This window comes from Serinus canaria, chromosome 4 (genome assembly GCF_022539315.1).
Source record: "Serinus canaria isolate serCan28SL12 chromosome 4, serCan2020, whole genome shotgun sequence".
In the NCBI taxonomy this organism is placed as follows: Eukaryota; Metazoa; Chordata; class Aves; order Passeriformes; family Fringillidae; genus Serinus; species Serinus canaria.
The window spans coordinates 63,439,063-63,510,528 of NC_066317.1; the positions used below are offsets into that span (position 1 = coordinate 63,439,063).

A 71,466-nucleotide genomic window follows, 5' to 3' on the forward strand; every position below is an offset into this window, starting at 1 on the left:
AAGAGGTCACGGCAGCCAGTGAGAGCCTCTATTTGTGCAGTCACCCACAGAGGAAAGAAGACGTTAGTTTTGCTTTGAAAAATAACTCTTTCATGTGTAAAGGGCATTTTGGGTTTGGGTGGAAGGCTGCAGCCACTGAAGGGGAGATGAGCTGCAGTGGGAGGTTCACTCACACAGCCTAACCAAGTAAATTTGCAAATTTTCCTTGAGGTTGTTTTGTGCGTTGCTCAATGCACATCACACGCTGCAGCCAAGTGCTCATCCTGGCCTTAGAACTGGATGCAGGGTAGGGCAATTAAAGTAAAACATTTCCCTCTCCTCCCTGGGCCACAAGCAAACACGGCTGTGGGGGAAGGCCAGCAGAGGAAGAATGACATCATGAAACCCAAGAGGGAAAGCAAACACCAAGCCAGCCCCATGTGCAGGTCAGCCACTGCACCAGGACAGACTTTCCTCTTTGTAACTTTGACTTCTGGGCTCTCTGTTTGCCCAGCAGGCTTTTATTGGGAAAGCTTTCAAGCACAGGTGTGTTATACACCACAGCTCACTGCAGAAGGATCTGGTCCTCTCTGCTTTTCCAGTCCTGGTGGTGGCAAATGGAGCACAACAGCCTCACCACCTTGCCCTGATGAAGCAAGAGGCCATTTAGCCTCATGAGGCAGCAAAAGGACATTTAGCCACGCTCTGTCTGCAGCCCTGGATGGGCAGGGCTGGTCCTCTGGCCCATGCTGTTCAGGGCTGGCCACCAAAGTGTGTCCTTAAAGCATGGAAGCAACTCATTTCAGGCAGCAAGACTCCTCTCACGACACAATGGTGCTAAAAGAAGAGTGTCTTTTCTTACAATGGCAAGGAAATTACCTGAAGCCCATGTAATTTTTAATTTTTTTAATCTAGGATGGACCAGTGCTGGTGCCAGTCCCAGTGCCACAGACAGAACCTCCTTGCATGCCATTCCATGCCCAGCTGCTTAAAGCACAAAGGTGTGATAGTGGGCAGGCTGTACAGGTAGGCAAACTTGCATGCCCAGATCCAGGTGCCTGGGATGCATTTTAACAGGATCCCTTGGAGGAATCAGTATTATATGAAAGTGCTGGTAGGATTGGCCCAAGCTGCAACATCCCCTGCATTGTCTGCTACCAGCAAAACCAGCTTTTATTGAGTTCCCTTGCTTAGCCCCCCAAGTCAAAGCCAGGGCTGACACCTCTGTGCACACCATGGCTTGTGTGGCTATAAATACACCCACTAACAAATACAGAAGACTGCCCTTCAACCAAAAATGGCTATAATTTATTATGAGTACAAAACCTGAACTGGCCAGGACTCGCAAAGCAGCACCATAAAAAATTTAAACCTTCCTGGCACTGCAAGTCCCAGTGCCTGAAACAATTGGTTTTGCAAAGGACCCTCACAACTGGGAACAAACCCCAAAATTTATCAACTTGTTTATTTTTTTCTTTTTGGTAGAAGTAAGTTTCCCATGTTAACAAAAGCAGAATAGTTTTATTTAGTGTTCATCTCACACCTTCGACAGCTGCAGCTGTCAGGCACAGAAGTACAGTATTAAAATAAACTGAACAGAGTTGCTCATTGCAAAAAATCACACTATGCAAACCTGTGGATTGTAACATCAACAGTATAAAATGTAACAAAATTGGAACTTTTAATTTTTTTTAAGCTTTTAAAGATAATAGTCCAGGCTATAAAACTATATAAGCATTGAATAAGAAATGTTAAAGTCAACAAGTCTACAACAGATACATCTTGTAAAAACTCAATAAATTATATATATATTTATAATATCTAGTAACATTTAAAACCATGCACAGTTTTGTACATTTTCTTTTTTCAGTACAGGAAAACTCCTTGCTTCGAGTACTTGGAATGTACACAATTAGCAGACATTTGTAAGAAAATACCAAAAAATTCTTTTTTTTTATTCCAACAAAACAAAAATCTATAGAAATCTACCTTCTCAAACTTCCACTGAAGTAACCTCAAACTATAAATTATTTATTTTAGGATAAGGATTCTGTGGCTCTAAGAAGAAAAAAAAAATTCTTTAAATGAGATGCTGTCATCCTGTTATTCTGAAACATTGATATGCAATATGCACCAGAGAAAAATGAAAAGAAAGAATTCAGGATGCAATTTGCTTTGCCTCTTCTGGTAGTACATAAAGAAGTCTTCTGGACAAAAAAAAACCCCACCCACAAAAAATCCTCAGCCCAAACATCCCCCACTGTCAGCTTGGTCCAGGCTAACATTCTTTAGGTCACTCCTGTGCTTTTACACAGCTATCTGGTGTTGAGGAACAGAACAGCATAGCATTCTAAACACCAAAAATCAGGCATCACTGGCACTTTCCAATGTGTTAGATGCAAAAGAAATATGCAGCTGTAGCAGCTCTCCTGCAAACAGTGTCACTATTTTGCTCACATGGCATTTCTGAAGCCCAAAATACAACAGTACTGGCAAAAGGGAGAGAAAAAACCTACCCTGCACCATCCAAAGTCAACATTTCACTTTGCTGCATACTTGTTATTAAATCGACCACAAAGAATACCTTCATTTGAAAATAGAAAAATAAACACCCACACCCCCTTAATGCACAGTGGTTAAACTGATGGAAGAATTCTTGGCCCTGTTTTTCTGAAATATGTAAAAATCATCTCTCTGCTGCTATTTGTTTGGTTTTAACCACTGGTGATGTATTGAAAAATAAACTTACCTTTGCTCACTGCAATCCAGGATAAACTAATATTTTTTTAATGAATACATATATATATTTATAACATTAAATGTAATTTGTTAAAGGACTGTACATCTATACATTCTTTCAATATTTCCCATAAACACAAAGGAAAAACTTGATTAATATATTTTTTCTCCATTTTTAATAAGTTAAAGAAAACACCCTTAAGTTTGGTGAAATTTAAAGTTTACAGTAACACTATGCTATTTAAACCAATGAACAGATATGTTAATGTCTATAAATAACTTTACAAATATACATGTTAAGGTACAATTTTTAAAACAAAACTGTGAAGATACAAAACAAACAATCAAAAACATCTTTTCTTTTGCCCAGATCAGTATATCCTAGATTGCAATGCTCGTATTTTGAGACTCTCTCTCTCAGTACTGCTTTATGTTGCATTAGTATTATACATTCTTTTCTTTTAATATATTTATTTATATATATACACGATATATTTATAGATATATACACAGATTCTCTGGAATAAACCTTTTTGATATAAGTTAAAGGCTCTTGCCTACAGGTACCCGTAACTTCTTTCTCCAAGTCACTGCACATAGATGGAGCCAAACTTCTGGCCTCGAGGGGTGCATGGAGGAGCTGCTCCCCCCACTCACCCTTGGCAAGCAAGAACAGGCAAACCCCAAAAATGAGATTTATTCCTTTCCCTCCCCCCCACCTGGCTGCTCTCAAAGGTCAGGGTGTGACTTGAGATGCCGTGTGGGCTCCAGGAGCCAGGTGTCAGGGCACCCTCTGCTCTCAGGTGGGTGAGGCTCAGCTCCCCAGGGACCCCACGGGGTCTCTGCCATCCCTGGGCTCTGCTCCTGCCTTGGCACCGACCCGTCGCTCCCAGCCCCGTGCAAGGGCCAAGGCTCTGACTCTTCAGATGACTTGACCATCTCTTTTTACCATTTTTACTTTCATTTCTCCATGACAATTTGCATTTTACTTAGCTTTGTTTTCTCTTCTTCCAGAAAGGATTCCTTCTATGTAGCTGGGTAGTACGATCACGAAGCTATAAAAACGACGACAACAAAAATATAGATATTTTTATAAATATATGAATCCCTGCAGGCAACGTGGCTTTTCAGCTCCACCAAAAAGGTTCATGTACAGATTGCATAAGCGAAGAATTTCCACATTCTTGACATTTTTTTTTTTTTTTTAAAAAAAAAGGAAGATTTCTTTTTCTCTTTTCTTCGTATTGCAGGCACAGAACGGTTACTGTGGCACTCGGAACACAAGCGCGGAGGCTGGGAGGTCAGGGAGGTCAGCACCCCCCAGGTTCAACATTCTGCGTAGTAAAGAAAAAATCCCTAACAAAATGGAAAGGGGAAAAAAAAAAAAAAAATCATCTAGATAGATCATCTTGGCAAGAGATTTGTTCCTTCAGGCCAAACAGTGCTTCTTGACTTTTCATACAGCAATAGGGAAAAAAAAAAATTAAAAAAAAAAATACAAAAAAAAAAGTAACTTTTTTTTTTTTTTTCTTTTTTTAGCCCTGAACAGCTTGTCAACAACACAAATCTCCAGGCACCATCACACAGTTCCACTGGAAGATCCTTCAGTACGGTGTCACGCTCGGCGCCCCGCACTTGTGCCTCCACGGGCACACCGCCCACCTGCCCGTCTGTCTGTCCGTGTGCCCGGCGGCGCTCACGTCCGGATGACGCCGTTGCAGGGCGGGTGCTTGGGCAGGCAGGGCTCATCAGGCAGCAGGTCATGTGCAAAGACCGAGTCATCCCCTGAGGAGCAGGTGCTGTGGGTGTCCTGCCCGGCCGGCGAGTACTGCTCGAAGGGCACCGAGAGGTCCAGGTACTCCTGCCAGGGTGACAGAGACATCAGTGCTGGGGCTCCCCCATGCCAGGGACCAAGTGACCCCCTCCCAGCCCATCCTGCCACACTCACATCGGTGGATGTCACAGTGAGGACCCTGTCCAGGTCTTCCACCAGCTGCTTGAAGGTGGGTCGCTGCGAGGGGACGGCGTGCCAGCACTCCCGCATGATCATGTACCTGCACATGGGGACATGGCACATCACATGTGGCCAAGTGACACCCACCCACCTGCCTACCCATCTCCTAATCGCTGAAGGAACAGCTGTGGCCCATGCAGCTTCAGCCATGGCCAGCTGGGGGGAAGAGGAGGGTTTTGTGGAGCCGTGGTCCTCATCACTGATCATCTGACACATGACTGTGACACACCAGAGCTACACCCCCAGGTGCCACCTGCCCAGCGAGGGGAAGTGCTGCGTGTCACTCAGCAGCCTTGGGCTGAGGAAAGTCTACCTGGAGATGGTCACACCATTTCCCAGTGGGGATGTCCCAACAGCCCAGAGCCCAGTGGGGTGTATTTGGCCTCAGAGGGAAGGGGGAGTGCAGCAAGGTCAGCACCCAGCACACACTCACAAATCATGGGTGCAGTTTGCAGGTTTGTCCATCCTATGGCCTTCCTTCAAGAGCTTGAAGAGTTCCTCAACGGGAATTCCTGGGTATGGAGACCCTCCCAAAGTGAAGATCTCCCATAGTAGCACTCCAAAAGACCAGCTGGAAACCAAAGAAAGATCTTTAAAATTCAATGAGGTTTTTTTTTCAAGCCCCCCCATGTCCCATCCCCCTTGCTTGGCTTTATTTCTGTGCAGCCATGCATAGCTAACAAAGTCATCAATAGCATGACTAATTGCCTAGGCCATTTTTACTAGTTACTTGGAGATCTCTGCTGATCCAACTCAATAGCAAAGAAATCCCAGGCACCAAGTCTGAAATTGAAATGAGCATTTAATCAGATAGGTGACAGCCCATCTATCACCGCCAGCTCTTTGTTAGGTCTTCCACCAGCTCCACTGAATGGAACAAATCAAATTATTCATGCACGGCTTCACTGAATTGCAGGCTTGGAACCGCAGGCCACTAATTGTGCAAGCTGATACCAAAACTTGCTTGTTACAACACCCATTTCACTGGCCAAGCTGGGGGAAAAATACCCCAACAAAAATCAGCAGAGCACTAACGTTACACACTTCAGTCCTGCAGCTGTGCTCTGGTTAAAAGTCCTTTCTTCAAAAATATCTTTTGCCTTCTTCATTTTCTTTCTAAAAACAGGGATTATCTGTCTCTGTTTTGTTTTCACGCACACTCACTCTCCCATTCTCTAGCTTTGATTTATCTGTCATGCCCTCTGCAGCATTACCTAAGCAAGGAAAGCATGATTTAAGATTAATAAAAGCCAAAATATCTGAAAAATACAGAAATAGAAAGTATTTGCTTGTCCAATTGTGAGCAGTGAGCTCTGGGGAGAGGGCATGCTAGCTACAAAAATGCCATTATTGATCAAATATTACAATAAAAAACTAGTGTATATGTGGAGCTGCTTCAGCCCTTGCAAAATTCAGATGTGTTACTGATTTACATGAAAGGAGTGCTCTGCTGTTTGGTTACTGTGCAGAGGCATTAAAACAGATGAGACAGGATTAGAAAAAATAAAGAAAATAAATGAAATGGCAAAATTAATCTGAGACTATATTTGTTGAATGTTCTTTGATCAATTCTAACAAGAGGCAGAATATTTCAAGCTCATTCCACTTCCTTGACTGAAGTGTAACAGTCTGGGACAAAGTGTGGAGGACGCTGAGGGTAATTTTTTTTCTCATGAGGATTTTTTGGCACAGTATTTTTCAACTGCTGGATGAATCACCTCATCTATAAAGTGGATGAAATACCTGCCTGCCTTCCAGTAATTTTTCAGCAGCTCCCTAGAGACCCTCAGATGAAAGCAACCAGATAACAGCAAAATAAAACCACGTGTGTGAAGATGCAGCTTGGAATCAATTCCTGTACTTTTGCATCCCCAGGCACTCCAGCAGGGAACAAGCCCTGGTCATGCTTAGCAGTACTTTTGTCTGTAAGATACTATAGGTATCGATTTCCCTGTTGTATTATTTTTTTTTTTTAAGTGTGGGTTTGCTTACACATCGCTCTGGTGAGTGTAGACCCGGTCAAACAAGGCTTCTGGAGCCATCCATTTCACAGGCAGCCGACCCTGTAATTAGGAAGACAATGGGAACATCCCATCAGCATATTCCCCCAGCCACAACGGCACCATCTGAATCTTCTTTTCTAATCCAGTTTGAAACATTTTCATTAACAACCACATCTGCCTTCCCGGTCACTGGGCAAAGCAGCAGTGGCCATATAAACAGATTAGAGCATTTGATCCCTGGATCTTCACTGACAATCTCTGCAGTAAATGCTCCCTGTAGAGGACTGTATTTCACTGCCAAGCCAGGTTTAACATATCAGTGCATCTAAATCTTTGCATGGGAACAGCATCCGAGGCTCATAGATGCAGTGAACTCTGTGGCAGAGCATGGGACAACACTTTCCATCTCTTTGTCTGGAAAGTACAGTTGACCCCAAGTCCAAACCCAGTTTAGGCTCAACTTGAAGGGAAACTTCCAAAGAGTGAAGGCAAGGGCCAGGTCCTCTAAGAAACAAATCCTGATCCTGCTGGAGGCTAAAGGAGGAGGTCTGATCCCATCCTACATCAGGGTCATAAACACAGACTGTCATGTGAGAAATACAAGATGAGAAAGGCTAGATTAATCATAATTCTCTGGGGCTTTTTGTTTGGTCCCTGGAGGGAGACAGAAAGTATTGTTTTGTGCTTGAACCATGATTTGGATATGAGGAAACTTTGTCCTCTTCTCACCCACTGTCTCACTGTGGGAGACAACAAGAGATGAGACTCAGGCAGGATATACAAATGAGATTATGCTCTCAGCTGTCCCACACAGCTCAAACAGGGAAAAATCCATCTGATCTGTGATTAAAATTCACAAGAATTGTTATTAATTTATGATTAAGAAATCCTGGCAATTAAGGAAGATTTTTTGATATACCATTGAAGTGGATCAGTATGGACATGATGGACTTCAAAGGACTGCTTGGACATTTAAACCCCTTGCAATCCCAAGACTCAGGTTCTGCACTGCCCTCAATCTTCCACTGCCATCTCCTCACTCTGTCCTAGTTACAGTTTTCTCTCAGGGCTCAACATCTGCTGCAGGCTCTGAACCAAGACACAGGGCTCTTCTCTCAGCCCTTCATTTGTAAATTCATCTCTACAGAAAATATAAATAAAGCTCCAGGCCTTAGCCCTTGTCTGGGACCATCTTCTCACTCTTGGCAGTGGAGTCAAGAAGCTCAGATGTAAAAAAGAGAGAAATACATGAAAGACAGGTAGATCCAGGTATACAAGAAGTGACATTCCTCTGTTAAGGGCTCTGGTGAGACAGAAGTTCGCTCCTTGGGACCTTTATGAACAGTAGTGGAGCAGACTGGAAAGGGCTCCATTCCTGTTTGGGAGAAACCTGAGTTTCTCTTAGTCTAAAGCATCCTGGCCAGAGCTGAGACCTCACAACCAGCTGCTAACAGGACCAGGATCTGTCAGGAAAAAAACAGATGGTGGATAGACTCCTAGGACCAGCCTATCTACAGTACCTCACCAGGTGAAGTCCCTGTCAGATTTCTTCCTCCTAAGCCCCTCTAGAAAGGGAAATGTGGGACAACGGCCTCTTGCTGCAGGGATGACTGAGCCCCCTGCCAGAAGGAGAACTGCGTGTGCTTGGCAGCTCTGTACTTACATTGGTGGTTTTCTTGTAATAGTCAATGTTGTGAACGTCTCTAGCAAGGCCAAAATCAGCAATTTTCATCACATTATCTTCAGTGACTAACACGTTCCTGGCTGCCAAGTCGCGATGAATGCACTGTGAAAGGTGAGCAAGCCAATAAATAAGGGCTCGTTAGCTGGAACCAGCAGCACCGTGTGGTTTATGAGCTGAGCTGCTGTTTCATTGACTCCCAGGCTCATAAAGCTGTGGGCACTGCTCAGCTCCTGGCTCTGTGTGTCACCACCCCACCGTGCCTGCTCAGTGGGAACCACCTCTTAGCAACACTGAATTGGTGACCTCAGAGCCGGCACAGCCACGCAGGCGCCTTTCCTCTCCGGATGGGATGTAGGGATGAGAGAGCCAACTTCCCTCCCCTGGGACATGCAGCTGCTTTTCTGTGCTGCTTCCCCCAGGAAGGGGAGTGCAGGATGATGTTTAAGGATCTTCAAATTAAGGTATCCCAAATAAATCCAGAATGCATAGACTCACAGAATAGTCTGGGTCACTGGTGCTTTTATAGGCATTTTGTGGGTGCTAATGGTCCTGCAGGAGAGAGCTGTACAGCTGCAGGGCTCAGGAATGCAGCCTGCATATGGGGACTTTGCATATGGATGAAGCCTCCAGCTTCAAAACCCCAAAATACTTCATCCAGCAAAATTTGGCCTCTAAAGGGAGAAGCCTGCAATGTTTTGCCAGGAGTTGTCCCACACGGAGCATTCCCTGCCTTTGAACACGTGGCTTTGACCAAAGCTTCTACCGAATGAGGTTTCCCAACTCACTTTCTGAGATGCCAAGTACTCCATGCCCCGTGCCACCTGGTAGGCACAGGAAACCAGGTCCTTAAAGGTCAGCTGCTCCTCGGGCAGCTTGCAGGTGTCAAAGGAATAGTCCATGCCAGGTGGGCGCCGTGCCCTGAGGTATTCCCGCAAGTTCCCCTTTGACGCGTATTCCACCAACACGTAGAGTGGTCCTGCAAGGAACAGCACATCAGCATCCAAGGTGACCACCCAAATCTCATCTGGGCCATTTTGGGCAGCAAAGAAGGGATGGCCAAATCTGAGCCTCCTCCCTGTTAGTCCTGGGCTGCTCTGCTACGTACCATCCTGCGTGCAGGCACCGAGGAGGTTAATAATGTTTTTGTGCTTCCCGATCATTTTCATCATTTCCATCTCAGAGACCAGGTCAGAAAGGTCTTTGTCTGTGGCATCATCTGGAGAAAGTAGAGGAGGAATGCAAAAAAATGTCAGGAAGAAAGTAAGTGTTTAGGGGTATAGTTACAACTGCTGTGCAGCCATGTGGGGCTTTGATGGGGAAACACTACTCAGAATAAGGCAGTATTTGGCTTTATTCTTCTTCAGGAAGAAGGATCAAAATAATAACAAAACCTACTACCATGACAAAAAAAAAAAAAAAAAAAAAAAAAAAAAAAAAAAAAAAAAAAAACCAAAAGAAAAATAAGCGGAGGTAAATGTCCATATGGAAATCAATAATGACTTTTGTCTTCTGTTTCATCCTCACAAGTATTAAAGAAAAAAAAATTCACATTTTGGTAGTTGGTACCTACTTTTCTGATAGTTTCTGTCTCTCATCTCTAGGGGACAGCAGTTAATGATGGTGGAGGGTCAGGGCTGGGAGGGACTGTATTTTTTGGATGAAAAGTTACAATTTCTTTACAGAAATAGAAAAGCCTATCTACAAAAGTAGAAAAAATGGCAAAAACTTCCCAAAGGAATGTTTTGGTTTGGAAAGATGGAAATGCCCCTACTTCCAAAACCAGCTTCAGAAAAGACTGAAGGAAATGTAAATTAACCAAACCTGTTTCAGATAAGAAACGAAGGAAATGTAAATTAACCAAACCTACTTCTGATAAGAAATATTAAGTTTTTTCCCAGTGTCCCTCCAGAGACAAGCCCAGGCTGCTCACTGCCCTGCTTACTCCAGGTGAACTCCTCAGCTGTCTGAGGTTACTATGTCTGAGGGCAGGATGGGAAATGGAGACTTATCCAAAGGCACCCACTGAATCCCCCATTTCTGCCTCCCTTTAACTTCTCAGGTGTCTGGGACCAAGTTTCTTCAATGAAAAAAGTTCCTCAAGAAGGAGTTTTACAGCTGAAATTCCGCAAACTCCATCTGAGGTTGCTGCAAGCTTTTGGTAGAGCAGGCAGTGCTGGTTAGGGGAGGAGTAAGGAGTGGGCTGATTCATGGAGCTGACTAGAAGTGAGGGGGATTCCCCTTCTTGTCAGGGATGCTGTTACCCCTTGGCAGAGAACTGGGCTAATTCCCAGTCCCTCTTCCTGATGGGATTTGCACTTTTGCCTGCTCTCCAGGGACAGCCCTCACCCCCAGGCTATGTGGGTAAAGGGGAGGAGAGGCTGCTCCTGCTTTCTTTGTTGTATCTAGTTTGTATAAAAGACTTAAAAGAGGGGCAAAGAGAGGAAATCCCAGCACCATGTGCTGTTCTGTCCTCTGTGGACTCCCCATACCTTTTAGCATCTTGACAGCAACAGTGATGGCCTTGTTTGGCTTGTCCTTATCAATCCCAATGGCTTCTGCCATCACCACTTGGCCAAAACACCCCTCGCCAAGCGGCTTCCCCAAGGTCAGGCTGGAGGGAGGAACAGACAGACAGACAGGTATGTTAGGGGGTCCTGGTGTGGGGACACTCCCAGCAGGCACAGAGATCCCAACCCGTGGCTCTGACTGACCGAGACCGTGTCAATTCCCACTTGGGATCTGGAGGTAGTTCCAGCTCGGACACGTTGGCCAGCATGGGCCCATCGCTGGAGGAGAGGCGTGTGATCCGGACCAGGGGCGTGTTGGAATTCATGGAAGAGTTGGACTCCAGCGACACCTGCTTGGGTAGAGCAAATGAAGTGTTATTGCCAACTGTATCTCCAGGGCAGGCCGTGGCTGAGGGGGTCACTGAGCAGGTCTGAGCTCTCTGGGCCCATGGATAGATTTCTGGGAATTTCTAACTGGGAAATGCCCCCATCCTTGCAGAAATCCACTCGTTTAGGCACTTGTGGTCAAGTGTTTAGCAGATGGAAAGGAGGGACAGGTCAGCCAGTGCCCTGCAGCATCAGGAGGTATAATCCATCCAGTTGTTCTGTTGCATCTCCACAGCCCATACCGGCTATGAAGTGACTTCTCCCACCCTGGCACTGTCAATGCCCACCGTGAGCTTGCAGCCAAAGCTGGAAATCTGTACCCTCACTGTGGGGTTTCACATGGTGCCTTTTGGTCCTGCCCCTCTGCAATTTCATACAGCAGAACATCTCCAGCTTCACAGAGGACCTTTGCCACCGTCACGGGAACAGCTTTGGGCTAACCAGTGACATCTGTGAAAGCACAACCAGTGCTGTTTCTCCCCAAATCCCCAGTCCTCCAGGGAGCCTGGACTGGACTTCCCCTGCCAGATGTGCTTTCTGTGGCAGCTGCAGTGCCAAAACCTCTTGGGCAAGGCCAACAGCAGTGGGGGCTGCTCATGAACCAGAGTCAGCTGCCACCTCTGCCAAAGCTCCATGGGCATAGAAATAAATAAAATATTATTTATTTTACACTTCTAGGCTGCAGCCAAATTATGTCCCTCTTGGACAATGTTTTTCTGGTGGAGCTTCTCACCTAGAGAGAGAATTTCAAAGAGATGGAGGAGGGAAAAAAAAAAAAGAGGGATATCATAGAGGGGAATAGGAATCTTGTATCTACTTTCTGTTACCTGTCTCTTGAGTGGGAATTTGGAGACTTTCTGAACAGTGGGGGTGTTCATGGCTTTTTTGTTTGGCATTTTCATCCTCCAGACAATCACCAAGACCAGCACCAGGAGAAGGAGGAAAAAGCCAGTGCCATAACTGAGAATGCCAGTGTACACTGAGCCCGAATCATCCATCTCCATGAGCTCCTCGGCTGCAGGGTGACAAGAGATGGCAGTCAGGACAGGCTGGGCAGCTGCCCACACACAGCTACACACACAGCACAGAGAATCTGGGCAGGACTTGTTCAGCTACAATGTCAGTGACTTCAGTGAGGGGACTCTCCCAGGCCAGTGGTTTTCCACCTGCAGCTGTAGCTAAAACATTAGTTTGGTTTGCCCTTTTTGAGGTAATTTTACTCTGTGTTTTTAAGAGCCCCCAGCCCACAGATTGAAAACCACTGCTCTAGGCTGAAGGCATCTTCACACATCTGTGCTGTCCCTCTGACCAAGATCTTGCTCTCTCCACAAATCCACACAAGGTGGCTGGGATGCCTTGGATGTGCAGGACTGGGGTTTGCTGCACTTGCCTGATTCAGATTCTCCAGCAAACACTTCCACCAGACCAGTGCCTGCCCTGAGGGACCAAGGGGCTTGAACAGCACCCAGCAGTGAGGATGAACATCTCACAGGGAAAAAGTCTCAAGAGAAAAATCTGCTAATTATTTAATGAAAACATAGTTCTGCTGGGAAGAGGCTGGAAGGTCTGTCCCAGAGAGGTGGGATAGCCAGGAGGGTGATGGCACGAGCCCATCAGCAGTGGCTACCTGCTTGAAAGACTTCTTAGAGACCAGCAAAGGTCAGCTGTGTTTTCCCCCTTGTTCCTTTCAGGACAGGCATGTTGACCAGAGGAAGCAGCCATGGTGGGACTGATTTTCTGTCCCCCAAAGGTGTGCTGGCCTCAGAGGGACAGTCAGCAGTGGGAAGCTTTATGATGAAGTCATGCTGGTGTGGTTAGCTCAGTAATGGGTCATGTCCATTGCTGAGCAGTCCCTTCAGCAAGCAGCAGGAGCCTTTCCCTGGCAGCAGCAGGCTCTGTTTCAAGTGTTTGGTGGCAGAGCCCAGGAGGACATGGAGAAAGGGCTGTTGGTGACACTGGGGGCTGCTCCAGCCTGTGTGCCAGCTGTGAAGGGCCTGATCCTGCCAATGGCCATCTCCTCCCACGTGACAGGAGTACCACATCTCCTAGGATCAGGCACTGTGGTTGGTACTGCAGCTGCCTTGCCCTCTGCTCCCTGTCCCTCCTCCAATGCCCTCCTCCAGGGCATTGCAAGCTGAAGCTCCCCAGGTGGGCTGTATCCTGCACCCCTCTCTGTGGGGGCCTGCTGCTGCACAGATAGGTGTCCTTCACTGCATCTGACTTCAAAATAAAGTTCTGCTTTTTAATTTTTGGTCAGTTTTCTACTGCTTATTTTTTGCTTAAATAAGAGGTGTGAATTCATAAACTGTAAAAGCAGAGTGAGAGTCGGATGAGACAATATCATGATAATCTGAAAACAACAGAGACATTAGTCTTCTAACCAAAGGAAATGTTTTCTTATTCAGTGGATGTCAGAAACAGAAACAGGATCAGATCAGCTATTATAGAGCTGGCAAATGAACAGGAAAGATCAGCAGATCCCACTGGCGGCAGGGTTGGGCATGGAGGAGACCTTCTCAAGCCTCAGTAAAAGTGATTACATCCAAATCACCCACACAGATAAAGTCAAGATTAGAAATGCCAAAGTTTCCGGTTCCTAAACACATCCTGAGATGGATGTGTAGTGAGATGGACCCAAATGTGGTCCATGACTGGGTGAATCAAAGTGGGCTCTTTAGGATTTTGGGTGCCTTTTCAGAAGGGGGGGTATTGAACATAATCAAGGTTTGCTTCTGCACTGCCTGCAAGGCACAGGACATATGAGAGTCAATATGAATATTGCTGGTACTTCCCTGGACCATGCTCAAGCCTGCCCTGCAGCCAGAGGCAGACTCAGCAGGTGAAGGGGCAGCACAGCCTCATTCCCCCTTGTGCAGAACAGCTCTCTCTGTTGCACATTCTGTGCTGGCTTCATTGTCAGTAAGAGCTTTGCACATGAAAGGACCACAAAATTGAGGTCACTCTGGCCTCGGGTTTCAAGCCCACTGCAGCTTTCATCGATCCCAGCTGGAGCAGGCAGCATGCAATGCCCCTGGGAGCCAGGACTCCTGTGCTCTGCCTACAGATGACTCTCCTTGACCTTCTGTTTGAGATCGCTATCTTGGCCTGCTCATCCGTGAAGTGGAAATAATGCCACAGGCAGGGAAGGGTGTGCTCACACCAGACACTTATGCATCTAATTTTAGGTTAAGATATGAGGTCAGAGAGAAAGGATCCTTCATAAGATGATCCACAGTTCATGTCCAATTTAGGTGCCCTGGATCATCTGATGGGGAGGTTTTCTTCTCCCACTGTCAGTGTAAGAAGACAAAGCTCCTTATTTTGGCACTTGGCAGCCTTAACAAAGAGGCTGTGAATACCTCCCTGTTATTAGACAGAAAAAAAGATTCTGTGTATTTTACTGTATCATTACTGCAATCATTTAAATTTTGAGATGCAATGCAAAAAGAGTCAGCTGCAAGTATGCAACAGGAGTCTGCAGCAAATCCCAGAGAAGAGACCTCCCTGGAAAACACCCCTGCTCCAAGCAAGGGGCAGCCTCCGGGAACTTGGCATTTCCAAAGCAAAACATCAAGGCATCCTGGAGAGGGAAGGAGAGGCCAGCACAGAAGGAAATACCTGGTAGCACCGTCAGCCAAGCAGAGTGATGTGAGAACCCAATAGAATTCCCTGCGAGACAAGTATATTCCCCAGCATCCTCAAAAGTAACATTTCGCAAGTACAGAATCTCTAGCTCCTTATCCGTTGTGTTAACACCTGCCGTCTACGGGGAAAAAAAACACACACATATAGAAAGAGGGAAAACAGAGAATAAGCCACATTCCCAGCAAGTGTGAGGACACCACAGGCAAATTTCAAAAGCAGATTAAGGTGGTTCTTTTTTAAATTTTTATTATTTTCCAATGGCCCATCTTCCGCATTTATTTATTCATTCCCCTCTGCAACCTGTAGTCAAAAGCAAAAAAAAAAAAAAAAAAAAGTTCCCTTCACCAGGTTCTTACTCTGTCCCACTAAAGAAGCATGCAAGCAAAAGCATCCAAATGAAAAATTGCCCCCACAATATGACTGACTTTGGATTAGTGAGGTGAGTACAGGGGTGGGGAAAGAGAGATGGGAAATGAGGACAGACAGAAAGAGAGGGGAAAGGAGGGGAGATGTAGTGGGGAAAGATTCAAGTGCTGATCAGAGGAATATACAAACATTATGGTTCATGAGTTCATTGAAAATATACAATTCTAGAATTTTTTAGAATTTCTTCAGTGGGCATCTCAAAGCCATATATTGATTACACAGACCTCAACACTGCAGGCTGATAACCAGAGGGTGCCTGTAAGGAACTTTCCTGCAGTGGTGCTGAATAACACAGCAGTCAAACCCTCTAGGCTGGAATCAAACCCCAGAGCTCGTGAGATTGGTTCTTTTCTCTGTTTAACATGTTTGCTTGCATGAGCCAATGTTGATATTTATTTCTCCATTACTTCTCCAAGGGACAAAACTGATTAACTCAGTTTTGTAGGTGAAAAACTCAAAACGGTTTGGTTTTCCAGAGCTTGGAACGTTACAGGTCATTAACATGCAATTCTGTTATCAGCACTCAATTGTAAAGAAAGGAAAGGAAAGGAATAAAAGTATGAAAAGTTGATAGGAAAATTTGACAGTCATTTTATTGTGGGAATTTTTCCATGGCAATTGCTGTATAGGCGTTACAGTCTTGTAAAAAAAAAAAAATTAGCAAGAAAATAAGATAAAGCCATTCAGCGTCAGTTGACAGGGTATAATACAAAATGAATAGTAATTTTAATCACTAGATTCTTAAAAATGTTATAGCTCATTCTTGCAGTTGCCAGGGCCTTGGGACAGAGTCTGTGGTTTACCTGGTTTTGGTTTGCGAATGTGGAGCCAAAATGGCTTTTCGGCTATGCCTACGAAATTGTTGGCTCTACACAGATATTCTCCTTCATCTTGTTCTGTCACATTGAACAGATTTAGGTTAGCATCGGCTTCAGCGTTTTTACTGATCCAAGACTGCAGGAATAGACAGAAACCTGAACTTCAGTAAACCAAACAATAGCTCCACGGCACCTACATCAGCTAGGATTGACTGTGCACGGCTGTGGTGACATCCCCGGCTCACCCTGGCCTGAGACACCTCACCCAGCACCTGGGTGGTGAAAAGAAGCTGCCTTCGGCCCCCAAACCACGTGCAGGTGAGCTCCCTTCCCTTCACACATGTGATTTCTTTTTTAAAACAGACCAGTTTGCCCCTTCTCCACCTGATAGCACTCAAAGGCTCCATGGTTTCTGAATAACTCTGCAGACAGGAGCACCAGAGAAAGGGCTTAAGCAGAGATTTGTGTTTGCAACCAGGCTCAGCAAATACTGTTTCAATTATCAGATTCCAAAACAGAATTTGGAAACAAAATATAAGCAGTGGCGGTCTGAAACTCGCTGCTGACTTTGTCTTTCAGAAATTAGCTGTAATTTTTTCCACTGCTTATAGGAGCCTCTTCTTTACTAAATAAAGTGGTGTATATAAATCAAACAAACTTCAAACTTTTAAGCAATGGGTTTATTTCTCTTCTTCTATGCTGCCACAACAGCAAACCAGCTTTTTCCCTAAACACTAAACAGTTGTTTTTATTTTGGCTGAAAATGCATAACTGTTTTAAGTGGCCTCAGAAGAAGCTTCAGTTCTGGAAATGAAAATAAAGCAAATGTCTTCTCTGTTTTGGTCTTACACTCTCCAGCCCAGACTTGATGCCTTTCATTTCCAAGCCTGATCCTGCCAATATGACTTGCAGCTCATTAAAATCATCGGGGCAGCCAGCTCTGACAGGTTATTAGGAACTGAACCCAGAGGAGGCACCAGAGAGGAGCCCCAATGTCCATGTCTGATGACAAACACCACCAGTTTTGACCTGAGCTCATCTCCAAGGCTTATGTGCAAGCCTGTCTGCCCTGACTAGTGGGGAAACGTGCCTGCCTGCTGTTGCTGCCTTGTTTATAATTAAACCAGGCATGTTTCAATGCAGAATGTACTATTTAGCTTTTGACAAAGCTTGGGCACAGTGTTGCCAGCCCCCCTCTGTAACTGGAATGCATTTAGTGCTCTTCTGCAAAGAAAAAGGGGTTTTCTTTGATCACAAATTAGCTCAGGCTTTCAGGAACTGATGCAGGTGATGGCTTGGTTTTGTCAGGCTGTTTAAAAAATGGTTTCAAAGTACAGCATTCAACTTATCCATCTGGACTTGGGTGGGGTTTGACACCCCCTCACCCTTCCCTTTAGATGTAGGGGGGTAATTTCACATGCTGGGGACCTCTCTGTCTCCCTTGCTGCAATGGAGACTGGGGTATTCCTCACACTTTAACTGCCCCATAGCAGTTCCCACGCTCCACAAAATCTCCTGAAAGCAGGAGGGAAGGGCAGGCTGATAAAAAAGCCTTATCTCCCTGCAGGCAGCAGAGCATGGGGCAGGAGAGAGCAGTTCTGTGGGCAGGGGGGCTGTTAACAGCACCCTGCTCCTGCCAGGATGCTGGGGCAAGGCAGCAGCACTGCACGGCACGAGGGAAACAACTCCATAACGCCAATGGACCAGCCCTGAGACCACAGCAAGATCATTTTATCAGATCTTTACATATAAAAAACAAGCACACCACATTTAAAAAGGGAAAAAAAAAATCCCTGCAAAGCTGAGCCTGACACAGCTCTGTGGAGGCCCAGCACTGGCGCACAAAAGATGCATCCCAAAATGGAAATGCTCCGTGCCCCAGCGCTGATGCCGGCATTAACACAATTCAAAGCATTCCTGATTAACCAGAAGTAGTAAATAGACGTGTGCTGGTGCTATTCAGCAAAAAAACATAAAACCAAACAAAACTTGTGCTTTCAAACGCCTGCCTGTGCTCCCCTTCGAGGAATGCGGAGCCTTTGCCGTCCACAGAAGAGAAGGTGTTTGGCAATTCTAATTACCTACCCACCCCGGTGCCGCTCCAACTTAATTTTAAAACACTATTTATAAGGACTATTTATATGTTCCTTGCCACGGCAAAATGGGGGCTTGTGCTTGTGACACAAGGCACTGTTCACAGCCGCTTTGCAAACTTCCAAAAGGTAGCACTTTATCCCACGGGGACCACACACGGAGCTCGGAGACTATATGAGATGGCATGTGACACAACCAGCTATTCAGAGCTTGGTGCTGGGCTGTGAAACCAGGGGGAAATTCAAATATGCATAATTCAAAGACATTTGGAAAGGTGGCGAGGAATAAAAAAAAGTTTTCTAAACTCCAGAAAAGCACATGTTGCCAGTCCTGAAGAACTGTCTCCAACCATTTCTTCCAACCAATCTGTTATTTCAATCTGTGTAATTATTTCCAGGGTCCCTGGCTGTTATTATAATGGATCTGGCTGCGTTACAGTTTTGTAGATACTGTCTGATAAGTGGTGGTTGGGTTTTTTTAAAGTTCATACAAAGAGAAGAAGGGTGTGTGCAGCAGGATGTGCACAGGGAATGTCCACACACAGGACAGCCTCAGCTTGAAGCTGCAGAGACAAAATCTGCTTTCAGCACTAACTGCAGAGCCAGAAAAACTCCATTTGGCTCTGTATATTTTAATAAACACCACCACATGATGCTTTTAACAATTTTTTTAAAGTATTTTAGAAGTCCAATGTGCTCCTCACTCCCTATTAGCTGCTTTTATATTTTCACTGCTTCAGGGGAACCAAATCCCCTGGCTTTGTTATGGCAGTAATCTGAAAGTTGCCTTTCAAGAAAGTATTTTAGCAAAGTAAGGCCTTACCATGTACTTTTTGCTCAATTAAAAAAAAAAGGCTTTTCTGAGCATTGATAACAGTAATGTTCACAAATTACTGGCTGGAACAAGATTATGTTGGCTCTCAGGTGCTGGTAGTTCAGCATTATTTGGTATGTGCACACTGCAATGTGCTTACTTGGAAGAATGTGTTTTAGTTGGGAGACTTTTATTTTAATAAACCCTGAAAATACCTCCATTGAAGCTGTAAAAAAAAAGGGTATTTTTACAATTTTAGGTCAAATGCAATCTGACAGCTCTTTCATTATGCTGCATTTCTCACAATTGCCTCAGCTCTTACAACTTTACTTATCTGTGCCACCACAGTAGTAGTGTTATCTCTGGCAAACAGAAGAGTTTGGAATATCAATTTCAGGACATTTTTGCTGTATCCCCTCCAAAAAGAAGAGTAATCCACTGGGCAGGCTTACAGAAAGAACTTCCCTGAGGGTGAGAAGGAGGAGCATGTACCAACCTTCAGCACTGTGACATACGGGGTTCCATCGGGGCCATATTTGCTGCCATTGACTTCCACGTGTTTCAGCCACTGGATGTGAGGCTGGGCATCGCTGTAGACCTTGCAGTGAAATTCCACATTGCTCCCCACCACCACAGTCTGGTTGGCAGGGAGCCCTGCTTGCAGGATTGGTCGGTGGGGTGACCTTTCTGAAAAACAGAAAAGAGGGGAAATCCTAATTTTCTTGTCTTATTTTTCCCCCAGCAAGTATTCTCCTCTGGAACATTAATCTTCTGGCTTTTCAGGGGAAAGGGTAAAAATTTGGTTTGTCCCCCACAGGTGTCCTGATCACTGCTCTACCTAGGGCTTCTCAAGCCAGACAGGGAAGAAGCACCTGGGATGGGAGGGGGCATTTCAGCTCTGCCATTCCTTCTCTCTCCCTCTACAGACCCACTAAGTAATTTACTGATCACAGACGTGAGCCCAAATTGTTGGCCAAAACAAAGCTTGTTGTCGGTTTTAGAAGACACGTTGGGAAAGAAACCAAGCTCCTGCTTCCCATATCCTATCAGGCAGCTGTTCCACATGGCCACAGATCAGGAGTTGAGGGAAAGCAGTGGGATCTCACCTAGCACATCGAGCTGGTAGGTGTGCCTAATGTTGCCATATTTGTTCTCCACGACGCAGGTGTAATTCCCTCGGTCTGACGGCACAACGCTCTCCATCACCAGGCTCCACTGCTGGTGTCGCAGCTAGGAGAAGAAATCCAAACATTAAGACTTTCCAAACCAATAAACCATCACTGAGCTTCACACATCTGGACCCCAGAGGAAGCCTGAACATCACAAGGACCCGTTTACAAGGGTAATTAAAGGAAAAGGAAAAAGTTTTTCACAGAGTGATAAAGTTCTGGAATGGTCTGCCCGGGGAGGTGGTGGAGTCACCATCCCTGGATGTGTTTAAAAAAAAAGACTGGATGGCACTTGATGCCATTGCTTAGTTGAGGTGTTAGGGCATGGATTGGACTCGATGATCTTTAAGATTTCTTCCAATCTAGTGATTCTGTGAGTTCTGTAAAGTCTTACTGAGAACAGGCATTAAGACCAATGCAAAAGTGATGCAACACAATGTAACACATTGAGATTCAGTGGGGACTTCTATGTTTCCACAATAATCACAAACAAAGCTAGCTGACAACCAAATGTGGCATCTCCCATTAGAATAATGACTTCAGCAGGCATCACATAGGATCTTTATTTTATGTGTTTTATATATTTTAATATTCTGATCTATATTTTTTTAATGTGTGGGCTATGGAGGCAACAGGTTATGGCATTTGTCTGAACAGAAACAGGTTTCTCCACCTGAATTAGTCCCCTAAATTCCCTCTAAAAAACAGGAGCAAACATGCTCAGCCTCAAATCTGGTCCCGAGGATGCTTGGGCAGCCCTTCTGTTCTGGCACCAAGTTTTATACTAGTTGGTTTTCTGGATGTGGCTCATGTCCAGAGCTGATGGTGGTTCAGTAGCAGAAGGGAAAGCACAACCCCTGCCTCCAGCCTGACCTGCTGCCCTGTGATCTCACCTAGAACGTTTGTTTCTAATGATTCTAAAGGAAATAATGGATATGGAAAGCAAATCTTGAATTAATACTGAAAGCAACCAACAGTAACAAGGATGAGTTCAGGGTGCATAGCATATGAAAGCTCTCCAAATCTCTGGATATTAATTTGATGCCTTCTGCCGCCCAAAGCAGAACATTTAACTTTATTAAACATTTTGAAGGTGACCCCAAGGACACTGAAATAGGAGATTTACAATAATGCTGCACTATAGAATGTCAGGGGCTGATGGAAAAAAACAAGGGTATAATTGCTCCTGGAGATTTCTTGCTACAGCAGGTGAACTCAAATATGAAGGCATTTAACCTCTTTTGCTACACATAAATTGCATCCACATGCTTTCTGTAAGAGGGCCAAGCTGCAATCAAAGCCAGAACTTTGCAAAGAGCAGGTTTAAAACCATAGGAGACTAGACAGCTTAGTTGCAAGATAAGCAAGCAAATGTCATTTTAACAATTTGAAGACCTCTACAGCCCTGAAAACAGCACTGCAGAGCCCCCCATTTTTCAGAGAACGCTGAATATGTCATTGCTTTTCATTTTAGAGTATGGGTAACAGGAGGTTGTGACCAAACATTTTGTACAGACATCTCAGCTGTGGCAGATGTCTGGTCAGTTCTGACTGCACCTCTGCCCAACCAGGAAGGCACAAATGGAGAAGCTCAATGAAGGAGCTGAACCAACATCTCACCTTTTCCCCCTTGCTGCATCTCTGTAACAGTGTGGCAATTACAGAGTAAGAAAAGCTCTGAGAGCAGAGAGCCTGGACCCTGAGCCCACAGCTGAACACACCAGACCTTCAGGGAAGTTTCAATGCAAATTTGTGGCTGCTCAGTGGCTCATTTCCATACTGGCTTGTCTCATTGTTGTGTCTAAAGGCTTCTTTAAAACCACTTTTCAGCACTGCAAAATGTTTGCATCTGGAACCCCCAGGAGCTACTCCAAGGAAATGGGCTCCAGACACATGGATGACTCCCTAGTCTGACCTATATTCTAAAACCAGATCCAAATTAGGTTGTTTTACAAAGGATGCACTTTCAAAGACACTTTTATGACACTTTCAAAAACTTCTCTTCTTCAGTTTTGTGATGGGAACTTTGTACTCTAAATAGAGAAGAACCTCGGGGCACAGACTCATCAGGCCGAACTTGTTTGGAAACTTAGGAAGACATTTTCAGTTTTGAAAACTTTTGGCAAAAGATAGAAATTCTCATGTTGGGATAGTCACTGCACTCGATGAAACACTAGAAACATGAAGTGACTTAGTGCAGGCATTAATCAGTGGGTGAGATACTGGAAATCCCTCTGGTTTATTTGGTGTTGTCATTCTTGGCTCCTTGTGAAACAAACATTTACAGACACACTTGGAACCTCGTGTTTGCCAGACTGGTATGCAAGTCAGTGCAATGGTCTGGGGAAGGGATAATCCTCCATCTCCCCTCCCCCTCAATCTTCCCTTCCAGGGTCATTTAACACACACAGGCTTACAATATTAGAGATTCCAACACGGATTTAACCATTAATGCTCTCTGGGAAATTTCATATGATAAGTCATATGAATTTCTTTCCTTTACCAGTTAAGGATGAACTGTAACAAAACCAGGTTAGCCAGCCTGTCATGTTTTCAACACTCACCCTTCTCTCTTGCAGGCTTTGCACTGGGCAGTCACACAGGTCTAAATGCCATGTGCAAGGGGCAGATGTGGAAGAGTGGTCAGCTTTAATTTGCTGACAACAGGCTTCTCACAATCAGCATTAAAAGTCTTTCACACACTGAAAACAAATGAGAACATTCCCAGCTCAAGGATTTCTGGGTTAAGACCAGATCTCGAGATGAAGCGAGCCAACCAAACTCTGCCAGATCTGGATTTTGCCCATTCTTTTCAAGCTGCCTAATCCTGTTATGAAGTTAAGTTGTAACAGGGAATTTAAATCTTAAATACATGAGATACGGAGCAGGTTTTCAATCCCCTTTTCTGGTTCAAATCTCAGCTGATATCTATCAGTATATTTATACTGGATGAGATTTACACTAGATTACTTATATCTAACTGTGGCTCATGACAAAAAGCAAGCAAATAAAGGAAGGAAAATTACAGAGAAAGATGTCTATATCAAAAATGGGACAAAGAACTACACCTAGACAGAGAGTTTAAACCAATCTTCCTGTAATTGTCCTGACATTGCCTTCAATAGCTCTTTTAAGCATTGACTTGTTGCTGGAAGGTGCCCCCAGAGAAACAAAGCACAGCGATGCCAAAGACTCACTACTGTGTTTTAGAGGATGAAACGTGTCAATTTAAACTCAAAGATAGATTAAAACTACTGGAAAGTGGGATGGGGAATTGCTTTCAGCTTCGGATTTTTTTTTCTGGAGGCATAATTTAGTGCAGCTGATGTGACACAGTTTAGTAAAAAGCCGCTGGAATGGCGCACGCAAGCCTGAAAACACTTCAGGATGGTCCTTACAGCCTGCAATTAGTAAAAGATGCTTGTGCTTTGTGAATGTCATCTGCTGAAGAGCAGTTTACCCCCAGGAGTTGCCTCCCCACTTCTTTACCCTCCATGGCTTTTCAGAAGATCCAAACCTGAACGTGTTCTCAGCCTCATCCAGACTGGAGCAGGGACAGGACTGAGGAAGGAGCTTTAAAGGCTTCACTGAAACCATCACAAAAGGCTCTTTCAGGAACAGGTCTGAACTAACAGGAAAGAAACAGCCCAGAACTGTGGGGAGGGGGGACTTTTTTTTGAATCCTTCTCTGGTTTCTGGAGCATGGCACGCTTTGCATGCCCAGTCCCCTTTCAAAACACTACGGATGTGGCAGGCATCAGCACACAGCTATTCCAAGTTCTGGTGAAGGTGCCTTCCTACAAGGCACCTTCTCTCCTTAGCAGCAGAGTCCAGGGATATGTCAGGGCTGGGAGAGTGCAGCCTAAAGTTGCTGCTCAAGAGTCTTTCCTTCTATGATGATTTTGTTACAATCAGCTGCAGCAGTTTTATTGTCCCCAAATAAAACTAGAAAAAGGAGTCGGACTGTGACCTCAAGGGGACAAAGTAATAACAGCAGCAGCAAAATGTGAGAAAAGCTGATTTTCCTTTTAAAATCCTGACTAATTCATGATATAAAGTAGCACAGAGACTTCTGGATAATTAAATAATTTGACTGCAGTGGAATTTTGTGTCCCTGAGCTCTATCTGTAAACATGAGCCAGAGCATTTTCCAGAACACCTCATGGTAGAAAGGAAGCAGGAAGAAGAAAGCAGCCAAGGAGCAGATGCTATTACTCTGGCTACAAGGGAATCCAGCACTTGACCAAGGGTCAGCGATTTATACCACAAGAATGTTAATGACTACCAGCATGATGATCCAGCTCTTTGGTGAGGTCTTTCCTATACCTTCAAAGGACACTGAATAGGTTTTCTTTGAAAGCTGGGAGCAGCTATGGCTTGGTCCAACACATCTCAATGCACTGGGCTCATCTCCAGAAATTAGGACTGAAGTTTCTGCTGCTGCTTTTTCATCCCTGCTCACAATTCAACCATAAACCCAGCCCTATTTTTACCTACTCTCTGAATGACCACTATAGACAAACTAAGAGGGAATTAGCCTTTGATCCCAAAGGACAGCAGTCCTTTTTAACACTTTTGGTGCCAAGCCATTCCTAAAAGTGCAAGAACCACCTTCATTTCTACACACTCAGGACAGTGCTCTTAAAACCACCCATGTTAATCACAGCACAGTACAATTTTCTAGTTGGTAGAAACAACAAAATATTGAGATCCAAACCAAGATCTTACCTTAATGCCCCCAATTCTGTGCTCCCCTCTGAACTCCTTGCCATTTTTCAGCCAGTAGATGGAAGGGGTTGGGTTTCCACCCGCCGGGCATCGGAAGCGAACGGTGTTGGCGGCGGGAACTGCCAGCAGCTTCTTCTCCATCTTATCTGGCCGGGTCCAGAAGGGGACACCTGAGAAGGGAAAAACCAAGCTGAACAGGCCCCTTTCTGCAGCAGAGGATATCAGCTGGTGAGCAGATACATTTGAAGAGTCTTTGGCGTGTGCAGATTGACAGTTAAATTGCTACCTGCTGCCGTAAAGATAAATGACACAGAAATGCTTTCCAGCTAAATGACTCTCATTGACATAGAGAGGGTGTTTGCATTTCAGTTTTGTGATGAAAGGTTCATGACCAGGTTCTTGTCTTGGTAATGCCAGTATAAATCTAAAGTGGCTCCTTTTAAATCAACAAGTAGAGTTATCCCAGATCAGGATGAGAATCTGGCCTCAGTGTGTAAAAAGATACAGATGTACCTTTGGGATATTAGTAGCCAAGAAGCATAAACAGCAGAAAGATGTTAGAACTGTAAAAGAATGTTGATGGGCCAGCAAGGGAGCAGACAAAACGTATGAGCTGAGTGCCCTGGAAAATGTTCCTTGTCAGTGAGTACAAATGTAGTGTAGCCTCCTTAAGGGAAGGAAAGAAAAAAAAAGCGCCAGTGCCAAACTGGTTTATCGTGTTTATGTTCTTTAAGTACAAGTGATTTTAGTTTTAAAGATTCATGTTACCTTTGAACAGGGATAAATTTTAAAACACCAGTGTTAGCATGAGATACTTTTTATAATCTGCCTCAAGTACAGCTACGTTCCTTGGCTGTGTTACAAACATTACATATTAACTCCAAATTAAGGCAGCAGCAGCGGCAAACTCATTATACTGGGAAGAAAGAAAAAGTTTTTAAAAAAAGCCTCCCAAGCTTTCATTTCTGCTTAAGGCAACACTGCAGAACTGCACATGTTGTGTTTCCCCTGCCCCATCCAGCCCCCCAGATCTGCGCTCCACACCAAGGGCAAAGGGAGATGGGGGCAGGCAGTGTCTGGGCTGTAAACAGCAAGAAAGAGGGCAAGGAGTGTAAATGGCATCTCCTCCAGTTGGGTAAGAAAAACTCACAGACATGGAGCACCTGTTGCAGAGGCACATGTGCTTCTGGCCAAGACAAACTGAAGGCATTTTTCCTCAAAGGACTGCCTTGGAGAACAGGACAGCCACCAAAGCTGGTGGGACAGCCTTGCTGCTGGCCTCTCCTGCAGTGGTGACAATGGTCAGAAACACCAGCCAGGATCACAGCCCCATCTCAGTGCTACTCTGAAGCCCCTGTAATCCCCCTTCTGCTTAATGACAAGCATGTACAAAGTTTTCCCTCTTGCTGCATCTCTTCGAGATGCATGGGAGCTGCTCCCTTTCTCCACCACTCCCTGATGCATTTGGCTGCATGATCCCCATCCCATTACCACTCCAGTAAGTCAGAGATTGACCCCACCTTGGTGCAGGTCCCCAAGGACTGCATGTCCCCCATGCAGGCTCCCTGCTGCATTCCAGCTCCAAGGATATTGCAGGGAAGGTCATACAGCTCAGCCAAGGCAATCCATTGGTTTTTAGCACCTGCCAACACTCTCCCCATGTTTCCTCCACCTTGCAAAGTCCATGAGGAACTGGATGCCAGGAGTTCCATCCAGGACGCCCCTCCACATGCTAGATACAGCCCTGCTGGGCACACCTCATGTTCCATCTGCTTTGCAGTGGGATGGCTGGACACAGGAGCCTCAGTACCATCATCTCAGGGAGGGAAATCCAGTACTGAGGGTTTGCATCTGCCCTCAGCCTGCCTTGCACAAGGGTGTGATGCTATCAGAGTCAGCCCCACGTATCAGAGGGATCTGCACTCACACATCCCGCGTAAGCCTCATTTTTCAAATCACTAAACTGCTTAAGGCCCTCTTCTTGCCAGGATCCTGCAGGAGCATGGCTGGCACAAACAACAGCAAAAAGAGGAATCCCCGCAATTCCCATGGCCCTGGAAAATCCCAGCCACAAACTTTGCTGTGAACACACAGCATATCCAGGAGGCCTGAAGTCCTACATGGTAAAGTGAGCTAAAATGGGACATCATGCAGCCATCTACTGCTCCAGATGGCAGAACTGCACAAAAATGGGGAATATTCCATGAAACATTAGAAGAGAGGGTGCAACCACTAAAGGAAAAGGTCATGATGGTAAAAGGATGATGCTGTTATAGCATGAAGGTAGGGCAGAAACCAAGCAAAGACTGGGCAAATCCCCAGGCAGCAACAGGGGAGTGAATGCAGAGGACACTTGGGGTGGTGTTGGGAAGGCTGGAGAGCAGAGGGCTCCAGAAACCCATGCTGGTCCTTGGCTTCTGAAGCCTGGGCCATTTTCTGGCCAAATGTCTCCTTTTGGCAATGCACCTTTATTTTCTGGGGATGTTACAAGAGGCTAACAGGGCTACAGGGGAGAGGTATGGCAGGCACAGATGGAAAAGTTCCCTTTTGCCACCGCCACAGAGGGCAGCCAAAAAACCTGTCCTGTTGTTTGATTAACATACCTGCCCACAAGAAATGCCATTTTATGTTGTTGGTGACAATCATCCAGGCATGGAGGTGTAATTACATCACATGGTCACCTGGGCAGGACCAGGTTCCCCTTTTTGCTTTTTGGGGCTCTTCCCTTTTACACAACATCTGCATGTGCTGCAGGGTGACGTTTTATCACATTTTTTCATTCAAAAGATGAGTTTGAATCTCACAGGAGATCCATCAACCCACTGGCTGCAAATGTAGTCACTGAAGCCAAGGGGGATTTTGCTATCAGACATCAGAGAGGAGCAAGATGGAGCCCAGGAAAGTTTCCAGCTGGGGATATTCTCCATATGGAGCAAAGGCAGGATTCACTCCTGCCTGCTGCAATTAGACACGACTTCTTCCCTGAGTGCTTTCCCTCGTTTCAGCGCTCTTCTGTAAGATTCAGGGCTTGCCAGGGCTGGGCACCCCTGGATTATTGTGCCAAGACTCAAACAGGGCATTGCTCTCAAGTCAAACTGGAACTGGAAGAAAGCGTCTACACATTGAAAACAGTGCCTTTGTTCTCACTTGCAGGAGTAGTGAACAAAACATCCCTGCTTTTGCTTTGCCCTGCCCTCTGAGTCCCTTCATTACCACTTTTTAAGGGCCTGAAAATGTTGCTAACTCTTCTTTTCAAGCAAAGTTTGCAAAGCTCCAGAGAGTTTTGGGAGCGGGAAAAGAGGAAGGATGAAAGACAGGAAAATTTTTTAGACTAGCTCTCTGTAAATTAATTACTAGCAATGGTTTTGCATATGCAGGTGTGAAAAAAACAAAAAGGGACCCCCAAACATTATCACCAGCCCTTTCCCATCATCAAACACTAAGCCTGACGGTCCGTTTTGTTCGTCAAAGACACCGGCCACCCATCCAACTGGAATGACCAATTAAAAAAAACCTGAGAGCAATACTTGGAATAATTAATACAGCCAAGCACTCATTTAGCAATTAGGAGCTGCCACCAAATTCTGTGGCAGACAGAATCAACCCTAATTGTGTAATTTCCCCAGCTGACGCCTCTGAGGACAGAGCCAGATTTAATTGGAGATTATGGGGGCTCTTTGAAGGTGCTGGGGCTGCGCAGCGGGGGCTCCAAACAAACAGATACAAGAGGGGTAGGGAGCACTGGGGCAGAAGCACAGTGTGTGAAAAGGGAGTTTTGTTTTTGTTTCGGGGCCAGGAGAAACAGCTGTAGAGAACAGAGGTATTAGAAAGCCTCTTTCTGCAAAGGCGGATCACGGCTTGCGACAAGGCTGCGACAAACGAGCTGATCTGAAGCTGCAGAAGTTTCTCCTCATTCTTTTCTGCTGCCCACCCCTGTTTGTTTCTGTGCTGCCCTTCAGAGAGGAAGCTGAGAGTGAGCATAGCAGGGCGCTCCACATGGAATTTGGTATTTCCAATCCTTAAAATTAACAAGATTGGGTTCAAACTCATGATGCAATTGGAATCAGCTTTCTGAACTCTCCACTGTGTGAGGATGAGGAACTCTGCTGAGTAACACAAGCCAGAAAAGTAACTTATCATCACAAGGGGCCAGGACAAAAGGATTTTATTCAGTGATATGCAGCATGGCAACACTCAGTGAGCCAGTCCAGGATGGATTGCCTCCCCCCAAATATGAAACACTATCAGTTTTACTGACTAGATACCTTTAAGGTCGCTTCCAACCCTAACCATCCTATGAGTCTGTGGTATTTTTCTTTTGCATTAAAGCAGTTATTGCCTTTCCTCCTCTAACTACTGACCACAGCTGTGTCTGAAGCCTGAGCAGGGCCTCATACACCCCGTGAGAAGGGCACATTTTTGCCACAGGAGATAGAGGACTTGTGTCTTTGGGCTGTTCACAGAACATGGCACACCATGTGTGCCTGCCTGGGATGGTCCTTCAGCCCCTGCTCCTGGTGGGATGTCCTGGCAGTGGTGGTACCAGGGTTAACAACACAGCTCCCCAGACTCAGGAGACCTCTGAGGGTTAAGTGGAGGATCTGACATCAAAGAAAGCAACATAAAGCACACCCATGTCACGAAACACCACTGCCCTGACACATTAACCTAATCAACCATTTTTAAGGCAGAAGAGAATCCAACTTTTTATAACGAGACCTTTAAGCAAAGCCAGCTGTTACCTTCAGGTCTAAAACCAGAGACTGCCTCAAAGTCAAGAAGACCCAGAAAACAGGCTATAAATACATGTGGTGAAATGTGTGTTTTCCTTTCCAGTGAAGAAAAACGTCTTTCTGTACCATAAGCCAGCTGATGTTTTGTGATACCTGTTGCTAAGAGATTGAGTTCTCTATAAACCACATAAAAAACTGTACAGAACAATCAGTTGTGCTCATCAGAAGCTGCTCTGCAGCAGGAAAAGATCATGACCAAACCAGACCTTCCCTATGTCTGTACCATTCTTCAGCAGGTATCAGGAGCCCTGAGCACCTCTGCAAAGGTGCCTGTCACCTGGCAGGATTTGGCCCCTAATTAGAATCTATCAGAAAACCACTAATTGCTGCTGATGGGTCTCCTGGCACTGTAACTCACCATTACTGTCCACACACTGCACACACAGCAGTATTAACTTATTGCAGTGGCAGACCTGTTTGAAAGAGTCCTGCATGTGCAGTGTTATGGGCAGGAGAGACTTTCCAGTCATGTTGAACTTCTGCCAATGTACATAGCTGATTGGGAGTTCAAATGCAAAGACATCTATTTATTAAAAATACATACACATGGGCAGCTCACTCTGCAGAAATATAAAGAGCAGAATAAAACCCAGCACTAACACCTCTGAGGCATGTAATGATCCTGATTAATGCTATTGCACTTAAAGAAAGCAGCAATGGGATTGAAAGAAATTATTTGTGAAAGCACCAAGCACTGTCCTGGGATTCTCTTCCTCACAGGAGTGAAAGAAAAAGCCAGTAAAGCCAGAGAGGCTGCTCTCACTTATGGCACCAGTAAAGTTGGCCCTTGGCTAGTGTATGTTTTGTATTCTGACCCCTGTCAAGATGCTGGTAAGGACCAGAATCAGAATAGTTAAAAGCAAAGCAGTCAAGGTTTGAAATGGCATAAAACTGGTGTAACATCAGTGCAGTAAAACAAACATATATATATATAGTAAGTGGGCTTGTCTGGATTTACATGAAAGGAGAATTTGTAACTACTCATCTATTCAGATTCTTAGCATCAAATCTTCAAAATACACTACTGCTGCTGTAGGATTCCACAGGAGCAATACCACTCTGGCAGCTGTTCCTAAATTTTTAGATAAATTTCATTCATCATGGTTCCATCCTGAGGTCACTGATTTCAACACAAAGCTGCTGTGTGACTACATGAACACCCAGAAGAGCTGCACTGCTTGGGAGCCACAGCTGCTGCAAAGAAAAGGCCTCTGTACCCCAGAAAAATGAATTACCTGTATCTTCTGATTCATCATCGTCATCCTCATCATCACCTGACGAAGGGGAATCTGGAAAGAGACAAGAAAGAAGTGAAGCAGAAAGAGGATGGCAGGTGGGGACACTGTGCTGGGTGAGGCTGTTGGTGTCACACAAGGGACATCCAAGTGATGGCTCACCCTTCCCTGCAGCTCCACCAGCCCACCCCCTGCTGCTGCTGGGACAAGCACAACTGGACAGGAGCTGTCTCAGCTGGGAGAGAGGTGTCAAGAGTTTGCCAGTGCTCTGAAAATGTGGTCCAATGTCAAATACTTCTCCCTGTGTAAAATGTTCTCTTCCTCATAAACACAAAAGGAATTCTAAACTGGAAAATTTCTTTTTGCAGAACAAGCTCTCTGACTGCTTTTTTTTCCTTCCCTCTAGCATTCACTCTGAAGACTTTCTATTTTACCATGTCTCAAAACGACAGGTCAGCATTTCTAATTCACTTTCCCTGCATTTTTCTTTTAACTCAATATCCTCCTGCCACACCTCCCTTCATTAACTCCTTGTTCAAACACTAAGACCAAAACTTTTGACCTTCTTGCAGTCAAACCTCTCTCCATCAACATTTTGATGGCTATTCCAGTTCCCTTTAGTTATATTCCTCCCACAGAGGCACCTCAAGGCTGTAACTCAATACAGGTAAACAGGTGGGAATTTTCCATCTGTATCTCTCCAAAACATTCTGAACTGTTTCTTTTAATGTGGTCTAACATTTCACCTTCTCCAAGCTGCCCACAATGAAGGCTCAGTCCCTCTTCCCCCCATCAATTGACTACTGTAAATGTAAATGCCATTATCAAATAGCAGCTTAGTGTTTAACTTAGTTTACACAGTTTAGTTTGTACACTTCAGCATCTGGAAGATTTAGCATCACTGATGTTACATAATCTCCAGGAATTTTTCTTTCAAATAAAGGCAAAATGCTAATAAACCCATCAGCCTTTATGTTCTGAGACAGTGGTAAGAGAACTTGGCCTTAAACACTAGAAAACAGGAAACATTATGAGTGTTCAACATGTGGCCAGAAATGTAAAGAGCTGTTTCAGATCAAGCCAGGCAGGACATCCTTCATTGCAAGATGCACTTGAGTTTTCTACTGTTTTCTGACCAGCACAGTGGAGGTAAAAATGGAGAAAGAAAAAGGTGGGGAGGGTATAAAAAGAGGGAAAAAGAAGGAAAGGTAACAACAAAGAGTTCTTCCCTGCAGAATCTGGAATGGCCTTCCAGGCATTTTCCCCATCCACAGAAGTAACACAGGAAACATCTCCCTGCCTTAGACTGAAGGGGCTCAAGGTGCTTTGCACCTTCTCCTTGGCAAAGCCTCAAGGACGACTCCAAGCACGTCTCTAACTGCAAATCCAGGTTGAGGTCCTGCTGGCAGCAGAACTAGGGAAATGCCATGGGGCTTGCTGAAAGTGAAGTGGATGTTTAGGTGTTCTGGCTGATCCAGCAGGTTTACTCAAGTCAGGCAGAAACTGAGCCAAATCCCCACCAGCACTGACGGAGAAATCAGCACCTTCTCAGCTCTCCTCTCAGATTTGGTTACCCACATATTAACACATGATTATAGTTTACTTCTGCTTTCCAATAAATCCATCATGACCAGAGGAGTAGAATCAATTTTTAAACTAATTCAAAATCATTTTCACAATGTTGAGGGAAGTCCTTGACTTTGTTTTTAGGATGAGAAGCACAGCTTAGATTTTAAGACCAAATATCCCATAAAATAGCTACTGTCCTATTCAAATTACTAAAACATCACCTTTTTCAAAAATTATAAGCTATTTGTTTATCATTTACTAAAACAGTAATCCTTAGCAGAAGTTGTTAAAGTATTGTCAAGAACTGCTCAAAAGGGCTTTAATTATGAATGAAAAGGGACTTAATTTGTTCAGTCACCTGTTTTGTAATGCCTGGCCTTGGGTATTTTGAAAGCTCTGTTTGCTGGTACCAGCCTGCAGCCCATGCTCATCACAGGGGTGCTGCTCAGCCACTAAATCCAAAGGCTGTTCTGTGCATGAAATGGCTGCAGAAATGGAGCTTCTGCCAACAGGGCTGGATATCAGTTTGGGCATGCAGCCTCTACGTGATCCTTTCCAAGTGCTCAGGTTTTTAGGGGACAATATGTTTGTTTTTGTAAACTAGCAAAACATTCAAGCCCTTGTCTGTCAAGGGAGGAATTTTAAAGAGATCAAATCCTGCTATTAATGAGCCTGGTTCTCAGCCCTTGAATGCCATCTCCAGCATCTACTTGCTCTGCTTCCAGCACCAAACATCCCCCTGTGCACAGTCAGAGTCACTGCAGCACAGTCAGTTTGTTGCAGACTCAAATCTCATGGCTCTCTGTAGGAAAATCCTCATATGCCCCTAGGACATGGAAGCATTCTCAAAATGGAACTTGTATGTGGATCAGCTATTCCAAACACACCGAGCCTAGCTTTGCTCACTTAAGAGCAGAGATCAGAGCAATTCTAGTCTGTTACTACAGCTTTAAACCAGTTTAATGCAGAGAACAACTGCAGCCCCACACATCAGATATCCACATGAAAACCTGACCAGATACCTGAGCTAATTGCTGGCATTACCTTTAAGAATTGGGGACACAAACCACAAATCTCTGATCACAATCTCATCTCTGCAGTCCTACGCTGAGCAATCAATACTAATTATGAAGAAATATCTGAATATATGAGAGGCGCCACTATTGCCACATAAAGCAGAGCTTCAAAGTTTAAAACAAGTGCTGCTGACAGCTAAAAAGGAGGCTCCCACATTACCAGCACTTTGGTGGTAATGACAGTGGGCTAATAGAATCAAAGACTCATAATGTTGTCAGAAAGCAGGTTCAGGTTACTCGCTAGTTCTTAAGCTGTTATTAGCTATTATTAGTGAAGAGGAAAAATACAGGGGCTTAAACTTTTTAAAAGCAGAGGATTATCAGTCCTTCCACTATTAAAAACAATTTCTCACTTTACAAACTTTTGGGGCTGGCAGCTGTTTCATTTGAGCATGTAACCAGCTGCCCTCTCCTGCCTCCCTGCTGCCCCTTGAACTCAAAAGCATTTTCATGTCACTTAGGAAAAAAAGAGAGAGTAACATTTCTAACAACCTGCAGTTTGCTGGATAGTTCCAATAATCGTACCTAGTTAAAGAAAGGCTTTCAAGGGCCAAATACTTCTTTAACCATTTAATTGATATGACCTTGAAGCATTCACAGCAATCTCCAGTAACGCTCAATAAAAAGCAGATGTTGCTGAAGGCTTGGTGAAACGAGCTTTTATTCTCATGATGGTTTTCTCTCACACAAAATCCTATTGCACAAGGAAGCTCTCAATGGAGTGGATGTGATTCACAATCACAAACATCTCTGTGTTTGGTTTTCAGACAGAGACTCTTACTTTTTGAGGGAACTCAACTTTTGGAGAAAGGACCTGCTATTCAAGGATTCTTGAAAAAGCTCCAATAGTTTAAGGGCAAATGAAAGTTTTCAAAACCTGAGATCCACAAGGAACTAATTCTCCTGAAAATTCAGGCTTTTAACCTGTGATCAGGAGAGTTTTTATCTGCTCACAGTGATCCACCTACCAATGCACCAGCCTGAAGTAATGAAAATGACCTTTGTGTTGGTGGTTAGCTATCTGGAAACAACAGATTTTTCTGGCACTCTGTGTTTAGTGATCCAGGCTTGGACAGCTTGTAGCTGTTCTGTTCTATCATCCTCATCACAAAAAATATGGCCAAGCAAATGACAGCATGTGCTTTGCTAACACAGCACTTGTTTGCAACGTATGAATCCCAATAAGTAACTTTGATGAAGCACATATTTTGGATATACACAGTTCACAGATAAGCTACCTCTAAAACAAGCTAGCAATTTGTGATAACTGTGATGGAGGGCAGAGATTTACCAGCTACAACAGAGAAACAGTCTTCAGGAACTTCCAGCTCTTACGTGCAACTTTGCCACTGATATTTCACATAACATGGAAAACATCCTTGAGCCCCCGAGAGCCACAGTTCACTCACTCATAAAAAACTTCAAAGCCACACGTAGCACTACATCTACCTGAGTGTTAAGGGGGATTTGAGGTTTAATCTGACCAGCACCCTTTCTGAGTCTCTCTCAGTATTAACATCAAGGTTCAACACTTGCTGTGGACACTCAAGCATTCAATTGGTTTGTTTTGCCAGTCTAATCACTGTCAGGAGTTTCCAGGGAGTACAGACCTTCCAAGGACAGATAAGTAGCCCAAACCAGTAGTTGTGCTGAACATGTGAAAGGGCAAAAATTAAAAAAAAAAAAGAAAAAAAACTCAGAAAATTACTGAAACAGTTGTATTTCTGCACATACCTGTAACTCTGACTGTAAAGTTTCCCAGGACCTCGTTGGAATGCCTTGGCTTGCAACTGTACAGCCCCGAGTCATCATATGACACATTGATTATCTTCAACAGTTTTTGTCCAATATGAGTTCTGTTGGTAGGTGCAATTCCAATACCATCTTTAAACCAGAAAACAGACACAGAAGAGCCTTGGGTGTTACAGGAAAGTTCAATGGTATCTCCATTTCCAAACACCAACTCTTCCAGAAAGGCGGTCTCACTCCTCAAGTATTCTGCAAAGGGAGAAAGAAATGGAGATGAATAAATAAGAGCAGGAGTCAGAGATAGAGTGTTTAAAAAAGAAACACATCTTGTATTTGCTCTACTGATGCTTCCATGTGCCCAGACCTTGCCCCTGCCTGCCACAGGCAGGTAGCTGTGCAAAGAGAGTCAGAGATCTGGCTGCTCTACAAGGATGGCTTTGACCCTGTAGCAACCAAAACACGTCCACCCCACCAGGTGCATTCCAACAAACAGCACAGACCTCTAGAAGGGTCATTGCAACACCCAGTGCTGCAGGTGAGGGGGTGATCTGGCAGGAGTAAGTGTGTGCTGGCAAGTTCACAGCTCAGTCTCCAGACTTCCTTCTGTTTATTGCTGTGAGTCTGCCCACAAACCCTCTGAGACCCAGCAAGGACAGGATATAAGGAGCAGAATCAGGGATAACCCAAATTTCTTATGGGACTCTGGGTGACCCAAAGGCAATGTCTGTGGGCTGAAGAAAACAGGTGGAAAGCTGGACAGAAAATAAAGGCTGGAATAGCTAAAATAAATGAAAGCATCACTAGCTTCCTGCTGAATTTATTCTGTGTGCCACAGAAGTGCAGAACCAAAGATACTTTCATAGATTATGACTTCTCTGTGAAGCCAGTGCAAGTAGAGCAGCCTCAGATACCTGAGGATGTAGCATTGGCTCCAGGCTGCTCTTTTGCCTTGAGGTGAAAGAGTTGGAGCAGGCTACAAGAGAAAAACGTGTTGCTTTTCTCTTCTTGTCATGTGTGTTCTTATTCTTGCATAAATGTAAAGATTTAAAATATATAAAAATGTTGCAGTCAATAGCCTTGCAGGGTAGAAAGAAAGGTAAATGTAAAGATTTAAAATATAAAAATGTTGCAGTCAATAGCCTTGCAGGGTAGAAAGAAAGGATTCTGGGAGCCTGAAAAGGTGGAATTTCATGGGAGGTATTGTCTCGCAGGAGGCAAAGCCCACACTCATTGGGATTACAAAGAACCTTTCCTCATACCATGGCAGCAATTCCAACTAAAATATTTTATGGTTTGACCAGAATGCTGTGGTGTTCATGCAGTCAAAGGTTTAGGGTGCTGGGTTTTTTTTTCCCCTTTTAATAATTTTTTTCCATGAAAGCATATCCTTTTAGTAAATCAAAAAAGAAGCCTGAGCTCCATGCAGAATCTCCTTGCTATCAGATTCATTGCTACATTTGAGTGTTTGCCCATGGTCTCTTCCCAACTGGGATATATCTCTGGGGAAAATACGGTCAAGAAATGTCCTGGTTTAAATGTTCAAGGTTTTTCTTCCTTCTTCTAGACTATGAGGATTTTTCCACTGGTACCAACCTTGGCTTCAAATTGAAAAGCCCTGTGGACAGCTTTGCACTTGCAAGACTGAGTACTGGTCTAACTTTGATGGAACATCTTGCTAATTTCATCTACTGGAAAACAAACCCCACACAACTGTACAAGCCCTCGACACAAAACACAGTTCTACCAAAGCTGTTTGCCAGACGATCAAGCCTTGTATATTTTGGCTTTTGTATTACAAACCTACTGAACAGGAACAAGCCCAGACTAAGCACAGGCCAAACTGCACTGGTTAGCTGTTTAAAAGGAAATAACTCTTTTTCAGAAACCATAATGAACCTGGGTTAATGACAAAGCAACAAAGAATTTTTACAAAATGTATACAGGGAATGTTGGAATGAAGAGGAAAGTAAGACTCAGCAGATGGACTGGGGTCTCAAGCTTCTTCTGTGGAATGAGGCAGCACCTCTTGTTTCTGACAGCTTGATTTTGGCATCTCTACCCTCAATCTCCAGCAGAGTCTCCAGCAGATGTTGTGATGCAAAGTTTGGTTCTAGTGACTTCTTTTGTACTGACTGGGAATAATGTCAGGGTAGATGTAGCAGTGAATTAAAAGGAGGACACTACTCAAGGTCTTAATCTCACTTCTGTTAACTGTTTTTCAAATCTCTGTTTATATACTTATGGCTTAAAAAATAAACAGGAGCCAAACTAGAGATTTCAACAAAGTATTTAAATGGGCACTCAAATGCTTTTAAGCACTTTGCCAACCGTGACCTTGGAGAACCAATTTTTACTCTCATTCCTTATTTAGCTTTCAAGTACAGAGATAAATCTGAAAGCAGAGACAGTCTCATTTCCATGCTTGAAACAGCAGGAGTTCAAAGCAGAGAACCACAGCTCACATCTCCCGCAGGGTGGCCAGAGTCCAGCACCTCCTTCCTGCCCTCCAGCTCCATGTGCTTGGTGTTTCCAACACCTTTTCAACCAGAGACACCAAGACATGAAGGAGACATGAACTGCCCCCTCTGAAGCCAACTCTCCAGCTATAGAAAAATAGGGGAGGGGACACAGCCAGGACAGCTGAGCCCAGCTGACCCAAGGGATATTCCAGACCATATGACACCATGCTCAGCAATAAAACTGGGGGAAGAAGGAAAGGGGGGATTGTTTGGGGTGGTGGCATTTGTTTTTCTCAGTCACCCTATGAAGAGCCTGGCTGTCCTGGGGATGGCTGAACACCTGCCCTGGGGAAGTGGTGAACTAATTCTTTGTTCTGCTTTGCTTCTCTGTACAGCCCTTGCTTCTCTTATTACACTGTCTTTATCACCACCCCCACGGGTGGTTTTCTCACTTTTACTCTTCCAATTCTCTCCTCCATCCTCAGAGTTGGGGTGAGCAAGCTGCAGTGTGGGGCTGAGTTCCCAGACAGGATTAAACCATGACACACAAATTACCAGGGAGTTAACCCAGGTAGGGGTTACAGGAGCCCACTCTGACACTTGCCAGCAGAGCAGGGATTAACACATTTGCAGCTTTAACAGAGAGAAAGAGAGGGAAGAGAGAGAAAGAGGCCATTTGGGTTGTGGGCTCCCAAAGCAGTAATGACTCGAGAACCACCAAGAGATGCATCTGATGGACATCAGCCCTTGCAGCATCATCACTGCTCATAGCAAACACACTACAGAGAAAGAGACCACTTTTAAGCTGTTCAGAGGAACAAAAAGGCAGCAACTGGCTGAAAACACCTTCCACAATGAGGAGCAGTTGGCCCAGCAACGCTGAAATGCTTTTGTATGTATTCACTTATAAGGATAAGATACTTCATCTCCGTGGCTGCTTGGCTCATCCCAGCAATAATTCACTTTCTGTGTGGTTCACAGCTCCAAGTGCTTAAGTGTGTCAGTATTTCCATCAGCTGTCTGCCCCTCTCAGACATCAATACTTGTTTCTGGCTGAGCCTGGAAATGTTTTATTTTGGTTTTAACGCATGCAGCTCCCAAGTTATTTTTTACTCAGGCACAAAAGGACAAGGAAAAGGTGGTGGGCTGTTCCTGGGCTGCTTACGGCCCCCAAAAAATCCAGGCCAACCTCGAGGCTGCCTGATGCCCTCCTGTGTGTCAGGCACTATTTCCAGATGCTGCTGAGGATTGGTGCTGGGAGCCCCATGGTCCCATGTCACCTCACAGGGTGCTGGGTTCTGGCTCCAGAAAACTTCTTTTCACCTTTGATTTTTCCCCTGGAACAACTTCCCACAATCCTACTTTTTCAAACACCAAAGTGTTCAGGAGTCTCCTGAGGAACTGCTCTGGTTTCCCTCAGTGGGCATCCTGCAGCAGGGGAACATCCACCACACAGCTCAGACTACACTGGGACTGCCCCACAGAGCACTTGAGGCACACAACCTTCTGTACCACCAGCAAGAGATTCCTCACCCCACCCTGACCCCAGCAACCCCGAGAGGCTCTCCAGGATTGCTCCACAGCCCAGTGCTGGATGGACCAAGACTCAGTTCTGAGCAGACCATGTTTTTCCCTTTTCAAGCTGGACAAGCTGTATTTGGCATGTTAACAAGCACAGAGACAGCAGCACTCCACGCATTTCTCTTGTCAGGTTAATCTGAAGTAGTTCCTTGTTCTGTTATTTTATTGCACCAAATCCACTATGGCAGGATACATTAGAGGATCACAGAGCAACAGCCATGGCAGAGATTTCTCCTGTTGAGTTTGTTATCCCATTCCCAGAGGGATCATGGTCCCAGACAGCAAGCTGGTGAATAATTGCTGGAGGTGCATGAAAACCTCCAGCATTAGGGAGATGAACACAGCCTTGGTGGCAAAGAGCATGTACACTATGTCCAGACTCAGACCAGCACTGTCTCCTGTCTACTGAGCCCTGGTTTATTCTAAATAAGTGTCCTACCTGTGTTAACTGAGTGTTATTCACCCAGTGAATAATTTTCAGGTGTTTTTCACAATACCTGTGTGCCTGCTCTTGGGATGGAGTCACTTCCCTACCTCACCTTGGGGCTTCTGCACTGGGAAAAGCAAACTTCCTAGAAGGGAAATAAAACACTTTTCTTGCCAAATATTGTTCATTTAAGATCTGTCTAAATCTAAAAAGCAGCCAGGAAAAGTGATGAGTGGCTTCAGTGTCACCTCCCCATGCCATGCACAGAATCCACATCCACATTCCTTCTGTCTCCTCCCAGGGAGGCCGAGAGACCCTGGGGGAATATTGAAAACCTCCAAACCAGTCCTGAGCCCTGCAGCCCCTGTGAGAGATGGGCATGATAAGATCATGGCATCACCTGTTTCCCCAGGAACCTTCTCAGGGTCCCTGCAAACCTCACTGCTCTGCAGGGAGCTGATGGGGTATTTTATATATATATATATATACACACACACATATATATAAATATATATATGTATATGTGTATATATACACACACATGTATGTATTTGGCAGTGCTTTATGCAGGGCACAGCTTTCCCTCCTTTTTGCACAGCCATGATGGTGCCAGAGGTGGGACATCCCTTTCTGGCTATGGCCCTGTCACCCCTAAAGGCACCTCACCAGCCTGGCACAGCAAATATATCAAATACATGTGTGATATTATATAAAGTATTTTGTGCACATATTTTCTATTATTTATAAAATAAAAGGTATTATAGAAAACCTTCTGGTTTTTCTCTTTCCCAGCTCCTCTCCCTTGTGAGGTCAAGACCCCTCTTGCACCACACTTCCCAGTGTCAGGCTGCAGCCATCCTGGGAAGAAGGGGCTTGCTCTGGCAATCACAGCAGCACAGGAATGCTTTGCTGAAGCAGAATCACCTACCAAAGTGTGTTTTGCTGGGTTATCTCCCCTGCTCAGTGGGGTTCACACCCAGAAAAAAAATACTGCAAAAATAAAATATCTGTATCTGTAAAAGTCTAAACTGTGATATAAAAATACGTCTTTAGATAATCATATCTGAAAAGGGTTTGCCTCCATTATTTCACAGAATCATAGAACCACAGAATGGTTTGTGTTGGAAGGGATCTTTAACATTAGCTCATTACAACATCCCTGCCATGGGCAAGGACACCTTCCCCAGACCAGATCACTCAAAGGTACCACTTCATCTTTCCTATATTGCATGTGTTTGCCTGGGAGGAGGCAGTTCTGGAAAAGCTTAAAACAACTGCAATAATAATAATAATAATAATAATAATAATAATAATAATAATAATAATAATAATAATAATAATAATAATAATAATAATAGACTGTTTATACTGTATTTGCACTGCAGTGGCCTATGCAATTGTTACCAGACATTTCTTTCAAAGACATTAACAAGTAACTGCACTGTGTTAAAACCCCGTAGGGGTTTTTTCTTAGATCTGTTCTAGGAGGAAAGCAAACCTTTTTCCTTGAGAATTAGCAAAACAATAACCAGGTTTAGTTCTGTCATATGCAGCTTTCTTTATAAACAAGAGATTATGGAAAGGAATTAAAAAAATCTCTCCTGTTTAGCTTGGCTATCCCCGACTTTGGAAGAGCTTCCAAAATGGAAAAAGCAGATGTTGCAAATCTGCCTTATCTGGGGAGCAACTGTTGACTCTGTTGTGCAAATCCTAATTTACATCTGCATGAAAGGTTTCAGAGATTAAATGGCATTCAAGGAGGAATATTAGCTTTTCTCCCTCCCTCCAGCTCTCCTTTGAATGGATTTACTACTGGCAATTAGCTTTCTGTTCCATCGGCCAAGTAGAAAACAGGATTCATCAGGACTCTACAGTATCCTCCTTTTAATGGACTGTTTTCATAGATCACCCAATTCAGGCACAGAGTTTAAAGAAATAAATTGTCACAAAGCTAAAACAGTTACAAAAACACTTTGGTCAGGAGGATTTCCCCCTGACACTTGGAAGCCCTGAAGAGGACAGAGAAAAACCCACCAGAGAACAAATCCAAGGGGTCTCCTGGCTACACCTAAAAAATGGGAATGCAATCCCTCCAAGAGGCACAAAGCTTTGGTTGCTGCTGAGAGCCCAGAACTGACCCCAAGCCTTCAGCTGGGGGTTGCTGGCTTAAAAGAACAAGCAGTGATGGGGAGTTTTCCTTAAAAATCTGGCCAGATTGTACAAGCAAACACTTGGGTCCCCACTGAAAACAGGGAAGCAAACACCCCTCGTGTGTATCTAGTTAGCTCAGAGTTCTGCATTGAGCTTGCTGAACTTAGCATGGAACTTTTCTTAGAGAAATAAAAGAACTGATATGAAATGTCTCCACTTCATCAATGGTCCCCAAAGACAGGGAGCAGCAGATGGGAGGCAGCATGGGCATGCTGAGTCCCCAGGCTCTGAGAGCTCCTGCTCAAGGATGCCCATGCAGATGGCTCCTGCTCTCCCAGGTGCCAAAGCCTCTGTGCTTTCCTGCAGGAGGGCAGCAATGAGCTGCATCAATTCTCAGCAGCCCACACTCACAGTGGGGTGACACCAGCCCCAGCCTGGCACCATGAGCACACCCTGGCAGCTGCTGGCCCAGACTACCTCACCAACCCTGGTACAAACGTGGCCAGCCCACACTGCTCCCTGCTCCAGGCAGTGATGGGAACTCCCTGGGCTGATCCTTGGGGAGCACAAGAGACTGTGTTGTCATCCTTTTGGTGTCTTGCTTCTTGCTGCCTCTGAAGAGCAGTGGCCAACTTGGCCTCAACTTTTGCTCAGCACAGCAGGGGCATCCCAGCTTGATGTTGACAGACAGATCCCACCACAAAGCAGCTGATGTTTAACATTTCTGCTCTACATGCCTGAGGAAGTCCAAAAAACCCTCATCACTACAGCAAGCAAGCAACTATCACGAGCCCTTTCAAAGCCAGTGGCAGCAGCTGTGTAAACTGAGGCACAGAATAAGGCTTCCCAGCATCCCAAGAGATTGGGCAAAGCTTGCCCCAAACTCCTCTGGAGCAGAACTTGGTCCTGCCAAACTGTGGAGGCCCTGATCAAACCTGTGCTCTTCAGCATCAGTGCACCACAGCATCCCTCCTATTCCTGGTTACCTGGAGGGCTTTTGTAGGTGGCACACCCAAGGAATTAGCAGTGTTTGCTACAAGGACACAGCTTACACAAATAACTGCTCCACAAAGCACAGGGAAAGGAGAGCAGCTGTATCTTTGGAAATACTTTTAAACTTTCTTAAAATGTTGCTGAATCATTCTTCTGGTTATTTTTTTACTGGGCTCTTCCTCTATACCCCCATTTCCTTCCTAAAAATTCTTCAAATATTCATTACTGCTGGAGCTTTGACTTCCAGGGTGGGCTTTCAGCTACTTGGTCAAGTTCTATCAAAATTTCACCACCTCTCAAGTGCTCTTGCAGATGAATTTTTAAGAAACACATAAGTTCCCCAGGTTCACAAGTTTAGGTTTACCTCAGAGGAACTTTTTAAAGGATGCAAATGCTCCTGCTCCTTTTCCAACTCCCAAGCCAGTTTTGCCCTGGAAGTTCCTTGTGATGCTTTCTGAAGTGGGCTTTAGGATCACATGGCATCAGAAAAAATTCGCCATAAAGCCCCAACCTTTCCCCTTCGATTCACAGCTATGCAGCTCCCAAATCCCAGGTCCCCTGTATTTCCCTTGCACTTTTAATGTGCACTCCTCTAATCTTCATTTAATGCAGGCAGCTGGCTGCAAATACCCCCAAACAATGACTTTAATCCTAAGTATCCTGAAGCCCCCCTTTCCTCCCTCCACCAACACTGAAGAAAAAAAAATAAAAAGAACAGCCTCAAGACAGCAAGATGGAGAAACCCAAGCTATCCACTGGGCCAAAGGATCAGAAAGACACAATGAGCTAAATTTTGCCGGGTTTGCTAATTAAAAACGGAAGCCACCCCACTTTGGAGCCAAGGCAGGGAGGTGGGGGGAGTTCTCATGCTATTCAAAAAATAGGCTTCCAACTGGGACCATATTCACTCCACATTAATTGTCATTCCAACTACGAGTGTCCTAGTTTCAAAATGAAAACTACTCTCCGGTGTAGCTAGTGAAAACTAACACCAGTTTTGAGGCATTAAACAAAATTTATTGATTGCATTTTCCCACCCACTAAAACTTTAATAAGCATTAAACCTGAAACTCCTGGCCCCGTTTCCTCCCTCTACCCTCTCTCTCCATAAAAAGGGTCAGGCTCCTCTATATGGAGATTAGGACTTAATGTTTGGTATTTGTTTATAAGCCTATCAATTGCCTTTATTTCAGGGGGGAGAAAAGGACATCTTAAAAAAAAACCCTCTTGTACAGGGATTAAGAGAGGGCAAAGGTTTAGGGTAGTTTGGGTGGGTTTTTTTCCAACTGATTGTGGGTTTTAGATATATGAAGGATCATGTTCACGTGAATGAAAATAAGAAAATATTCCCCTTTTTGCAAGTTTCCCTTGAGTAACATAAAATGCTATTTTCAAAGATCCCTATTTCTCAGTAATAGGATGCAGAACTTCAAGTCTAATCTGCTGGCCGTTTTCAGCTGTGTAAAAGGGAAAAATAGTAATAATTTGGGGGCCACTCTGTCTGCATACTTAATAAAGAAAACAAAGGTCAAACATTTGAAATGCAAAGGTTGGTGATTAAGCCCAGAAATCCATATCTATGCATCAAAATGAATAGCCAGATTCTGAGAGTGCTTAAACGATTTAAATGCAGAGCCTGACCTGGCTCAGCATCTTTCAAAACCAAGCTTGTTATTCCAGAGACTCAAGCGAGATTTAGGTGCCAGGTACCCCAGTTGGAGAAACTTAACAGTAATCTCCTTTCAGGAAGTCTGATCCACTTTAATGTTGCAAATGACAAACGAAGATTTTGTTATTTAGAAAACACCTCTAACTAAAGCTGCAACACTTTGTCCTTGTGCTAAACTCAAGTCTTATCCTTCAGCATTATTAGGAAGAGTTGTGAGAGATGGCAAAGAAAAGTAATGTCAAAAATTCTTTTATTTCTCCTCTTTAAAGAAGGCTGCTAAAGGGATTAGTCAGCTTTGAGTTCACTGCTCTGTTAAATCAACCTTACAATATTTTTTCAGCTTGTTTGACTTGGTGTTTCTGTATACATTTGTGTTTTCACCTTTCTGCATTCAAATCCCACTCTTAGCATTTATTCTGTGCTTCTCACAGGAAACTTTGTCAGTTCTTTATTTGTACTAAGTCTACGGGGTTATAGAAAACAGACTTGGAAAACAATCCCTAAATTAGCAGGACTTACCAGCTCCCATGCATAGGCACATACAGGCAGGGCAGGCATACCATCTAACCTGAATGCAGAGGTTTATCATTTCCAGCAGCAGCACCAGGGCACCAGGTTCACCAGGAGGGACCTTTTAATGGTCTCCTGTAACCCTATCTATTACAGCAGGGTTGGGACTCCACTTTACAAATTAAGAAAGAGTTCAAGGAAGTCATGCGTGTCTTGGTTCCCACTGCCTCCAAGCAGCTTTAGGGCTCCCAAATAATCATCTACAACCTGCACTACATTAGGATCCACAACTTCCAGAAGCAGGGTAGACACCTCTGTGCAGAGATATTTTAGCAGTGTTGTAAGGAAATGCAGACTCTCTTCAGAGGGCTATTTCCACTTTCCTACAAGAGGCTGGTCCTACCTGCATGAACCAAGGACCTTCCACAGGCACTTTGGGATATATTCCTCTTCCTTCTGACTCTCATTTCCCCAGCTTTTCCTTTCCTTTCCCCACCAGAAACACTTATAAATTCTTCTCAGTGTGAATGAGCCCCTAAGAATCAGATGGATGCTGCTGTGATGCCAAAGATGGTCAGTGCAGCAGACAAGGCTGAGGAGGAAGAAAAGAGCTCTCTGCCAGGTAGGATAGAAATGATAAAAACTAAGCCCAGCAGCCACCAAAGGGCTGGGTTTTCCTGAAAGTCAGGCACCAAAGCTCCTGCCATGCTCCCTTGGGTGGATGAACCACCACCATGCACCACTCATGAAAACACAAAGCTGGACAACCTCCCTTGATGCACAACTCATAAATGGAGCAAGAGCTGCACACAGCATTCTGCCCCCTCCACTCCCTTTCCATGGGTGGGTGGCTAATCCAGGATCATCTTTTATTCCTGCCTGCCCTGAGACATCCTATGTCACCCCTCCACCTGCTCTGTCTCATGCCCAAAACAGCTGGGCTCAAACACTGGGCTAAGTTATTCCTGCAAAGACTGCACTTCATTTGCTATGCACTGGGAGGAGGGGACAGACAGGGAGAAAACCTCTGCTTCAAACATTTACATGTGTTTTGAAAGCACCTGAGGAGGTTTCAGGGCCTTTTTTGCCAGGACTTACACATTCCACCCACAAGACAATCTTGCTCAGAGCACGCAGACGACTCCTCACAGGAAGGATTTGCAGTGCATGGGGCCTCCAGACCCAGGCTCAGGCAGTGACCCACCACTGAGACCACAGGGGTGGGTACAAACCTGCCCCTTTTTGTCCCTGCACTGAGGGGGAAAGGGCAAAGAACTCCTGCTGCCCCCTCTGTGCCTCCCTTCATGAAGACTTTGCCAATGCAGAAGCCCACTGCCTCCTCAAAATCAAGATGCCAGCACACCTGCACTTAAAAATGAGGCAGAAATCTAATTCCTTCACTAAATAATTCACAGGCTGGAGCCCCAGCACAACTCCATTACACTTTCCAGGAGTTAATTTCCTTTTTTGCTTGGGCAGATTGCAAACCACTTCTGCAGTGGAGGCTTCGTGTTTGGGCTTCCTTTGCCTCCTAGTTCAAATAATGGCAATACTAACTGAACCAATAATGGCAATACTAACTGAACCAATAATGGCAATACTAACTGAACCATTGGGCAAAAGAAAATTGAGTGTGACCCTTTTGTCAAAACTCTGGTGATTCCCATTTGCTCCTCCAGCTCTCTTGCCCTAACTGCAACAAGGGCAGAGACGGTGCTGCTGTCAAGATGCCCCTCTCTGAGGTACTTTCTTTCAGCCTGGGATATCTGTAACACAGTACTCTGTATTTAAACTCCAGGGTATTTGCTGTATTTCTATTCTATCCCAGGATGGCAGCTGGCATGCAGGAGAGTGGTTTTACCCAGTATCTTCAAGTCTAACGCAGTACCCCCCATTAGCCACTTACAGCCTTCTTCCCAAGCTGGGTGAACCAGGAGCCTGGAAAGCCTGAAACATATTTTTGATGCTTGATTACACATTTCAAGTGCCTGACACCAGGCCCCCACTCATTATATTTTGACAGTGATGACTTTGGGCTGAGCTGGAAGAAACGCTTTGCGCTCACTCATCTCTCACTACATCCAGCAGGGTTTAACTCCAAAGAAGGTGGGTGATGGATTTGTAGCAACCTTGGGCAGGGATGCAGAGAGGACACCATCTGCTGTTCCTTACTTTCCCCCCACTCCCCACCCCACCCCTTCCTTTCTGTAATTAATCAATTCACAAATCAGGAGGCAAAGTTTTCTTGCAGCCTCCTCTTGCGACCACCCCTGCGAGGCGAAGGCTGAGGACAGGGCAGGGCAGCTGCAAAGCCCAAATGCTGCCTGTGGAGCTGGGAGCAGCACTCAGGGCACTCAGTGGGAGCACTGGGCTCCCAGCCCTGCAGCTCATACCACCCAGGGGCCACCCAGGCCCAACCCACCACATGCTGGAAGAAAGAGACTTTCGGAATTTTCTTTGGAAAAAAATCCTATGCTTTCACAGAAAACTGTGAATTCATGCATAACACACTGACTCTAAAAGTGAAAAGTATTTTTCATTTTTCTCCCCAACTGCATTCAGCTCTTTTCTTACACAGTGAGGACTGGAGGTTGGAACAAGGTGATATTTAAGGTCCTGTCCAACACAAACCAATCCACGATAATATGGTTCTAAATACCAGCTAATTTACCAGATCCCCTCAGTTCTGCATGAATCCCCAGCCTATTAGCATAACTATTTAAACTGGACATGTTTTCTTAAAACATTCTTCTTTCATAAACTGCCAAGTGACAGTTGTTTACTGTCAACAAGCCTGGGTACTCCAAGACAGGGAGAAATATGCCCTTGAAAAAGGCAGGCACATCAGCTACCAAAGGCAGATTAAAATCTGGTGCTTCTATCCCTCCTCAGAAATGTTTTAGTTGTTCAGATACTCATGATACTGATCAGGAGAGATGATACTATGCCTAATTCCAATCATTCTTTTAATTAAAGAAAGGCTCATTGAGGATTTATCTTCACTTGAACATGCTAATTGTCAGGGCACACTCAGAACTCCTTAACCTTCTCACTGCAATTGGTTTCTCCTCTTCACTTCTAGCTGAGAGACTCCCATCTCCCAAGGCACATCTTGGCTCATCTTACACAGATCCTGCTACTGCCTAGAAACAAAATGCTTTCCTGGGGGAATCTATAGAGAGAAGTTAAAAAATTTTTAAACAAAAATGAAATCACCAGTTTGTTCAGGCCCTACAGTCTCCACACAAGCCGCTGAAGTATTTTGCTGGGAGGGAATTGATTGTACTTGAGTCTCGCCCATGAAAGCGGGGTTATATTAAAAAAAAAAAAAAAAAAAAAAAGTACAATCCTGTGGGAAAACTTTTTCTTGTGCTCTGTCTGCCCAGGAAGTGCCAGGAAAGCTCCTCCATGGGCTCCTGTGTGGTGCAGGGTCCCAGGGCTCAGGCTCACCCACAGACCCCACAGGGGGTTATTAACACTTTCCCACTGCACTGTGCTGCTGCAGCTCATGCACTGGGGCTGATGCTGGTAACACTGATAAAACAGCAGCAAGGATGGGGCAGGAGGGACAGTGGCCAGCACAGCAGCTCAGCCCCACAGGGGCACAGGGAGCTGGGTGGTGGCTGTCACCACTGCCTCTGGTGTTGAGCTTGGGCTGTGATGCTGCCGCGGGCTCCCATGGCAGCTGGAGTTACAGAAAGATGGGAAGTGAAGGTCTGTGTTACAGCTGCCTGGAGAGGAATGGGAGGTCACTGAAAGCCAGTTCCAGGGACCTCCACCCCCAAATGGGAGCCCTTTTACTCGCCAGAGTTTCCTCTGCTTGTTAAAATGTTTGGGTCATTAGAGAACTTCCCAAACAATCCCTGCTTATGCTAAATAGCTGCTCCCACCACGATCTGTGAAGAGCTTCAGCCTGCTCTCTTGGGAATCAATGGAGGCTTTTTTTGCCTGGGATTCAAAAGGCACAAGATCAGGACCTCATTATTATTTTTACAGGACTACAAGAAGCAGAGAATGGCAAAACCCCAAAAGAAAGCAATGACCCTCCAAACTGGGAGCCAAATTTGCTGTGAATGATCTTTACAGGCTCTGTCAAGCATCAAAATAAAATTAAAAATCTAATTCTTGGGATCTTTTCAGTTTTCTGACAGGGAAAGCAGAAGGTTGAGAAAGGCTGGCCTCATCATTTGGATTCAGAGACATCTCCTGTAGCTCCTTTTTACTCCAAAGAAAAGCCTTCACAGAGGTGCATTTTACCTTCCCCGGGGGGAGTGAGCAAGAGGGGATGAGCTGTCAGTTCAGGGTGATGCCAGTTACCCTGCAGTGCCCTGTGGAACAGAAACAGCTCCAGGGCTTCACATGAGCTCCTCTGCCACACACCACAATGACAGCCCCAGAAAATCCCCTCTGCAGAGGCACCACCAGGGGACTACATGGCTCCGGGGACATGGTCCTGCTACAAGGACCATGCCTGAATCCCATTTTTGCAGAGCCAGGTGCCACCTGCCTCTTGTGAGAGGAGGTTCAGAGATGTTCTTGTCCTCCTTGGAGCCCTCTGCCAGTGAAGTCCTCCCCTCCTTACCTGTTATTTTACACCACTCCCCCCTCCTGGCATCAGTGAGCACCCACCCACGCACCACACCACCACCACAAGGTCTGGCCCCTAAGCAATACCCAGCTATTTTGCTGTCTCCCCTATGCCCAACTCGAGCCAGGCCAACTCCAAAATGCTTCAGATTCATTACTTTTGGATAATAGTCCAATCCTTATAACTCAGCATTAGTCTCCAATGCTTTAGTGATTTAACTACATCAGCTGAAATAATTTAGTGAGATTCCTTGTGAACAGGACAAGGTAGCTCAATGAAATCAACTATAAAACACTCCAATTTCCAGGGCAAAAGTTTTAAATGAAGATAAACTGACAAATATTTTCATCAATTGTGAAAAAGCAACAGCTGGGAAGCCACCACCTCTGGAGGCTTCTGGCATGCCACAGTGCACTACCATTGCCTGTTACTGTCTTTCCCTAAAAGCCTCACACCCAAGGAATCTAACTGATGGCTTGGTCCTTGGGTGAAAAGGAAATGAGGGGAGAAAATCCCAGCCAGCATGCTGCCAGGTGTCAGTGTGACATTTGCAGGTGGTTCAGCAGGTCAGAGTACACCCCTGGCTGTGCTGGGGTCCTGGTGCTGTGATGTTCCCAGGGAAGAGCCTTTGGCACACACAGCAGCCTGTGGAGCACAGCCTGCTCCCAGAGAGCAGCCCTGGGCTGCCTCCTTTCCTCACCCAAAAACTTGGAACCCTTCTCACTCGAGTTATTAATTCTTTTAACCCCTCACAACCTGCAGAAATGGCACAGCCCCAAAATCTCACAGATGCTAAACATGTAAGCACATGGCAATTGTTTTGCATACAGTTCTGCATGATAAAGAGATCTACTTCCAAGTTTCAATATAACCTTTTTATTTAACCAGCTCGTTATCTTGCCTTGCTCTCTGGATTTGAGAAAGCAAGGCCAGCACACCAGACCTACACTCCACCTCTGCAATAAATACCACCCTTTTTTAGATTAATACATCTGAAACTGAAGCAGTTACTGGAGGAATGTTTTCTTACTCGACTGTGCTGCTATTCTTCAAAAATAGCTTTGCTACATTGAGTAACCTGAGTGTCACTGCACAAAAAAAAAAAAAAAAAAAAATTGGTTTATCTACCTCCTGGCTAGTTCCTATCCACCTGAATGCAAAAGCCCTGATAGCCTATCAGAATAATAGGGCAGGTTTTCATCTGATTACCTTTCACATTTTAACTACCAAGTTTGCTAAAGGTTTTACTCAGCTCGTATCTCACAGTTCTTGTTTGCTTTTGATACTGCAGAAACTTCCTGGTCATTCAAGCCAAGGAGCAGATACTTTAGGGGTAAGCACACCAGGAATACAGCATTCACTGCAGGAATAAAAGCCCTTCTTCACACATATAGAGCTTTAAATCACATCCATGGCACTTGGCAACCTGAGCTCTGAGCCGTAGGAGAAAGGAGACACTGGGGGGGTCAGCTTTACCTCAGAGAAAATGTTTTTGTTTTTTTTTTAACAAGACCATCAGATAAACAGCCGAAAGAGGGGAAACAGCTAAACTGACAAGCTATGTAGGAGACCTAGGAAAAAAATTCAGGGTGTAAAAAGGTTTTTTAAGGTGTTTTGGCTTTGTATGCATCTTCAGACACGGTTTCAGCCCAGCATTTGCAGAGAGGTGCTTTCAGTTTTACTCCTCCTACAGCCAGGGCTGCCTGCTGCCACATACCATGGGTGGCTGTGCTGAACCAGAGTCCCATTTGCTGAAAAAAAATCCAGTGTAAGGCAAACTTTTAGCAGGCACCATCCTCTCTGGCATACAGTCTGGTACATGTACAATCAAGTTTATCACTAATCGCTGTTAAAAGAGATGAAATGGCAAACACTGAAACAGCTACATCAAACCACTCCATTCAATGCCTTGGAGTCACCAGGCAATTTCAAGGCTGGAGTGTTTTTTAAGGGCCAGAAAAAAAAGGAAGAAACAGATATGCAGAGTCAGACAAACTCCCAGGACACATGAAAAGTTACGAGCATGTAGCCCCTGAGGGACAAGACAGAAATCTATTCAAACATGGAAACATAAGAAAAATAGCCAGATTCATTGTTTATCTGTGTATTAGGTTCAGTTGAGCTGGGAAAAACTGCAGAGGGAATTTTAACTCTATTTTCAGTATAAATATCTGAATTTGTTAAAAGCCTGATGGGTCTGGTCTACCTTATTTATAATAAAAATAGCCAAAAGCTAAACCATGATGACAACACAGCCACTTCTCCATGAATGGCTCATGCTCAGGCTCCTGCACTGAATCCTGCACACTTCAATGGCCAGCCAGAAAAAGCCACCAGCAGGCCATGCCCTAACCTTAGCTAAAATTAAGTTGCAGCAAATGTCCAGTCACAGCTCTGCATGCCAATGAGAGATCATTGTCAGAAACACCTTGATCCAAGGCTTTTATAAACTGAAAATTGTATTAACTGCTCAGAAACCAGGCTGATTCCCTATCCTTTAGGATCCCTAAGTGAATAGCAGATGTACACAGTAAGTATTCAAAAGGACAGCTTTCTAAGCATTCAGGTGGATATCAAAGTTCACTGTTATTTAAAAAGGAAAAATTTTGTTTCTCAGCCTTATAAGATGTGGGGGGAGAACCCTCCTCCAGCTTTATGAAAAATTTCAGCTTTGTCCAACCAGCAGACTGGGTCCCACTGTATGGAAATGGTCTGGATACAGTGGGAATGTCGTAATCAAGAGTTCTTTGGTGTTCACCTTATTTCAAAACCCATGTTCAGTCAGGCTTCAGGTTCACCTTCCCAAACAGCACTGAGGATTTTTTTAGAGAGAGTTGTAAAAGTTAACATGCCAGTCAGAGCAGCTTAGTTTAACAGCATAATTTAATTAGCAGATCAACACTTTGCTACACAATTTTCAGATCTACTTTCATCACGTTTCCTACTCAGCAGTAGTAAAAAAGTTTTTTCTAAAAGAAAAAATCCTCAGATTTAACTGGAGTGACCCTTGTCAGTATGTGTAGAAGAAATCATGTTATACAGCGACTATTGAATATATTGAGTCCATCTCTGCACTGGAACAGAGTTCAGTTTCTAGTTCACTATTTGCAAGGTAAGAAATAGATTTATTTTTAAAGAAGTGGTGTTTCATCATCTTTTATTTGTGTCCTCTTACTTTATTGCATATAGCAAAATATGCTAGCCTCAATATTAAAGACTTAACTAGCTTTAGCTGTTACTGCTCATGAGAACAAATGGATCAAGTTTTAATCTCAAAACTATCACTCACAGCTGCCCACTAAATCTAAAACATTTCTGGAGTAGGGCCCAAAGTAAGCAGCACCATCAATATATCAGAGACTCTTTGCAGAGGGTTTGAATGCATAAACCCCAAGGCCAGCTCCAGGAACAGCCAGTGCCATTTGGCACTCGCTTCACTAGCCCTATAATTTCAGGATGAACTTTGAAACACTCAGATACACAAAGCAAAGTGACACAGGTCCTACACCTTGGACCCCTCGCTGAGCTCATGCTGGAAGGCTAAAAGAGCCCAGCTGCCATCAGCTGCACGAAAAACACCGCAGCCGGCACATCACCACTTCTTTCCACACAAAAAAAGTCACAGGAATTGGTACATGCCCTTCCATTAAATTTAAACAAAATCCCTAAACGGTCCTTGCTCTTCAGGGGAAAAAAATGCCTGTGCAGTATTAACTCTGCGTGACAATTCCACTCATTGCACAAGGAAACTTCGGTTCCTGCTCCTGACCGACTGGGAGAGCTCTCCCCTCCCCTTCCCGCACAAACCTGATCAAACATTAGCAGCTCTCTATACAACTCTTTCAATGCACTCAGACAGCCCCAGCAACTGACTAGTGCAACACAAATCCTAAAGAGCCCAGAAATTGCCTTTTTCACATCTACCGTGTGCAGACACGCACACAAGCAAGTTACAGGAGACAGGATGGTTATCAGAATTTCTTAAAAGTTAAATGCTGCTGTTTCAGTTGAGCTGCTCTCTAAGAAAACAGCCAGCATTACTTGACATTCACAAATCGTACGAAGTAATATCTTTATCTGAATACTAATGCAAATTGGACGGGCTTTTTTATATTGATGTCTATTCTGTGGCTGCTGAATAGAGTGACCGCATGCTCAAGGCTGCAAAGGAGTTCACTGACCTCCCTAATCATCTCTGTCATAGCCCCTGAATGACATACACATTCAATCCTGCCTCGCCTCTCTCACTTTCATTCATAAAAAAAAAAAAAGAAAAAAGGAGGGAGGGGGCAAATTTGACATTGTTCTTCCTACAGCAGCCCCGAGAACTGGAGAGAAGAGAAACTCAGCCCAGATGAGGCCCCTGGTGTTTTTAGTTTAGCTTCTATTCAGCAACAGCCCCGCCATCTGCCTCCTTCCTGCCAACAGCCGAACACCTCCCTGCGGAGATGTTAAAACCTGCACCCCCTCCACCTCCGCTAATAGCCAGTATTCATATTAGCAAACATACACATACCTCGAGAATGCCTCCCTTCAATGTGTGTTTTATGTAGCTGAGTATAGGCACAAAGCAGTAGCTGTTATAGCCTTCACAGCCCCGTGTGGAGAATTAGATCACTGGGGAAAAATCCTTCCAAGCCCCTTTATGGAAAATAAGGCCTTAGACTGTAAATGCAAAGCCCAGCGAACAACAACCCTCAGTAATGAGCCAATACCCCATGGCCCATTTGACTAGGAGAAAGAATTTGCTTTTGACCATTCAATTCAAAAACACTGAAAAAGTAAAATGTGTTTTTACTTGGCTCTGAAGGTTTATATTCTTTACAGTTTCTTTTGCACAACCTTTTCCCCCCCAGGTCGGACAGGCAGCGGGTGCCCTCTGGGTCACGGAGCCGCTGGCTTTGGCACAGAGCTGGGGAAGCAGCACTGGATTCACGCTTCCCCACGCACGTGGAAGATGATGGTGGGATGGCCACAGGCACTGAAAAGCTGTCTTTCCCCTCATAGTCCCTGTCCACAGGAGCTTTCAACAGCTCACAGTCATAGGGCAACTCTTGAAGACATTTCTAGGGGTTGGGGCTGACGGGAACCCTCCTGGTTCAGGGAGGAATCCCATTCCAGGGAGCAGAGCGCGAGTTGACAGTGCCACCTTCGCTTTGGAGAAAGCTGACCGAGAGGTAAGAGAGCCTGTCCCGAGGATTTCCACGGGAGGCCCTGGAAATCCCAACCCATCACTCACTTCACAGACATCACTGGAAGGATGTTTCCCTCCGTGTCACCTCCAAGTATGCCACTTGCTACGATTCCAACAGCGTCCCAAAGCTTTAACTTGCAAAAGTATCTCTGAGCACGGGAGGGGTTTAGCACCACTTCAACACATCATCGACCCCAGCTATGGGCTGAAGGTGAGGGTGGAAGCCCAGGAACCACTGAGGCAGCCACCGAGGTTGCTCCTCACCCCCATGGGATCGACTGTCCCTGAAGTGACAGCACCAACGCGCACTTCAGGCTAAGCCAGAGAAATCTGGGGACACTTCGCTTCTGTCACTCGCAGCCCTGTGGCCAGCACAGGCTGCTCGCCGCCTTCCGCACACCGACCTCATCTGCTCTGACCAAGTCCCCGCGATGTTGCCCCATAAATCAATTCTTTTGGCTGTGAAAAATGAGCCAAACGAGTTACACTAAGAATCTGGTGTTTTATTAGGACTTTCTTGAAAACAAACCCAACCCCCGTGTGATTTATAGCTTTAACCAAAAGGGGTATGAAAGTAATGCCCCCCACCCCCCAGTCTCCACGAAGTCCATTTATTCCCCTGTCACTTTTTTGGCAAACAGGCTTCAAACCCTTTCCTGAACAATGGAAACTTTCTGCCGGGTACATGCAAACCGGAGGACAGGGGGCTGCGAGGGGGCTCCCTTCCATTAAAGAGCTTTGAAAAATAAACAGGGACTCAGGTAGCAGCTGAGGCGGATCAGAGAGACACGATGTTTCAAACCCGCCGTATATTACTTGGAAAGAAGAAGGGAAAAACCAAAACCCAGCTTTTGCCCGACGTGTTAACTTTTTTTCACTTGCAACTGCAGTGCTGCCACTCTTAGGGAGATCGTCACCGGCTCCCCCGAAAAGCAGTTCCCTTCTCAGCACAGCCGCTTATTCAGCTGCAACCCAGCTTGTGCCTGCCCGGTGCTGTAGCAACACCCCTTCTGCTCCCAAGATGAGGATAAAAAAAGTGACCTTTCCTTACTTTTCCCACCCGAACACACGCAGCCAGAGCATTTCCGATGAGTGCCGAAGATGCGCCGCTACACACGCACGCAAGCATCTTCCCAGCTGTTACCCACGGGGCGCCCCATGCGCTTCCTTGCTGTGAGAGAGCTCCTGGCACACAAGGATCTTCTTAAAAGCACTTTGTCCCTCCTAGGCGTCTCTGAGACAAACCCGAGCCACGGCGGGGTGGAACCGCCCCGGTCCCGTTCCCAACTCCTGCTCCACAGCCGCCTCCGGCGGTCTCCATCAATCCGCCCCACTCCACTCGCTCAGGGACGGGGACTCGCAGCGCCGAACCCGACCGGGTCGGAGCCGTCGCTGCAGAGCACGTGTGTGTACGCGGCCGCGCAGCCCTTACCTGCCGGCTGCCCGCCGCTCCTCGCCGCCGCCGCCGTCTTGCCGCCGCCTTGCCGCCGCGCCGCCGGCATCCCGCCGACGGCCGCCGCCAGGCACAGGCACCAGACGGAGCCCCAGGCCGCCCGCATGCCTCCGGAGCGGCGCCGGGGCAGCGCGGCCGCCGCCGCACCGCCCGCCTCAGACATCCCCTGGCCGCCGCATGCTGCCGCCGCTCAGCGCTCCGCTCCGCCGCCGCGCTGCCGGGAGAGGGAGAGAGGCGCTCAGCGCGGGGAGGAGGACGAGAAAACCCCCCGCCCCTAGTGCCCACACGGAGGAGGAAGAGGAAAAATAATAGTAAAAAGGCGGAAAAAAAGTGGTGGGAGCAGTAAAAAAGTGCAGGGGGCCGGGCGAAGCCGTGCGCCGAGCGGCGGAGGAGCGCCTACCTGCGCAAGCCCCGCGGCCGGCCGCGCACCGCGCATCGAGCGAGGGAGGGAGCGAGGGAGGGAGGGAGCGAGCGCCCGCAGGAGCCGCCGCTGCCGCCCGCCCGCCGCCGCGGCGCTCCTGCGTCTGCTCGGCGCGCAGCGGGCGCGGAGCGGGGCGGCCGCGATGTCCCCGCCCGCCGGGCCGGACCGCCCGCCCCGCCCCGCCCCGCCGCCGCCGCCGCGGGGGGCCGCGCCCGCCCCGCGCCGCTCCGCTCCGCGCCCGGCCCCGGGGCTGCGCGGGGGGGCGGCCGGGGCCGCGCGGGGCTGCGCCCGCCAAGCCCTCGGGGTGGAGCGGCACCCGCTTCCCACAGACAGAGATTAAAGTTGGCGCGGTGTTCCCATGGTGGATCCCGCGGCGGTCACCAGCGTGTCCCCTTCTCGTGGCTCTGGAACGGCGCGATTTCTGAAGACAGGAGGCGGGAAGGGAGATCCGTGGGTTGGGGACAGCGCTGTGCGTGCAGCAGTTCGGTCAGCCTGGGGCTTGCCCATGCACTCTTTCCCCCTGCATGGCCGCTCTGTACCCCGAAGTGAAGCCGCCCGCTTCGAGCACCCTGACTTCACTCCCCCACACCCATAAACGCTGTGGTACGTGTATGGGAATAATGACAAACTCCACGCCACTCTGCGTGTTCTCCTCTGCCAGCTGGAGTAGCTGTTTCAATAAAGTCTGACTAAATGGATCTAGTCACATTTACAGTTACAATTACCGTGTTCCAGTCACTATCACAGTTATGGTTCGGGGTACTGTGATCATCTCAGAGACCCCCGACACGGCCGAGTTGCTGAAGTGACATGCATCAGTTACTGCTGACAGCGAGCTGAGCTGCCTCATACAGCGAAGTCACAGCTCTGCTTTAATCCCACTTGACACAGCAACTCATTCGCTGAAAATAGACCCAGATATTATCAGAGCTGAAAATGCCCCGCAGAAGGGGCCCAGAAAACCCAACCTGCATAAGAGTCAAGGGGAGTTTTTCTGGGTCAGAGGAAAGGCGGGCAGTGCCGAGGTTTGGCTCGCAGCGAGGGCAATCATCGGGGATCGCTCCTGGCCGCCGTGGAGGGCTCGACGCTCGCAGTTGTCGCTGCAACCGGGATCTCTCTTGACACCTTTATCAGGCGCAGAGACTCTGACATCTCAATACTGTGGCATTGTGTGGGGAAGGATTGAGACGGGACTGCGGCGAGGAAATCCTACATGTCAGCGGAGACCCTCGCCAGTGACACCGTCGGTTTTAAATGAAAACAATGGAGGGAAAAGCAGACATATAAATAAGATGTGCTTATTTCACCGTCACAGAGATGGTTTGGCAGCACGTCAAGCTGTACGATGTTTGCTCTCATAACTGCTGTGCTGGAGGTGCCAAAAAATCACTAAAAATTAAAACAACAGCATCATAGCTATAACACTGCACAAGGAGTTGTTGGCGTCATTGCTTTGAAGACAGAATTTCGAAAGCAGAGCCAAACTCTGCTCTCAAGCAAAGCCATCAGGGTAAGATTGTTGTTGTAGCATATTGTTCCTATTGCTACTAAGTGTTACTATTGTTACTATTACTACCCCAATTTTCCAAGAAGAGAGCAGCGAAGGAGGACCAGGAGCTTTTCTAAGTTCGCAGAAAAAATAAAAACATCCGTGAGAATTCAGGGTGGTTTTTCACACTGTGGCTGAGTTTTAAAAGTGCCACAGTGATTGTTCCTTTCTGTCAGGTGAGGGTAAACACGCTCATGCTGCTCCTGGAGTAACAGGATGGAAACGGCAGATCTGAACCCAGAGAGTTTTAAGGTTGCTGGGAGATGTAAAGGTCTGCACCCTGGATCAAGTTAGCTCAGCCCTTTAATGGTTTTGAACTGGTTTTCATTTGGAAAAAAAACCAAGAGCTTATAACATTTGGAAGCCCTTTACAACAGGAAATCAAATGGGTATTGAGATAGTCCTGTATGAAGGACTTCAAGGTTTGCAGTTTTCCCTACAGCGGGATATTTTTAGATTTCCCATTTATTAACCATGCAGAACACTCATGTGGTGTTGGGGAGCACAGATCCGACTAAGTACAGATTTTTTGATGCTGCTTTGTCACTGTGGTGGCCACTGTAAGAGAGACCAGGATGTAGTGCTGTGCAGCAAAAACTGCAGTTCTGGACTGTGTCTCAGCCACTTTCTTACTATTAAAAAAAAAAAAAAAATCCATGTACGTAGGCTAGTAAAGCCTGCACAACACAGTTGCATTTACTTCAGCACTGTTATGCCATAAGCCATATATTAGCCCCAAAGTTTTTCCTCTCCCTCAGGCTAGGAGCATGCACCCCCCTCCATGCAGGGATACTTTCTCTGCCAACATGTTTGTTCTCCTTTTACCCTTTATAAGAATTCCCTTCCCAGAACTTTATATTTGTTTATCCCCTTAATATCCAAAGCTGTCTGTGATGAAAATCAACCCCCTTTCAGCAGGTCAGGGATGGTGAGTGGTTGCCCTGTTTTGAGTGAGTGGCTCCAAGCCTGTCACTGTCACACATCTCCATCTTCCCAGACCCCACTGGGAGCTCAGCCACTGCCCTGGGACAGTTTTTTGGAGAGCCTGGCAGGCCCTGGGGGCATTTGCATGGCTATACCCCCTCTCTCCCTCCCTTCATGCCTCTCCAAAGCCCTACCTTAGAGAGAGGCTGTTAATCTCTCTCTATGAAAGTGCAACCTGTTGATAGCCTCAAATTAAGTTACAAGAAAGATGCTGTCAAAAAGACTGGATCATAATTGGCTCCAGGTGTAAATGCTTTAAGCAGTCCCTTCTGCCTCTCTGTCCAGGAGATGGGACAGGACAGGCTGTCAGATGCTTGTCCCAAAGCCCTTGGGACTGAGCCTCTGGAGAGGCATGAAGAGAGAGGCTTTGTTCATGCCAATGTCAGCCTTGATGACATTGCTGTCAGAGAGCCTGCTATCACTTCCCTTCCCCTGCAGTCCCCCTTTGCACTGTGCAAAGCCCTGCCCTGCACATCTGAGCTGTCAGATGTACCATGGCAGCCAGAAGACTCAGGCACCACTGCTGGCCTGAGCAAAGATCTTGCAAAAATTACACTGGGGTCTGGTGCCCCCCCACAACTGATACTCACAGGAGCTGCTTCCTCAGCCAGCAGAAAGCAATTCCTGAATCAATACTGAGTTGGAGCAGAGCACTGAAGTAGGTGAAACTTAATTCAAATTTTTATATGCTGGCAGGTTTGATCAGAGTCTTGGTCACATAAGCTGCTGAATCGTATCAGGTTAGGTACACACAGTAAATATTCCCAAATATTTCTTATCAAAACTGGCTCTTGTTAGCTGACTTGGGAGCCAGACTGAGTGTTGTGGCCTCTCAATGCTGTAACAGGCTGTTCCTTCAGCCCAGCTGAATGCTACAAGCTCACATGAAACTGAATTGAAATATTGGTTCAGAGGTCAGTATCAGTGTGCATGAGTAGAATCCCAAGCTGTTCACCCTTAGCCTTCAAGGGTTAAATAGCATCAGTGGATGCCAGCACTGGGGTACATTTTCCAGAGCTCATGTCACTACCCATTTATATCAATAAGGTGCATTGGAACAGCTAAACCCCTTTTTATTAGCTAGCTAGCCCTTAGAACTGCAGTTCCAGGCTGGCTTATTGAATTTCAAGCTCAAAAGTCATTGTTGCTGAGATTAAGGATCCAAATGATTGTCAGGGTAAACACTGTGAGCAGTCAAGCACCTTGGGAAGGATCTCTCTGTGCCTGCAACCTCTGTGAGCTGGTTGCAACAAAATCTTATCCTGCTGGATTTGTTTCCCACTGAGCAGCATGGAACAGAGAAGGAATAGAGGGGTCTGCAAGGAGTGAGTTGTTTTATTTGAGGTGAAATAAGAAGGAACAAGTGAGCTGGAGAGGCACGCTGGATCTCTTCTTCAAGAGCTGCATATGGGGAGGTGCTGGCAGAGGTAAAATAATTTGTCTGCCTGGAAAGCAAAGCAGGCAATTGGAGAAAGCAGGAATAAAAAAAAAAAAAAAAAAAAAAAAAAAGAGAAAAAAACTGGAGCAAGCCTGTGGAGGGTGTGAGAAGCAAGGATTTAAAATCAGACCTTGAAATAATGCTGACTCAGCACAGCAGCTGTGTGTGTGCAGCCAGGGCACTGCACCAGGGTCACAAGTGGCTCTCAGAGGTGTCATTGACCACCTGCACAGGCTGAGTGTTGCCTGTCCTTGGAGTAAACTGAGGCAGTGTGCTGGAGCCTTGAGGGGACGAGACACTGCTGCCTGCCAGACCTCTTCATGCCATGGCCACATAGGATATTTCAGGATAATGTGTGTGCAGCAGGGTTGCCCTTGTGGGTGTAGCAGGGCACCTCACTTTGAGGGGCATTTGAAATGAAGCCACAGTTTGTTTAATCCCTTACCAGCCTGTGCAGGCTGGTGCCTGCAAGGAGAAATCACACACTGCCAAGGTGATCTTCTGCGAGTCCACCAGCTGCCCTTGGAGTCTTCTCTCCTGGATGTGGCCAGAGACCACCAAAGCACCAGTCTGCTGCTGCCCATCCACCCTGACTGCTCACCTGCAGCAGGGGTTACAGAAACTTCCCTTTTCTGCAGCCCTTTAGAGCTCACACACATTGGACTCTTCCCCAGCTCCTGGCCTCCCTGTACTGCCTGGTGGCTCTCCTTTCTCCAGGGGTTTTCCCCTGTTCTGCCCCACTCCAAGGTAGGGAAAGGGATGAGTAGTGAGTGGCATGGGAACTTTCAGAATAAGCAGCCACATCCTAAAATAAATACAAGTTCAGGTCGTCCATCTGTAAGGGACAGCAGAATTGTGGTCAATATTAGTCATTACTGCTATGACTTTTAGGCAAGCTCTTTCTCAGTGGAAGATTGACTTACTTGGGAGGAAGCTTCAATATGGGGACAATTCATCATGCTCAATTCTGATTTAATGCAGACTGTATGCTCCCTCAAGCCAGTGCTGACACAGTCTGACATCAGCCCAGCCACATCTAGAGCCTGATTTGTATGGCTGTCTTCTTGCAATTCCCATGGTAGTTTTATTTTTCCAAAGGGCATGGTGCAAGCTCTGCTCTGGGTGTATTCTGCTGCAGAGGTAGGGTGGGTGGATCAAACGTGGATCAGCATATTAAATACACAGAATGAACTACAGAACTGGGTGACTCCACAGCTTTTACTGGCCTTTGAAATAAGAAGCAACAGACATGTATTCAGTATACATGTCCAGCAGCTCTGCAGAGGAAAAGCAATTGAGGGTCTTTACAAACAGAGATAATCCTGTAGGGAATAGTTGAGTGTTATTATCCCTGTGGCACACTCAGTCATTCCAAAGCCCAGGAAGGCGAAATGCCTTCCCAAATATCAGCTCCTGGTCTGCAGCTTGGCTAGTGGGACCATGTCCAACTCTGTCACAATAAAGTGATAACTACCTCAGGGATCTTGTGCTTTTGCAGGAATGTGATTCCCCTCACGCAGCGTGCTGGATGTCCAGATCAAACACAATGAAGAATGCAACCTGTGGTCAGGGAGGTTTGGCCTGCATCAGCCTCAAAAGGCCTCTGCATAGTAATTGTGGCATAAATAATTTCATTTACCATTAAGGGAAAAACATTTGTGGTGTGGAAAGCAGCAGTTGCATAAGAAATTGGATAGGAGGCAGGTAGGCATTGGCTTCAAGACATTTCACGGAGCCAATGCCTTTAATCAACAAGGGAAATGTTTGAATGTTAATAGAACTAACAATGAAACCAGAGTCATGTTTTGACAAGTATTTCCAAACATTCCAGGAACACTGTGATGCTCTAGCAGCCTCCTTCCTAGGGAGGGAATTGATTGCTTGAGTTGTAGTGCAGCCTGCAATGTTCAAACAGCCTTTCCAGAGGAGCTGGGATGTGCCATGGGCAGGGCCAGGTGTTTGTCCTGGTGGTGCTGGGAGAGATGGGAAAATTAATGTTTTTAATAAATGAGAGCACTTTCTTCCTATACTGGACAAATATCCTCTAGTTAGAAGAGAACTGAACTCAATGCTGGGAGCTTTTCTTGTGATAAATATTCCCCTCCTTATTATCCTTTTATATGAATAAATTGCTCATCATACATTTTTCCAGAACATGGTGATGGCTCCATTCTCTTTTGCACTTTGCCCCAGTTATTTTGCACATACTTTTAACACATTGACTCTATCTGTTCTGAAAGGAAGCCCTGACTCATTTCAAACGTGACCAGAAAATTGCTGGGGTACAAGTGTACCAACCCTGCAAGGCCTGCATGGATTTGCCATGCTTTTCACAGCTAATTTTGCTTCAGATCAGTGGATCAGATGAATCATTAATAAGCATTTGGAAACCCTGGGTGCCAGGTACCACTGATTTTGAGCACCCTGTAAAAGATTCACCGACAGGTCAAAGGTTTTTATTTATGGAGGAGACCCGAGTCTTACCCCCAGATTTGCCATTAACTGTGTGACTCTAGAAACTCCCCACCCTCTCTGAGCATCTCCTCTCTCTGTGACACTCTGTTACCCGTGTAGGCTGAAAAACTCCCATGATTTCCAGTGAAGTTAGCAAACACCTGAATTAGGAATGTGAGGGATCTTAGCCATAGTTGATAAGAACAGTATGCCTCCAAAACCTGACTGTTTGTACTTATATTTCTTCTAATGGTGCTTGTCTCTCTCTGCTGATAGTCTCTCTCATCTCTGAGGGATCTGGGATGCTCAGCTGATGAGAGGGGGTTGTTTTTCACTCCTTTGTATCAGCTTCCAGTGTTGCTTTCTGATGATGGAGGGGCTTGAAGGCTTCCCTGTGGTGTAGGGGGAGACAGTTCTCCACTGGCTCCATGGACAGCGGCTGGAAGTCCACAGGTGGGTCCAAGGCAGGAGTCCCTTAAGGCTTCACTTCTCCAAGCTAGAGCCTTGCAGGAGGTCAGGATATGTGGCCTTCATTTCATACAGCCCCATTTCTCATTTGTCCATCATCATTAGATCCAAAGATCACAATTTCATTGCAAACCCCACTCAAATATGTTTTCAGTACTAGGGAAAGGTAAATAGATCCTTCTGAAAGCATTTTTACAGCATAATTCCAGTCCTGCTTAAAAAAAAAAAACCCAAACAGCCAAAGTAGCCAGTCGTTTTCAGCCAGTGATTTTCAGTCTTTTTTGTTTGCAGGCATTAACATTTTTTACCAGCAGAGCTTCAGCCCCTCAAATAGCTAAATTGAAGCCTACTGCAGACCTACAAACTGCAGTGAAACTGATTGAAAACTGCTATCCACTTATTCTTCTGTAACTAAATATGATGGGCAATAGACACTGCCATATATTTATGTGAACTGTCTGCTTCATTCTCTGTAGTGTCTGGAATCTGAGGGCCTTCTAGGTAGGTGGGACAGACATTTTCTCCAAGGCTGAAGGGGAATATTATTTAGATATTTTCAATTATTTTGTGATGTCCCTATGTGGAGTGTAACAACAGCTGTAACTGGGAACAATTATTAATGGACAAAATCAAGTTACTCCTCTTAATCACCAGTTTCTGAACTTGTTGCAATGAGGGGAGAAAAGACTTTAAATGAATCAGAATAACAGCAATAATAGCCAAAAGGCTTAATGTAGTTTACCCAGAAATTATTTCTTAATTGCTTATGGTGGGCACATGGGAGGCAGCAGCAAACAGTGCAGATCCTAGGAATCTCTGGAGCCTAGCTGCAGAAAAATCCTCATTTTCTGTGAGGAAAAAAGGACAAAGCTGGGCACTTTGGAAGCAAGGACAAGGAGGTGGCTGCAGTATTCACTCTGGCTCACACAAGGCATTTGATTGTGACAGCAAATTTGTGTCCTTCCCCAAATTTTAGACATAGTATTAATCATTTGCCATGCTAAGACAAAAGCGTTGTATATTGCCAGGAATATATTTGCTCCTCTTTCAATTGAGAACACAAGTAGGAACTTGGTTTAAAAGGGCATATTTTCTCTCTGGCTGTTGATGCCTCAAACCATAGAAATATAAAAATATTTGTAATAGTTTGTATCTTACTACAGAGTGGAAGGGGGATAATCACTGTCAGGCTGATTTCTCTGCAGACAGCTGTGCAGCTCATAACAAGGGATATCTGCACATGAAAAAAGGATACCAAAATCAAATTATCTGAACTTTGAAAATATATTCCTCTGTGCAGCTGACAGTGCTAAAGTTAACCCGGGAGCCAAAGAGAACTCTGTCTGCAAAGAAAATTAAAACCACTATTTGCTTCCAGCCATATGACTGGCTCATGGGGTAATAAAAAAGACAGGGACACTAGAGTAAAGTTATCATTTTCTTTCTTGAAGGCTGTGTGAAAAATTTTCAGTCACTTCTTTGCCAAAATAGTTTTGTAAATACTGGAGAGGCTTGATTTTATCCACCCTGAACTCATCAAAATGTTGAAGCATGTTCTCACAGGTAGCCACAGTTAATCTGTGCAATCTTGAAATGGCTTCCAGCTTTTAGAAGTTTACATTAAGTAAAGATTATCCAATTATAGTTTTCCTTAAAGATAATAAAGATAAGGTTGATGGAGAGACATGCTAGATGACTGAAGTATGCTGCTTTTATTCCATGCATTTTTTGCAGTGTGCTGTGAGATGATTCAAAATTAAAGCACTGATTATGACTATGCAGGAGTGTACGACATAACACATAAATGAAACATAAACACAACAAAAGATTACTCTCATGGTCATCACTGCTGGTATCTCAAACACATTATGGCTCAATGAATATCACCCAGAGTTATACATTAGCTTTCAAAATGCCTCACTTCATGTTTTTGTTTCAGCCAATAAATTACTTGAGGCCTGACTCAGCCACTTGAAAAATAAATGTTGACTTTTCAGGAAATTGCAAGCGTTACTGGAAGGTCTGAAGTCTGATAAACAGCTGGTTATGGATCATTTTGTGGGAGAAATATTGTGTTCAGAGAAATTAAAAGAGCATTTGGGAGTTTGGTGGCAGGAAATGGACTCATATGTTAACTTTGAGTTCTCTTGGTCTCTTGCTATGTGTGGAATATACTGTATTTGCTTCTACCTCACTTCAGCTTTCAAAAACAGTCACAAGCAGGCTTGGACAGATTTGAGATACCAGGTGAATATTGGTCCCGAGAAGAGTAAACATTAAGATAATATCCATTAAGTTAATATCCATTTCAATTGTATCAGTAAGGTATTTCATGGAATTATTTGAAAAATAAATATTGGTGTAATGTGACAAACAGTGTAAAACAAGGTATTGTGCCTTATCAGAGTTAACCTCCCAGCTGAAAGCCACAGAAAAACCTACCTGTGAGTGGAAACACAGGATGTACCTTAGGGAAAAGGTGTTTCTCCTGAGGATGCTTGCTCCCAGGGGGCCAGGAAGGCCAATGGCATCCTGACTAGAATCCACAAGAGTGTGTCCAGCAGGACCAGGGCAGGGATTGTCCCCGTGTGCTGGGCACAGCTGAGGCCACACCATGAGTCCTGTGTCCAGCTCTGGGCCCCTCACAACAAGAGGGGGATGGAGCAGGACACTGAGGGGCTGAATGTGTCCAGAGAAGGACAATGGAGCTGGGGAAGGCTCTGGAGCACAGGCTTTATGAGGAGCAGCTGAGGAAGTTGGGGGTGTTTATCCTTTAGAAAAAGATGCTGACATGTCAACCATATGCTCAGGCCTGAGAGTGAACAAGGAAAATTCTCCAACTCAAAGAGTCACTTGCAGCACATTTAATGTCACAAGTGTCTGGGGGTTTTTTAGGTGGATGATGTTGGAAAACTAGAGATCTGTGAATTTAACAACCTAAATTTTCAGGGTGAAATTCATTTTACCCAGAGACTGTGATGCTTTTTTGGGGAAAAAAGGAGAAAGATCTGGACTTCAGCTTCTTTGTTGTCAAAAGTACTGGAGGGAGAAAGACTGAAAAATGTTATTTTTCCTTTGGTTATTATATGCAAAAACCACTTGTCCTTATACTGGCTTCTTTTATTCTGTTGCACTCAGTCTTTTTCTCTGCCTTCATTTGATGTGCTTCAGCCTCACCTGTGTGTTTGCAATGACCCACGTGAAAGGGAATAAAAATGCTGTGCCATTTTCACATCTGCAGACTAATCTTTATTTATACAAAGCTTCTCTGTTTTGGGACCTGGCTGTGCTCTGACCACAGGTCACCACTGGCAAATTCAAGTTAGAAGGTATTTGTGGGGAAAAAAAGGTAGAGAGCATTGCCTGTCCCATGGCAGTGAGGAGCTCAGGGGTGTCTTGAGGACTGTTCTGAGAGAGGATCTGGGGAAAGAGTTGAGGGATTCATGCTGAGTTCTGCAGATCCAGAAGAAGCAGGAGAGATCATGCCTTGCTTAAGTCAAATGTGTTACTTTGACTCTAGTACACCTGGCGGTACTTGCTATTTTCTGTTTTCCTCCTTAGTCTGTATTGTAATTTTTACTTCCCAAGGATATTAAACCTTAAAGGGAAGGCCTGAGGACTGCAGTCCTGTGCAAAGGCAATGAAAGGTAACCCTTCTCTTCCTCAAAGCACTGAGTGTGGCCTTTTCACTGGGGCAGAAAATGCAAGAGGTGAGCTGCAGGGAGTTTGGGCCAGAATTGGTGCAAAGTCAGTTTTCACATCTCACCTCTCCATATTCACAGTGAGTCTAGAAATTGCCTGCAGCAGCTCTATTTTTAATTCCAGATGAAAGACTTTGCAGCCAGAGGAACTGAGCTGAGGGTGAGTTTCTCCGAAATGAGAGAAGGTGCAAGAAAATGGGGAGAAGCTGAGTGGGTGGGTGGGTGGAGTGAGGGTCTCTGTGTTCATATTCTCCACAGGGATCATTTCCACTGACCAGTGCAATGCTACACCTTGGCAGTGCAGCGTGCCAAGGGAATTCCAGAGTTGAGCAGAAATGTGAGGATTGTGTCCAGAGTAAATGCAAATGTGAGGAGAAAACAGGGCAGGCCAAAACCTCTGTGGTGTCATGGCTGTGTGACTCTTCAGGGTCTTGCAAAGCAGCCAGCAAGTCCCTCTGCAGTATCAGGTGTCCTTTGCCCACAGACCTACCCCAGAAAGTGGAGCTGTTTTCTGACTCCCTGCTCTGACCTCCTCGGGATGCTGTGAATCTTCTAAACAGGAGAGGGTTTGGTCGTGTTTGTTTGCAATTATTTTTCTCTGAGGCCCTTCCCTGGGATTTTGTTAGCATTGCAAATTCCCATTTCACAATCTGCATTCTTCCAGCAGGCAGACAAAGGGATTTGAAAGTAGCTGCATTTATCACTAATGCTCAATCTGGATGAAAGAGGGCTGGATGGCTCCTCAGGCACAGGGGTTACCCAATCACTCCATCCACCCTGGGGGAGCTGCTGATTTACCACAGCTGAGGATCCAGCTTGGGGGAATTCAGTCTGGGGAGGGTTTGGTGATGCTCTGATCAAAGGCAGCCTCTGCTGAGGCTGAACTCAAGGGCTGAAGGATGGGAACAGGGCGCTCTTGGGACAGGCTCTGCTCTTGCTCAGGAGATGGCCCCGAGTCCTGCCCAGCCTGTTGCACAGCAATGCTGCTGCAGATAACAACCTTCTGCATGCTTGGCAGGCTCCCTCCCATTGCATGTCCACCCCTGAGGCAATCACTGTCCCTTGGATGGCCTGTTAGACCAGGTTTAGGCAGACTGATAAGATTAAAGAGGTGAAAGAAAAGATATGGGCAGCAGCATTTACCCTTGAAAGCACCTTTGCTCAAGGGCCATCCTGCAGAGCCGTGCTGGGGAGGACCTTTGCTCCCAGCTCTGTGCCTGGACAGCTGAGTCCTCCCCAAGGGATGTGGTGAGCAGGCTGCTCTAGAAGCTGGGAGCAGGATTACATCCATGCAGACACGTCCTTGGGGTCCAGCAGGTTTTAAACTTTCAAACTAGTTGCAAATAAGCAGCCACAGAGATGTTTTCAAGAAGCAGACTGGGTTTTGGGTTGGTTTGTGTTTACCCAGCTGCACTTCAGTCACTTAGTTTCAGCTCTCAGGGCACTGAAGGACGGTAGTGGAAACAAGCTTTAAAATTAATTATTTCCTTTTGTCTTCAGCTTCTGCTGAAGCTTCTGCTTCTGCTACACACTTTCAAGACTGAAGAAACTGAATTTGGATGCTTCCCTCACCATCGGGTACTTGAGACAATTCCTTAGTCAGTCCTGTTGGGTTTGAGCTGCTGTTTGAATGTCTCTTCCTTTGAGGAGTGTGCTGCAGCCATCCCCATCTGTGCTTCCTTCCAGGTGCCTGGTGACAAGACAACCTCTGCAGATGTTCTTCTTTCATTTTTGGCATATATCTGCTGTGTGTCTCTCCAGTACTGGGTAATGCTGGAGTCTCAGAACTCTGAGAGTCCTTTCTGCCATCACTGTTGTGGCTGAAGCATTGAGCAGATTAATCCAAACCACATAATTCTAGCAGCAGTCAGGTCCAAAGTAGTGACAAAACCCATCCAAAGAAGAGGTGAGTGTGTGGGTAGTTACTCCGCTATGATTTGGCTTGGGTTGCTGTTAATTATATGTTTAAAGCTGCTTCAAGGTATGTCTACAGGTTATCTCTTCTACAGCAGAGCCTTTGATCAACTTCTGCACTGTCTGAAAGAAACTCCTTTAGTCATATATCATTCTTCCCAAGGAGTTTGCATCCAAAGGCCTTTGGCTGGCTCTCTGGACCTTCAGAGGATTTTTTTTCTGGTTTTCTACCCATTTGCTAACATGGGAATAACATATGAACTGGAGCCTGAGTGATGGCAATTTAAGTTGTAGATTTTTGAGGCTCAAATCTTGGTTAACACTGCTGTGCTGACTGTGGATGTGATTTCCTTCCAGACATTCCTACTGAGCTGCACATTGCTGCCAAGATATGTAAATTGCCTCACTTAGATTCCTTTGCTTTCTAATATCACATTCAGTTAGGCATTACCTGGCTTCTCATTAAGTTTGCTTTTTTTAAATAGCTAATTATTTAACTTCCTCTTTTGGCTGATCTGGACAACATTTTGAGCTGTGTTTATATGTGAGTACAGCTCTCATCTAAAAACTGTGCTGCTAGTAAAATCTGAGTGATGTAGGGCACTGCTGCTGAGCCACGTGAGGCCTGTGTTGCATCCATGTGTGCTTTTTCTCCTGATAAAGTCCTGGGCAATGCCAAGCAGGAGATGTGAAGGAAAAAAACCCTTGTGTGACGTTAGTTGTCTGTGTGAAGACATTTAATGATGCACTCTGCACCTTGATATAAAACATTAGTAACGCTCCTTCATTTTGCTGGCATACAAAAACAGGGTGAATCACCACAATGGCATTACCTGAGACAAATAAAACATAATTTAACAAGTGCTTCAAAGCCACTGACCTCTGTAGACATGCCACAGTCTGAACTGCTGGTCGTATTTTACTAACATCATTCCTAGAGAGAAGTGTCTCTTTCCTTAAATAGAGCAGCTGACTCTAGAGAAAGAGGCTGGAAGAGTAAAGCCCCAGTTGATGGTTTAAGGGTGGAGCTCACAGGGAAACAACCCAGCCAAGGACCTCAGAGCCTCAAATGGGAATCTGTTCAGTCTGAAACTGACCTTGAGAGATTGTTCTCCAAGCCCTGTGTTGCAAAAGTGTTAGCTGTTCTTGACAAAAGGAAGGTGGATATTTGATTACAAAGCTTTTTCTCAGTTGTTTAATTAAGAGAATTAATGATTAATTTCATCAGCAGTTTCTGGGTTGTTTTGTCGGTGCCCTGTGGCTGAAGGACAGCAAAGCTGTTTGAGCCTTTGGCTGGGAACAACCAGAGTTTATTGTGCATTTTGCTTTTGTCAGCATTTCCAATAATTGAACCAATTTCTGATAGGAATTACTCACCCTCCCTCTTCACCCAGCAGTCAATATTTGCAGCAGTCAGTTTTCTTTGGGTACACTGATACTTTCCTATTCACTTGGATCCCTTTGTGCTGCATCTGGGCCACCATGGTTTGGTTCTTCAGAAGGAAGCGAAAATACAAGTTTGAGGATGCACAGATGCCTTAAAGGCTTGGCTTTTGGGACTTTCCAGTCTTCAGAGGCTGTGGATCTGCTTGGAAGATCCGTCCATCTGCCATTTGTTGCTTTTAGAATTGTATACTTAACTTCTAGGCTTCCAGAAAGTTAATCAGTGTAAGAAACAGTGCTGAAATCTCTGTGTTACTTTGAGTTCACCATAATGTCCATCTCTGGGCACTTTGGAAACTCCTCACCTGATAAAAACTGAAGGTATCAGCCCATGGCTCTGTGGAAGTGTCCAAAGCTGCCCCCCATCAGTGGCTGCAGGTTTGTTTTCATTGGGGAGCATGAGTCAGAATGGCTGTAAGTATACAAACTGCAGCCTTGTGTCAAGAAATGCATTTGAAGAGTGGGATATATGTCATGTAGTTTTGAGTGGCTATGGGAAGGCTCTTTATAGGGCTAGGCATCCCCTCCAAAGGATTGGGATTGGGAGATTGGTGCCCCCACAGAGTGAGTCACAGAGCTCCTTGGACCTGATGGAAGGGGATTTTCAGGCTCCTTGGACTTCTTTGGGGGATGTCCTTGAC

The 71,466-nt window shown here is 45.4% G+C and overlaps 1 protein-coding gene across 3 annotated transcripts; it reads right to left on the reverse strand.

The window, feature by feature from the left end:
* Nucleotides 1-1,265: 1,265 nt before the first annotated feature.
* Nucleotides 1,266-56,631, reverse strand: FGFR3 (fibroblast growth factor receptor 3). Of its 3 annotated transcripts, none has more exons than XM_050974260.1 (17): nt 56,433-56,631; nt 35,414-35,677; nt 31,035-31,088; nt 25,007-25,176; nt 20,216-20,339; nt 19,606-19,796; nt 14,932-15,076; nt 12,141-12,328; nt 11,131-11,279; nt 10,909-11,030; nt 9,525-9,635; nt 9,205-9,395; nt 8,399-8,521; nt 6,725-6,795; nt 5,166-5,303; nt 4,667-4,772; nt 1,266-4,579 (listed from the first exon to the last, which is right to left on the reverse strand). In XM_050974260.1, exons 1-17 carry the CDS (start codon nt 56,614-56,616, stop codon nt 4,415-4,417), a joined length of 2,496 nt encoding a protein of 831 aa, XP_050830217.1. In that variant the 5' UTR covers nt 56,617-56,631; the 3' UTR covers nt 1,266-4,414. The 3 variants fall into 3 exon arrangements, with proteins under 3 accessions (XP_050830217.1, XP_050830216.1, XP_050830215.1); XM_050974259.1 differs by lacking the exon at nt 14,932-15,076 and adding an exon at nt 16,188-16,338 and having other exon boundaries at nt 11,131-11,276; XM_050974258.1 differs by lacking the exon at nt 14,932-15,076 and adding an exon at nt 16,188-16,338.
* Between the last annotated feature and the right edge of the window lie 14,835 nt (nt 56,632-71,466).

What these genes read in the sequence shown, in the direction of transcription:
- FGFR3 (XM_050974258.1), bottom strand. Translation starts at nt 56,616, where the DNA reads ATGTCTGAGGCGGGCGGTGCGGCGGCGGCCGCGCTGCCCCGGCGCCGC. An exon ending in TGATGAATCAGAAGATACAG is followed by an intron (nt 25,177 to 31,034) that starts GTAATTCATTTT and finishes TTCCCTTCTCAG; the next exon opens with GTGTCCCCTTCTGGACCCGG. An exon ending in GCAAACTGCACCCATGATTT is followed by an intron (nt 4,773 to 5,165) that starts GTGAGTGTGTGC and finishes CCCCATGTGCAG; the next exon opens with GTACATGATCATGCGGGAGT.